General features: G+C 42.4%; 1 protein-coding gene across 2 annotated transcripts; it reads left to right on the top strand.

Moving 5' to 3' along the window:
- The first annotated feature begins 11,990 nt into the window (after positions 1 to 11,990).
- On the top strand, positions 11,991 to 41,112 carry hace1 (HECT domain and ankyrin repeat containing E3 ubiquitin protein ligase 1). Of its 2 annotated transcripts, none has more exons than XM_018757313.2 (24): positions 11,991 to 12,345; positions 14,477 to 14,531; positions 16,516 to 16,605; positions 17,467 to 17,571; positions 17,668 to 17,743; positions 18,849 to 18,980; positions 19,591 to 19,673; positions 21,718 to 21,814; positions 22,060 to 22,161; positions 22,665 to 22,771; positions 23,619 to 23,859; positions 24,950 to 25,203; positions 29,031 to 29,099; positions 29,181 to 29,268; positions 30,654 to 30,765; positions 32,911 to 33,008; positions 34,350 to 34,437; positions 35,816 to 35,965; positions 36,090 to 36,286; positions 37,348 to 37,479; positions 38,334 to 38,432; positions 39,097 to 39,167; positions 40,187 to 40,300; positions 40,786 to 41,112. In XM_018757313.2, exons 1-24 carry the CDS (start codon positions 12,255 to 12,257, stop codon positions 40,886 to 40,888), a joined length of 2,754 nt encoding a protein of 917 aa, XP_018612829.1. In that variant the 5' UTR covers positions 11,991 to 12,254; the 3' UTR covers positions 40,889 to 41,112. The 2 variants fall into 2 exon arrangements, with proteins under 2 accessions (XP_018612829.1, XP_018612830.1); XM_018757314.2 differs by having other exon boundaries at positions 23,619 to 23,769.
- Positions 41,113 to 72,089: the final 30,977 nt, after the last annotated feature.

Genomic DNA, 72,089 nt, shown 5'->3' on the forward strand with positions numbered 1-72,089 from the left:
CGTTAATTAATATTTCATTTTGATGTAACTCGAGTCGAACTCACCGTGCTGGGATCTCGTTAACCTGCCCCGGTTAAGTACCAGAAAAAAAGTCGAATGTCTCATTAAGAGCCCGGAATTCGTCGCGCACATCAAAGGCGCCGGCGTCGCTCCATTTCTACAGCGAAAATGTAAGGGCGCGTGAGAGATACAGCGGAGAAAAATCGCCGCGCGGCGGTTCCACTTGGAGAGATGGGCTTGTCTGCGTGTGAAATGACACCCAAAACGCACACAGCTCCGTTTACTGTGGGAAAACTGTGTGTGTACAGCAAAACTGGGCTTTGCTTCGTTCGTTTCAATGGATACAAGGCCATGTGATAATATAATAATTATAATAGGCTTCCTCTTTTGGAAATCCATTTATTCCATACTACACATCTCACCTGCAGTTATCAACCTTTACGTAGCTGAAACCTCTGTGCAAGGTGACATACACGTTAACCGAATTAACTTAATTATTTACATATTTATGCACCACAGTATTCTTACTGTATCAATTCAGGGTAAGTACCTTGGTCAGGACCACTACAGCAGGTTTGTACCTTCACATTGTAAAGGAACAGCCTTAAACTTGCTGCTCTGTGTTGTGTTAAACACTTTTGCCAAGTGGACAACATTTTTTGAACACCACTTTTAATATTAAGGTACATTTAATACTTAGTTTTGTTGCTCAATACTCAATCAGCAACAATAAAAGCTGTATGAACATTTCTGAAAGTTCACTTATTATTATTGTTGTTATTATTATTATTGTTAGTTTGGTTGGTGCCTTTGTTCAAGGCAAATTACAGGGGTAACAAATAACAAGCCAAAACTGTGCCTCAAGGTTGCAAGCGATGCTATTAGTCGAGCACAGAAATAAACTATTATTTAATGATTCAATACATATTTCAAATGGTACTTGTCAGAGTGACAGTACAGTTGGCATGATGATAAAAGACAAAGGAAAAAAGCTGTCGCTAACGAATTACACCGAAATACATTGATTATAATTATTGTTTGAGATCCAATGCAGGAAAAATAGTAAAGCATATGCAAAAAGTTGTTCACTATGTCAGTAATTAGAGACTTTAAATATAGTGTTTTTCATGTGAAAGATCAGCTGTACAACAGTTCGTTGTGTGCACAATTTGAGAGTCTGGTGCTGCGGGGTGTTCCGGGCTGTGACACCTGAGTCCTGGGGATACCAGTTATCACCAGTCAGTCTCTCCACAGGACGAGCCCAACATTAGTGCAGTGTATTCCATGACAGAAACTGTAATTGAACATCTTTTCATTTGTGTGATGAACAGACCCTTTAATTTAATATCTGTTCATCCTTGTGATGCAATCTGTTAATTAAACTTTTTTTTTTTTTTTTTTTTGCTGTAACTCAGATCTGCGTGTGTATCAGAAGGTGCTCTCTATATTGCATTAATTTTCCCATGAAGCCTCCCCACCAAGCTTTAGCCATATGACATAGGGTGCACAGTGTGTGTAAGATTCGACTGTGTGTAGTAATGACTCAGTCTTGGGATAGCCCTCCAGAGATGATCACTAAATAAAATATTCCTACTTGTTTCTCAAATAATAAATCTGAGTCTCATGCTGTGTTACACATACCTTGCTGTTATGTATTAAGCAGTGAAGCAAAAATGTAGAAAACTGTATGCTTAACACAAGAATGTAGTCTCATTCCAGATTTACATAAACCCAACTGTTTAGTTCTGTGTGAATATGATAAAACATTGCTTTAATGACACTGTTAACCTCTTTAATATATCCAGGAGTCAGAATTTATTGCCAATATATTTAAATGGAAGAAACCATTCCACTGTTCAGGTTATTACTACTTTTCCTGCATCCTTTGAGGCACTTTTACATTTTCATACTGTTAATTTGACTTACAAATGCAATCATGCAGGAATTCTAATCAGTAATTCATTGTCCTTAAATTACATGACTTTATTTGTTGTGTGTCTGTCAGATAAACTGAAGCCGGATAAATTTACTCAGTGGAATTTTCAGAATTTTAAGACGAGGTGTAATTGGTGATGTTTTTACACTGTTATCTCAAGGAACAAGCAGTTCCCTTGTTAGCTAAATGGGCAGCAGTTTCTCCTTTTATTGTTACCTCGCCTTTACCTTGTTAGTGTTGAGCAGTTTGACTTTGCCCTGAAGCCGGTGAGACCTCTCATAGGCTCTCTAATAAATTCACATACAAACCGTATTTGTCATGCTTGACTGCGCAAAATACAGAGTCAGAAATTCAGTATGTCTGTCTATGGTTGATTTATTCTGCCGTTGAAGTGACAGCTCAGGAAGAAACATGTCTACTGTCTTCTGTTTCGTAGGAGGTCTTGCTCTAGAGAGAAATGTGTATACACACACACACACATACACACACACACACACACACACACACACACAAGGCCACAAATACATCCAACAGATGCAAGCACATTACAGTCTTGTAATAAAGTTCTTTATCATATAAAATACTTATTTTCTAAATTACACTTAAAAAACACAGTTTGAAGGTTTAAAATTAAAATGTATACATAGTAGCAATTCTGATGCTGTAATATTTCTAAACGTTAATCTTGCTGTAAAAGGAAATGTTCAGTACGACCAACAAAACCCCACGACGGAGTATTTTTCCATAGTCGCATTTTCCTTTTGCAACATTTTATTTTGCAGTGCAGTTTTAGAGCTACCTTATTCTCCAAACACATGCATGCACATTTTAGTGAAACCAGTTTTCATTTTCTCTCACTCTCAGTAACCACAGGCATAGAAATGCATTTTTTGTCGCTTTAACATTATGTAGACGGCAGCCTTTTTGGTTCAGAATGAATTTTGCTACCGGTATGAATGCTTTCAATTAGTTAAAAACATGTATTTCTATTACATATAGGCAGTTTATTCATTGCTGCTATATAATAAATTAGAAGGTATGTCTGGACTTCATAAGATGAATTCAGTCACAGCTGTTTGAGCAAATCACCCTTCTATGACTCCACAGCTAAACCATCACAAAAACTGGCGCTGGCCAGTTGGGGCCCCATCTGACCTGCCCAGCTGAGCCTTCCCCCTGAGCTCTGAACTTTAACCCCTAGTGCCCTCTGACCCTTCATTTGATAATACTACATGTTCACATAGTTTGTTTTTTGATTTTAGTGTTCACTTAGAAATTAAATTTTATCTATACTGGCCTGTTTTATTTGTGTGTTGTGTGAGCAAGGGAAGCTTGAATATTTTGTTACTTTTTTATACATTATCTCAAACTTTGATTTAGCAGGTTGTTAGTTCAAACCCCACACCTACCACTGCTCCAGTACAAATGATCAAGCTACTTACCTGGAATTACTGCAGTACAAACACCCTGCTGTATAAACCATCGAATACCAAATACCACAACTAGATTTGGGGAAAAACGAACATCTTAAAATAATAATTATTAATGCTGCAATTTATGTTCAGTTTGACCTGTATAATTTAGTGAGCTCTGTTTGAAAATTTCCATACAGACTGAAAAAATCCTGATATCATGTCGGTTGTGCTCACTACGAAAATGTAAAGAAAAGGAGACAGAATAAGCAGAGGAAAGGAAACCAGTTTATATATCTTAAAACATGTTTATGAAGCTGTAGCTGGAGGAAAAGTACACTTTTAAAATGTGCTTTGCTTTCCACTTGGACTGTACAAGTATGTGACAGCAAAACCCACCCTTGGGAAGCCGAGGCGTTTAGGTTCAGGGTTTGAACCCGGGGTACCTTGAACAGAGAAGTGTCGCCTCTGCTGCATCTCCGTGCTCGTGCTGCTTGTCAATCGCTTCGTGTTATTGCTGATCAATAAAGTCCCTCGGGTTCAGCACTACGGCCAGCGACAGGATAGAGCTACTTTTTCATCGAGCTCTTTTCCTCGGATTTACTGACTAAAGCGGTATAATAATAATATAATTCCAACACTGTCACAATAAATCTGCACGACCGCTTGTCCATGTTTATTATTCAATTATTGTCTGACTATATTATGCGGGCGAACGTTATTCTTCAAAATACCCACGCCGCACATATTCTTTCCATATTCAAAACAAGCGCTGCTAACTCCTACATCCACGGTTTTAATAATGGAAAATGTCAATTTTATAGATAATTCAGCGTGACGCAACCGTCTCCAAGACGATTATGTAACATATTTAATGTTAAAATATAAAACGGCAAGGAGTTCCCGCATAATCACTTTTATTGGGAAGAACGCTAATACATGCTGTGTCATAATGCAATGCTTTACCACATCAATTACCCTGTTTAGGAGAAAAAGACCATCATAGCAAGTGTCCCTTCCGCATTTCTGTTATTACACGAGTGTTACCGCACTAGTTACCAAAAATACAATGTATTCAGTCAGTGCTCAGTGTGTTGTACATCACTGATGATCTACTGATATTGCAGCCTGAATAATGTCATTCATCTAATGAAACTGTATTTAAGTGTCACTTGGTGTGTGAAGCTGTTCATACCCCTATACACGGTCTACCTGTTGCGCTTTTGTAATTAATTGTATAATTCATTTCTCATTGTGCAGCAAGGCATTATACACGTGTAAAGCCCATATGAGAGCACAGTTAGAAATGATTAGGTAAGATCTGCTGAAAATTCTTTGCTAAGAGTGAGTGTGTGTGTGTTATTGTGGCAATGGGTTTTTCACAAAGAGAGCTGCAGAGGTTATTCCAGGGGTTTTTTTTTTTAAGCATCTATCACACTTGTGCTGCAATTTTTCATCACACCAGCAGTGTTTAAACAGACGAACTCCCCCCCCCCCCTCTCCAACATGTTAAAGTGAGGATTTTCCTCGCGGCTTCTCGAACCCCAGGCCGCGCGCAAGAGATGTGCGCGTCAGTGTTTTGAACTCGCAAGTACGCCCCCTCACGGCCGCAGCGGGACACTTCGCACAACTCCCAGCGGGGAGCACGAGGTGGTCGCGCTCCACAAGGGGTTAAATGCGCCGCATCCGCGGGTGGCTCTTCCACTTCCAGCGCGCCGCGTGGCGATAGCGCAACGCAACCCCCCTCAAAGACAGCCGTGAACACGCGCGCTCGCTCGTCTTTCCTCAGACAATAAAGATGAAATATGAATCAAGCGTACTGCTGGATGAGCGCCTGCCTGTATTCTCACCAGCGCGCATGAACCCGGAAGAACACTAGTCTCCCCATCCTCGGCACACCGCACAGCCCTCTCGTGTCCGCGCGCGCGCTGCATGGTACGTCTGCTCAGCGCGCGCCGCAGCTGTCAGCGGCGAAGCGCTTACGTCGCGCGCTAACGTGCTGCCAGCGAGCCGCGTGCGCCGCACGTAGCGGAAGCGGCGCGTGGTGTTGTCTCACCTGTTCGTCGCCATCGCCGGAAGCGCTCAGTTCTGCCTCGTAACTCGTTCGTCCCGGTTCTGTATCGTCGTTTTGCCCAGACGCGACTGGTCTCACTTCCCGAGCCGAGGGAGCCGGTCGATTCCGCGGCGCCGCGGGGAGCGTCGGGGACTCTCGGTCATTCTGTGGCACGCGGCGAGGCGCGCGCACTGCCCGCCCTCAGTGCCTGAGCGCAGCCTCACCTGGCCCGCGCGCCATTGGCCACGCTCGCGAACCGCGCCAAATTGGAACGCGCTCTCCGCAGGGCTCAGATGAGCGCGTGCTTCACACTGTACCGCACCTGCGGGGAACGTGTTCCATTGTGCGTGAAATAACACGCATTTGAAGCGTGTCTGTCTGTGTGTCTAGAGCACGAATACGTCTTCGATGAATTATTTTCACACTTTTGAGTTTTAAACGCCTTGTACAAATGCGCTTCTTTCTATAGTAACATTTGCGATTTGAACGGTGGCCGCTTTGTTCACTGACCTCTTGTTCCTGAATGAATACTGAGGGATTATCCAAACATAACACACGCACACAGTTAAATATCACCATTCTTCTTTAGTTTTTAAACTCAAATGTATAAATCAGAAATAATTCCTACTACTGGAAACACAGCGGTTAGAAATGTAACCTTTTGTCGCCCTCTCGTGGCTGTACAAGGGAGATGCTGCTTTGAAGCCTGAACGAGATAATAAAATTGATTAATTTTAGATTTATTTCGTTTACTTTTCATAGATATTAACAGGGCAGATAACCTTAATTCGACGCGGCAGCTTTTCTTATCCTTTTGCTTTTAATTATTTGTATTAGAAGCAGCAAACGACTAAAATGAATTATTTTTAAGATTTCACTAGGAATAAAAGGATTATATTTAATTTATTATATCAAAATGTGAAACGGCGAGACCTTCAACAAGGCTTACTAAAAAAAAGCTACGATCTTTTCTTTCATAACAACTAAAGTGTATTTATTGCTTAAGGTTGTGCAATAATAATAAAAAAGAAAATTAATTAAAACGTTCTACTTTTGGCCTGGGTTATTAGAATAAACAGTATATTTGAAATAAACGTGCATTTTATTTCTCTTCTTCAGAAATTGATTGAATTTAGAAAATCCATTAATTTATTATTCGGTTTTGATGGAATACATAATAAATTAGTTTAAAATATAAACTAATTAAATAAAACATACAGTACTCAATATGCTTAATTGTAGTATTCTACTGAATTTGAATAGTTTCATTCTTATACGTTTTAACTATAGCGTTTGGAAGAATCCTTTCAACATTCAGTTTTTCTAAACACTTGGATGTTTGTGCCAACAACACTATTTTACTTTAAAATAATGTAAAATATTTCAACATCTGCTTTAATGTTGCCCTAACGATGATGCTGTTTCAGTAAATGCAGAACTCAGGCTTTTGTAGGCTATGCAGTGCTTGTTAGTACCGTATTTGAAAACAGTTTTTTTTTCTGTCCAAATAAATGACAAAAGTGAAGAGATATAAAGAAATGTTCCTTCCAATCTGACAGAATTACGTTGGTAAAGTTAATAGGAATCGCTTTAATCAACTAGTTTTACTTGCAATTTAACGCTGAAGATTATTTTTCTGTATTTAGTTGATTTCTGTATATTATTAATTTAATGTTTTGTGGCTCATATGAAGGGTGATAAACTTCTTACTTCACTGTAAGACAAACCTTAAAGACTTAAGGCACAGATTTAACTAATAACATCACTTTGTTTTTATTCATAGTGGAACTAATTCTACTTTTCATGTTTCCGGCTATCACAGTAATCTATACTTATGAATAAAAGGGGGAAACAAAATATTTTCGTTGTACTTGGTTAATATAACTTGATAATTTCAAAATTAATAAACTGAAATATTTTTCTGGCTGATGTTTTCCACTACATATCTACGGATACTAAATTAATTACATTACACCATTACATTACAGCAGATGAAAAACCATAATAATAAGAAGTTATAAATAAAATCCTTATCCATTACATAACTCAATTGCATTTGTGGAATGTTTTCTGAAATTGTACAGATGTCTATATTTACATGAAGTTCTAATAGAAATAAAATTTCAGCCCCTTTTTGATCATTTTACATCAACATCTGTTTCTGCTCCTTGAAAACTCTGATATAATTTTAACTAAGCTGTAAGTCCTTGAACAATGATAAGATTTTAAAAAATATTAATATTATGTTTCACATTAAAAACAACCTATGACAAATTGGTCTTTTTTTTTCGTTTGACTTGTGAATTATGAACTTTTCAGACTCGTTTCCACTTTTTTAAAAGGTTGATTTAATATTTTAAATATGTTAACATGAATTGTATGAATCTGAATGTTTTCTGCAGAAATTCTAAGATAAAGAATATACCTTTTCCCTCAGTAAGGAATTTGCATATTTTTCAGTTTTCCCTCTCATTTCCAGGCAGGAAGTCATTTCTCAGCTATAAGGAAATCTTATGTGCTCAATTTTAGTGGTAGGGGCTCAAAAACAACTAGTTCATTATTCTTCCAACACATTTGTGGAAATGGGCATTTTATAATTTTCAGAGGAAAGTGGAGTTTCATAAAAACTGTCCAAACTGCCAATACCTTCACTGTAAAAGAGCCACTTGTGTATTGGTATATAGTGACTTTTATTTCGGTCAAATCCTGATTTCTCCTGGCTAATGGCTTTATGAAATATAAAAGCAGCTGGTGCGTTGAACGTGGGAAGTGTCTCTTGCCCCCAGAGCCCCTCTGGAAAGGGCGCCCTCTGCTGGACTGCAGGAGTGACGGTTTGAGCGCAAGTGCTTGAACGAGCTGCGCCTTTTCCCCTTGATTTGCGCAGCAGACGCTTTTCTCCAAGGCGACTTACGACGGACACGGCATGCGTCGTATGTAGCGGACGCCTTTTCATACAAGGTCACTTGCGGTGGTAGATACACCGCGCAGGTTCAGAAGCTATAGCCAGTCACACACCTCTAAACCCAACCCGCTGTGAGAGAACAGCGCTGTCCGCTGCGCCACCGTGTAAAATATAGTAACCCACTGGACGTCTCCTGCATCACATACAGGGCAGGGGTCCTTCGCTCCACTCGACTCCATGAGACAGGTGGTGAGAAGAAACGACACCTCCTGGAGCACTGGATGGCTGTGCTTTTTTTTTTTTTTTTTTTTTTTTTTTTTACATTTGAGGATGTGATCAATAATAAGTTTTCTTCTTGTGTAGTAGAGATCCGTGGAAAGAATGTCTTCTTTCACTATATGTGTACATTTTACATTTTAAACGTTTTCTTTTTTGTTCAACAACATTAATAGAGCGATGGACTTAAGGCACCTAATTCCACTGATCCTCGGAAAGCTGGAAAATTGTATACAAGTATACAATACAATATTTTGTATACAACCTCCTTCTGGGTTTGTTTTTGCCCCTTTTTGTACTCTGGAGGTTTTATTGAAACAGGGTTATTTTCTTCAGTAGTTTTTCTTTCATTCATTGCTGAATTTGTGAGCCATCAATAAATCATATTGTTTTGTAACTGTGCTGGTGATGGCAGAATAATATTGATGACAGAGATGACTGAATACTGCAGTCTGGACCAGTGAAGGTGGGTCTTCATAGAACAACAGTACAGAAGAAGAGCTCTAGGATTTTGACGCGTTAAGCCATTAAGTGTTTCCTGTAGTTTATATTTTTCTTCGATTTCTGGCAGCAGCACTTTATACAAGTAAAGTGGAAGTACAGCATTATTTGGGACAGACCTCTAAAACAGCGATTTTAAGCCACGGAACTTGTTCATTTATACTCCTTAAAATTAAGAAAATCAATTTAAAATCATGGTTTAACAACTGGATTAAGTACGATCCTGAAGAATCAGTATATTTCTCTGTTATTTTTAATTCGGTTTGTTTGGTGGCCAAAAAATAAGACATAAAAAAACCCACACAGATCGGGCTTAAATGTAATATCTTGTTTTTTGTTAACACAAATAATAGAGAGTTTTTGGTTGCGTAATGACAAAGCAGTCTACAAGGTCATTCACATATTCATAAAATTGAAAAACTTAATGGACTTAACATGGATACTGTACTTAATAGCAGTATAATTATCAAGTGTATAAAATATAGTTTATTATTATTTAACAGGACAGTAACGCAGTTACAGTCAATTAGCATTGAAAACATTGAAAAAGATACAACACCGGTGCCAATACCAAGTTCAAATATAGGTAATGAAAAAGGGGCTTTTAATGTATTATTATTGTTATTTATTACATACGTTTTATTCTATACGTTTCTGAGTAATACACGCAATTCTACAATAATAGAAAAATCATAAAAATTATTATATCTAAGGACTGTACGTAGAAAATGTGGAGATTTGGTACATTTGTCAGTAAAAGTGATGTAGACTCATCAAACTGCACTTTGACTCAACTGTTCTTTTACAGACTCGTCTTTAAGTAGCATTTAACAATATTGGATTTTAATTGTTTTTGGCATTTATTTAAGATTTGTGCTCAGGACTTTAACCTTAAAGTAAAAATTAACTTTAAAAAACGAGGGTATTTTTCGATTGGTTGCGGTTATTTGTGAATTTTGACTGAATATAAATAAAATAATATTCACCATCTGCAGTACTTCTAATAATTCGTTTTGCTTTTTCATATACACCGTTTCTTCGTTTTCTTAAATGTAAGTATTAAATATTGAGAGATGCGCCTTGCATGTCGTACTATTATATTATTTTGATTTTAAAATGTGTCCCATCAGAGAGTAAAATTGTAATAAAGATGTAAAAACGCACAATGCCAAGGCACCCTCTCCTGCGTGCGGAAAAGCGCAGCGGCAGAATTAGCGCTCAACGGAGACCTCTAGCGGTCACAGTTTGTACCCGCGGCTCTGCGCAGCTCGTGGAGCCCGTCAATAAACAAACATAATTCATAATCCGCCATTTTTTTAAAAAAATTCAGACATCTATTTCAAATCTAATCCAGGGGCAGCCAGTGTTTTCGCATCAAATGCCACACCACAGAAACAACGCAGACTTTAAAAACGGTTGTGAATGAAGGACACGAATGGATGTTTTTGAAGGTTGGCTGACCCACCTCTCCCATGAATTTCATATTTGTGGGCATCGGCCACGCGCGTGGACTGTCCGTACCACTGCGCTAAAGGGACTCGCTTTAGGCACACTGTCCATTTTAAGTTCACGGCTGTTCTTATTTCACGTATGGCTCTGCCACATTGCTCATACTCCACATCTGCCATCAAGCGGCCTGCCAGTGTAAGACCAGATCATGTTGTTATCTTAACAACATGGGAAGCACAGTAATTTTCCTCCTGTGTTATTAATATAACAGAAAAGGACACAGTGTGGCACATTGGACATGATGCAGCATGGTGCTGAGTGATGCTGATTTGTATCCTAAATAATTTATGGTTCGAAAGCCATTCTCACCTACTGCTGCTTGAGTAGGGTTAGTAAAACCTGGGCAGCATGGTGGCACAGAGAGTAGTGCTGCTATCTCACAGCGCATGGGTGGTGTGAGAGAACATGGGTTTGATTCCTGCTCAGTCTGTGTGAAGTGTGCATATTCTCCCCATGAGTTTCCTCTGGGTGCTTTGGTTTCCTCCCACAGTCCAAATACATGCTGTTCAGGTTCACCCATAGAGTGTGCGTGACAGAGAGAGTGTGTTCCACTGGTGTATGGATGAGTGGCCCATTGTAAGTAGTGTATCTAGCAGTGTAAGTCACCTTGGTGAATAAGGTGTGTGGGCTAGTAACCCTACATAGTATCTATTGTAAGTCACTTTGGAGAAAAGCATCTGCTAAGTGAATAAATGTAAACTGAACTGCTCCAATAACACTGTTTGTTGCTCTGGGTTAACGCATCAGATATACAATGTAATACCAACATTATGCACAACAATACAGTATATTCATTCAAAATGTACAGTAGTAGTATCTTGAAAAAAAGAACAAAAATATGACACACACAACATTTTCAAGCATTTTGAATGACCTGTAAATGGTATCGACATGTCTTCAGAATTGCAAAATTTTTGTTGAATTCAAAATTATTTTTTCATGTACATTGAATCTTTGCAATAAACAGATTAAAATGCACCAAGTATTTTTTATTTTTAAGTAGCTTTTTGCATATCGTCATACTGATCAGGGAAGAATTTGGTGTTCATTGAGTTCCGATTTTAATTTTTATCCAATTTATTTATCTGAACACGAAAGCATTGTTTGTCACTGAAATAAAAAGTAGAAAAAAACCCTAAACCCTAATATTAATTCTAATTGTTTATTTGGGCTCAGGGAACATGATGACATACAATCATGGCCAATTGAATTGATTAGTTATTTGATGAATATACATTTACTTTAGTAATCAGTAGGATCATATTATGTAGTGCAGGAAACTGTATGATTAAACTGAAACACACAGTACACGCGTACGGTTGCTACCATTAACCATGTTAAACAGCGATTCCAACTATAAGAAACAAGAACTACAAATCCCAGAACGCTTTGCGACTCGATTAGCTGGAAAAACAGGAAGCAAAGGGATCAAACGCAAGGAAATCAAAGACGAGGAAATGCTGCTGAATGAATCGGGTGGACGGCGGCTGGCTGGTTAGCTCGTTCGCGTTGTCATATCAGTGAGGGACGCAGAGCCCCTTTTTTTTTTTTTTTTTTGGGCCAACACCGTCCGCTCCCAGCTAGATGGACGACGCCAAGAATCGACACGACGTAACACCGAAGGAATAAGCGCAAAGTAGCTTATTTTGCCCCGTCGCAACGCCTATGATGGAACGTGCGATGGAGCAGCTGAACGTACAGCTCAGCCGACTGACGCGCTCGCTCCGCCGCGCGCGGACCGTCGAACTCCCCGAAGGTAACGTGAGGCGGCTGGGGGGGGTAGTGGGTTCTTAGTTTCTAGATGGGGACACTGTGTGTGTGTGTCTGGCTGGGAAATTTCTTTGTACAAAACAATAGCCTCAGGCAGCAGCGGCTGAGGTGTGCAACAAAAAAACTGGAAATTTGCTCCTTCTCTTGGGGTGTCATTCCGTTGATGATTTTCTATGGACGCATCTTCAAGATTATCTTCGCATACCATACAACTCCACCGTGGCTGAGAGAAAAATCTTTACCACAAACAACAAAGTTTAAATTACAATTCACCATAAAATTTAAAAAAAAAAAAAACTCGTTCTCCCTGCTCGCTTAGTTTCTTAAGCCATCGGTTCTCCGGCGTCCCCCATGATTCATCCTTTTTTATACTTCTCGTTTTCGTTTACGTCACCACGGGCGCGCGGTTGGTGTCCAAGTGGCTCCGTGTCCTGATTTTGACGGACGCGGGAGCCGTGCAATGGGTTGGCCTTCGTCTCCCGCAGTGTCCCCGTTGCGCGAGCACTGTGTGTGTCGGTGACAGAGGTGTTTGAACCCGTTCCGTTGAACGCCGTTGCCCACCGCGTGCTCTCCGCTCTCACACCGCACGAGTTGCGCGCGCCTGACGCGACGACAAGTCAAGTCAGCGCGAGCGCTTCCCTTTTCAACACATTCTCTTCCCAGATAGTTAATTTCGTTTTTATTTATTTTTTAATCTGAATAACACAGTATCTTACTGTACTGCAAATATTTTGCCTGTGTAGTTTTATGAAAGCTGGATATTATTAATCCTGAAGAAATGGCGCGAGCTACACGACCGTGCACAACTGGTAACCTGTAAAAAAAAAAAAAAAAAGAGAAAAATATGACGTGATTCAGACAATATCGCACAAGAATAAACAGATATGTAGCATAATGGAATAACGAAATAAATGAATAAAATAAGTACAAATAGAGTGTACTGCTCGTAGCCCTCGGACACGTCAAGTCAGGAAGAGGTCAGTATGACGAGACGCGGCATTGGGAACGGTGTGGAAAGTCTCCTACCAATTTTAGTCCTAAAAACCGTTTCTGTCCAGCAATAACTCCAGTGTCTGACTTCTTAAAATACAATTCAGAGTGGATTTGAAGCGCTGTTTTTGTCACAGCTTGGCGGCCCTCAAACCATGGCATTTCCTGTGTGTGTGTGTGTGTGTGTGTGTGTGTGTGTGTGTGTGTGGTTTGAGCCTCAACAGGGAGGACACGGATGCCCTGCGGTCCCAGTTCTTCTGAGTGAAGGACAGGGCAATGGAAACAGTCCTCAGGGAGATGGAGTCCTAGCCCATCGCCGAGTCCCCTGGAGGCCTTCCGCGAATGCGGAATATATACTCCTAGTTTCATAATAGGCGTGACATAGGCCTGTTTATAGCGCTCCTAAAGCCAAGAGGGAATGTTTCTCTTCTTTACTGAAATAGGCAGCTTCAGGTGGTTCAGTAGTTAGAACAATATTGCCTTTGAACCCAGAGGTCAGAGGTTTGAACCCCCCCCCCCCCCCCCCCCCCCGCTGTGTATTTATTTACATGTCTCAATTTAGCGGACGCTTTTCTCCAAAGCGACGTACATCTCATGGAAGATACAATGTGTGCATTACATTAGCAGGAAGAGAGACGTGCATGCAGACGTGTGATTCTTAAGTGCTGTTACTTTCCATCGTTTGAACCAATGTTCATCACACGAGTAGCTGCGTAAAACTTTATCAGAATATCGTCGATTCCTGATCACCTTCCTAGCTATTTTTTTTTTTTTTTGGAGATGCATGTAAACAATTACATTACTGGAGTAACTGCCTAAGGGCTTATCTGGGCATGATCATAAAGTTGTAGTGCATGAACGTTAACACCTTACACGAGTTTCAGAGATCATGGGTGAAGTGTAGTACGTGTGATCTAGGTATTTACTTGAATGGTACCAGTAAAAATGGCCCTGCTGTATAAATGGGTAAATAATTGTAAGTAGTTTTAAAGTTACTTTGGAGAAAGTGTCATGAATGTTAACATTAGTAAATTACTTGTTTGAAGAACTGAGAATGCTGCTGAAATTGCTGTCTGACTAATGCAGCAACTTGAATTTTGTGGAGTGATTACCGCTTCTTTCCACAGACAATGAAACAGCCGTGTACACACTCATGCCCATGGTTATGGCTGACCAGCACAGGTAGGTCCTGGGTAACTTGTTATAGTCTCACAAACTTGCTTTTTTGCAGCGGTTTTTGAAACTAAGAATTGGTGCTTGTTACATTCACAGCTTTATTTTATATTAGGAAACTGGAGCTTTAAACTGTAAACTCATACATATCATGAATCAGTATAGTGGAAATGCCCTGCTGTATAGCTAAATAAATGTATGGACTAGTGGTTAGAGCGACTGCCCCTGCACCCAAAGGTCACAGGTTCAATTTCCACCTCTGGCTGTAGTACCCTTGAGCAAGGTACTTGCTCTAAATTGCTCTAGTAGTTACCCAGCTTTATAAATGAGTGAGTAATTGTGAATACCTTAACATTGTAGTTAACTTTAGAGAAAAGTGTCAGCTAAATGAATAAATGTAAATCATTGTAAAGTTGATTAACATTTTAAACTGCGTTGGACAAAGGTATTAGCTAAATGAGGGTTAATAATTATATACTATGTGTTTGTACAGTACATAAGATATACGTTTTCATTTTCTTTTCCTATTGGTTGCCTCATTCTTAAGAGAATGCAGGTTGCCTGTTACCATTGATCAGTGATGGGGAGATGTCACTGGTTCTCATGGACAGAAGCTTTCAATGTGATTCATTTGTGCAATAAGTTTGAAATAATGATTTTTTTTTTTAAAAATTATCAAGATAATTTAAAAAGCAAATAATTTTTATTATACCTTTGAAATAAAAATCTGGAAAACAGTAGATCAAATTGATGTTTGAGGTCAGGATTTAACCTTTGTTTGAAAGTAACGTAAGGCACTGAACTCTCTGTTCTCTCCTACCCAACACTTTCTGTTGGCAGCTAACTGACTCTCTTAATATTTCTTCTAATAATTTGTAGACCATGTTGAGCCCATCAAAACATCCTAACTCCTACCAAATACATAGTATACAGGCAGTCTCTGGATTACGAATGAATTTCGTTCCTAAGTCTGTCTTTGTCTGATTGTATGTAAGTCGGAACAGTTAGGTAAGATTTGTAGGTTTGACTAATTGACGTTAGACAAATGTTCATCGTAGTATATATTATATAGTGTGCATTTCTATGCATAAAAACATTAAAGAAACATTTCCTGATACACTGAAACATAATAATATAGCAACAATAATACTGTACAATGTAATGATGGAATAACAATAAATGCAATTACAGCATAATAGGGAGAGACATAAGAAGAGAATTGTCAGTGTCACTACAGTATTTATAATAGAGAGAGAGAGGAGGAGGGTGAGAATGTGTTTGTAGGTATAAAAAAAAATTAGTTTGCTTTTCCAACGTTTGTTAACGTTTCACCTTTTTCTGATCACTTTATTATTTCCACTTTAGTTTCAGTTGTGATTGTTTTCCTTTTCCTTGATGCATCGTCACCTGCATCACATTTATGCTTCAGTGCATTGGTTACAAGGGTAAAAACAAAAAGATTAAAGTTAAATACAGTAACACACACGAGACACTGTTGACAACAATGTGGTCTGTGTCATAATGAGCGGGCAGGAGACTGAGGTGTGTGTGTGTGGACCCAGTTGCGGGACCTTAGTTGCTACACAAAGGAGCAGGCACAGTGTTGTCAGGAGCAGGAACAAGGGATTGAGGAGAACGAGAGACTGGGAAGGACAGGTAGGTTGTCTCGGGTTCGCTTGAGAGCGCTGGAGAGACGGGTTTCTCAAATGAGATTCCACAACCAGGGTGTACAGGTGCGGTGGCTTTATACCTTGTTGCTCTGATTGTGTGGCTGGTGCGGATGTTCGTGTGTAACTTGAATTTTTAATATAGTAGGCTTTTGGGGGGGTTGTAAGTAAGGGTTGTATAACATAAGTTGCACATTCGTAACCCAGGGACTGCCTGTACTTTGCTCTCAGAGATGGCTCATATACTGTTTGTTACATATTAAATCATTATATGTTGAAACTTGGCAGCTGTAGTGGTTTCTTTAAACGCAATTCTTACACCGCAGGTCTGTTGCAGAATTACTCATGAACTCAAAGTTTGATGTCAACTACGCCTTTGGACGCGTGAAGAGGAGCCTGCTTCACATTGCTGCCAAGTAAGAAGGAACTTTATTTAATTTTGTGGTAAGAAAACAGCAGAACACATTTAACCCGGGGGGGGGGGGTGGCGGGTTTGGCCGGTGCCCGCTGTGTGGCGGGTCTTGGGTTCGAGTTTTGCTTGGGGCGCCTTGCAATGACTAGCGTCCCGTCCTGGGTGCGTCCCCCTCCCCCTTCGGCCTTGCGCCCTGTGTTGCCGGGTAAGGCTCTGGCTCGCCATGACCCTGCTCTGGACAAGCGGTTGTTGACAATGGATAGATAGATGGATGTTTAACCCAACCAACAAATAGCACAACTTAAGGGTAATAGGTGAAATTATAATGTTTGTCCTTCAAAAGTGTTTTAAGAAAATCAAACATTTGCTGATTTTTAAAGTGCTTCCTGTAAACTTTATTTTGTTAACTTCTCTATTGGTTTGCTTTGTTTTTTAGTTTCCATACTGGCCCTGTAGAATCATTTGAAAGTTTAACATAAAAAAGTAATCTTTAGTTATCTACTTGTTTTGGTCCACAACTCAAAAGAATAGTCCTGTTTTGAAAACATGAATGAAATGTAAATGACATGTTTTGAAATATTCAGTATATTACCAGGCCTTCTGATAGAGACACTTTTTGCATGGCCTTTAATTATGTGTTTGTTTTATTTCCTTTATTTGCTATAAACATTGAGCTGTTTCTTAGCACTCTTAGTGTTGTTTTGCCTGCGGTCTGTGTTGTAAACCCTGTGTTGTCATTAGTTTTCAGTATTATATGCTGCAGTATAAGCCCATTCTGAACTGCTGTTTGTCATGTACTATAAACATTTCTCTATTCTTGGTAAGTGCTGTTAATCCAGTTTTTTTTCCACGTCGTCTTTGCTAGTTGTGGGTCGGTGGAGTGTCTGGTACTGCTGCTGAAGAAAGGGGCAAACCCCAACTACCAGGACATCTCAGGATGCACTCCTCTGCACTTGGCTGCACGGAATGGGTATGAGATAAGTTGGGTATTCAAGTGGTCTTGGATGGTAGTATGGTGTGGAGCCACAAATCAGTGACCTCATCTTCCTTCTCTGTTTACCCATAGTCAGAAGAAATGCATGGGGAGATTGCTGGAGTACTGTGCAGATGTCAACATCTGCAACAATGAGGGCCTTACAGCTGTAAGCATGCATGGCAACTCTAAGCAAATCAGCTTATTTTAGTACACATCTATCGACATATCAGTCAGTCAGTCATTTTGCTGTGGAAAAACAGCAGCAACTGTGGATTGTGTAGAGAGGTTCCGATGGCTAAGTGACAGAGCTTGCATAGAAAGATGTTACTTAAATACTTGTTAATTATTATATGTTGCTCTGGAGAAAAGTGTGCTAACTCAGTAATGTTGGTATAAAGAGGTAATTTTCTTGTAGGTCAGTTGGCATCACAAGTAACATGATTCCTTCCTGCCTGTAATCTGAGTGGGAACCATGGAGTGATGTGATGTGACATGCAGTGATAGACTGAACAGCAATCAAACATCTAACTAGATTTAAAATATTTTACAGTTTTGCTGGCAAATTAATGTCAGACATCCATTTCCTAAAAATAATCATGTTAATGTTTCTTCATGGTAAAATTACAGAGTTTAACTTGTAAGACTAATTGGACTAAATTACAGACTCTGAACATTGTAGATCTCAGGATTTTTTTCCGCCTGTTTTAATTATGTGCTATTATGGTTCTGTGCTACTTATTTTTTCCTGGATTTACTGTTAGGATGTACAGTGCTACTTGAAAGTATGTGAACCCTTTTGGCGCTTGATTTCCTCTAAACCAGCATACGGGATTGGTAATTGCACACCTATTGTCAGATGAGAAAGACTGCTTCTCATTAAATAAGTATTTTGTGGTAAAACTTAAGGACATGAGGTTCACATAGTTTCAAGCAACACTATATGTTAATATCATTAGTGTGATGATTTTTGTGAGCATGGTGGGAAGCAGGAAATACGGTAGCTTTGTTATGAATGTTGCATGGTGTCCGTATGCTTTGCGGAGTGAAAGCCATAGTAGGTGGTGAGCAAAATACCTTCTGTGAAAGAGAAGTGACATTGTAACAGGGCAAAAATGCTATTGTACTGAATAGGGATCCCCTTATATGAAAAAAGGATGTATATTTTCATTAGCTTTTTTTTTTTTTTTTGTACAAAACCCTGTTATATAAAGGCTGATAGGATTGAAGGGGTGTACTTCTTCTATAGCCTGTTCATGCGGTCTCTCTCGCAGATCCACTGGTTGGCGGTGAATGGTCGGACAGAGCTGTTGCATGACCTGGTCCAACATGTGTCCAATGTGGATGTGGAGGATGCCATGGGTCAGACTGCTCTGCACGTAGCCTGCCAGAATGGCCACAAGACTGTGAGGAGGATATTGTCGAGGGGAACTGGTGTTATCTTCATGGACATTAGTTTTCATTCAATGTCAAGCATTTTTCAAAGACATTCCAGACTTCTTACCACCTACACGGTTCCTTAAATATCCTGAACTGCCCTTCTTTCTGAAGCATTACACTGCAGCATCAGGTTTGGGGAGAGAAACAGCCACATTGGGTTGTTGCTATGGTGTTGAATCCATTGAGACACAAGGCTCAGAATCCTAGCCTTATCTCAAACCAAAGAGAGGCCTGGGAAGGAGGATGATCTTTCTTTGTTAATCAGTCAAGCACAGAATATTTGTTGGTTATCAAAGCAATGAAATTGAAATAGGTTCTTATGAAGTTATAAGGAAATGGCATGATATTTTGTGACAAGAGGAAAAGGTAAAACTGTTGAGGAGCACATGACAAAGCTGTGAGATTTAGGATTTAAGATGGTGGTTGGTGGTCATGCTTCTCTCACAGAAACCAGCTGTGTCCTCACCTGTTTAAGGACTGGGAACAGAGAAACTTCTCCACGGTACTCTTTATCCCCTTGTTATGTGATGTCACTTTCTCAGATTGTTCCTCATTGTATAATATCATTTGTTTCAGACCGTGCTTTGTCTGCTGGACAGCGGTGCGGACATTAACAGGCCTAATGTCTCTGGGGCCACACCCCTCTACTTTGCGTGCAGGTAAGAAACTTTTGAAAAAAAGAGTGTTTGACTAGTGAAGAAGTTTTCCACTTATTGCTTTGGACGGTGTGTGTATCTGTGTGTGAGCGAAAGGAGGAAGAGTTTGGGAAAAGGATTTGTTTGAAGTCTGCAAGAAGGTTGTTTTCTCTGTGTTTGTGTGGGTTTCCTCTATGAGTGTTAGTGATTGCCCTGCAATGGTCTGGCATCCCATCCAGAGTGTACCCTTCTTTGTGCTTTGTGGTTCCAGTATGAGCTCCCGACCATGCAACCCTGCACTGGACAAACAGTTATTGCTGTTGACTGAATGGATAGACAGACAGACAGACAGACAGATGGATGGGTTAATCATTTTTTTTTTTCCCTTAGGAAATTTACAACGTGATCAGTTGATGGTTGGAGTCTTACTGATGTATATATTAAATAAACAGATTGTATTGACCTGCCTACACAGTTCTTGTTGTGGATGATTTTTTTTTTTTTATACATTGAGAAGTTCTACTTGTGAAAGAAATGGAACAGTCTGATAACCTTGTTGTGAGAATTTGCAGACATCAAGTTTACAAGATATGTTCCTTTTACTTTAATAGAAGTGAAAATTGCCAAAACCTTTATTCTGCATTTGTTTTCTGTGCTTCTTTTTAAATTAAAATATTCAGTTGTAATCATTTTGAGATCATGGGTTAGTCAGATTTCTAATTCAACTGCAGTTATTCTGGGTCAAAGTTTACAAAAGGCCAAGCGACTCGTAGCTTTGTGGATCACTGTTTAATGGTTGTCCAAGTGCAAGGTTTATTGTCATAAGTACAAGTACCATGAAATTCTTGAGTGCTTCTCCATAGACTATGATCAAAAAACAGTAGATAGTACTGCATAAAAACAAAATAACAGTAACAATAGACAGCCAGAGTACTTAAAACTGAGAATACTTAGTGACAATGCAATGTCTGCCCAGATTGTGTGAATGCTAGTTGTGCTCTAATCGATCAAATGTGAGATATGTTTCCATGAAATAACTTGTCATCTGTGCTTACTGTCATTGTGAAAAGACAGTAATTCATGTTATGTCATGTTTTTTCTCCCTAAATTGTTTTTATATGGTGCTTCTGCGAAGGTGATGGATTTTACTGTTATTCTCATAATCTCATCATTTGTTGAATGGAAGATGGATTAATCAGACAGGCCTTTTATTGTAATGAATAACTCTCGCCTTTGTTGAGTGCTGTACGTTGCCCAAATGTTAACAGAATGAGGAGGCTGTGACTCTCTTCTGTTGACATATTCGTTGAATTTTACATTCACAGACACCTGTCACTTTGTGTTAGATAATATTCATGTAACATTTGTACTACTTTTTATCCTAACTCTATTATGGAACTGGATTGGTAAAAACAAGCAGTAAAAGTTCATAAGTGTTTTCAAGGATATTTAAGAGACAGTGAAGTGCAAAGAAGTGTCATGTTCTTTATCTGGAATTTGGGAATGAGATCAGTTGCTTGCTTATTTTTTTAAACATGAAGTGGTGGGGCACAGTTATGTTTTCTATAAGCACCACTCACTTGCTTTCTTCTAGCTTCCGAATGGAAATGTTCATCAAAGCCACTGTAAAGCCAACATTATACTTGTTCCTCATGGTTTTGTCATTGTTTATTTGCTATGCACAAAAAGGCAGAATTTCTGAATATGTGAGTAGAGATTTCTAGCAGTTTCCAGGGAAGCAGTAGTAAGCATCTGCGATGCGAAGGGGATGGCAGTGAACTGTGCTGAAAGAGAATCTGTTTCACTGTACTACCACTTCTCTGTGGGTCCAGGGCTGCATTGTGCTCCCTCGTTGTGCTGTTGCTACATTCCATTTCAGAATTGAAATCCCTCTGTTGGTTATTATTGTTTACTTAACTGATACCTTTTTGATGGGGAATGGGAGTCAAACCAGGAACATCAGAATACAAAGCTGCAGCCTTAAACACACCTTAGTTATCTTTGTCTACTGGCTCCATTGTAGGGTATGACTGTTTGTTTCTCTCTCTTTTTTTTTCTGCTTTTTCAGTCATGGGCAGAGAGACACTGCGCAGATTCTCCTCTCCAGAGGGGCCAGGTACCTCCCGGACAGGAATGGTGTCACCCCACTAGACCTGTGTGTGCAGGTAAGGACATACCTGTGTTAATTCGTGTCTATGCATGTGCCTCCAGGAATAACAGTGCTACCTTGGGATAAATGAAAAGTAATAGAAGTAATAAATCAATGGGTAAGGAATGCATGTTGGTTTTGGTTGGTATGTGTATAGTGGTTTCAGTGATCAATGTAGTTCAGGTAGCATGAATCTCTGTACCTGCAGCTAATTCTTTACGGGAAGAATGTGATTGGTTCTGTGTGTGCTTTAACATCCAGGGTGGCTATGGTGAGACATGTGAGGTCCTCATCCAGCATCATGGGAGACTCTTCCAGACTCTTATACAGATGACACAGAATGAGGACATCAAGGAGAGCATGGTAGGTCCTCCAGCAAATGTTTCACTACAATTCACTTTGTGTTTATTCCCCTTTATACTGTCGTAACGAATTGGAGCACAGCTGGTCAGCAAGTGGCATACTGGTTAGTGCTGCCACCTTCCACTCTAAGCACCCCACTTTTAATCCCACCATCCGCTGTACCACCCTTGATCAAGGTGCTTACCTTGAATTGACATAGTAATATTATTACCCTGTCGTATAAATGGATAAATCATTGCAAGTAGCTTAACATTGTAACTCACTTCGGACAAAATTGTCAGTTAAATGAATAAATGTATAAATATATATATTCTGGCACATTTGGTTTGTATGTAATGTTTGTAAATGTGTTGCACAATCTGTAACATGTTACTCTGACTCTGGAAGTATTTGTCTGTGCAGTATCCCTACTGAAGATCTATAAAAAGGTGTGGATGTGTGTGCATTATCATCTCCCTTATGCACCCCTAATGGTGTATGCGTGCATGTGTACATTTCCTCAGCTTCGGCAGGTCCTAGAGCATGTCTCCCAGCAAAGCGAGTCCCACTACCAGAAGATCCTTACAAGTCTGGCTGAAGTAGCCACCACCAATGGCCACAAGCTGCTCAGGTAGCAGTAATCTAACTGCAGTCTGACTACCAGTAATTCCTGTGATCACACCTTCAGGCAAAACATTTTGATCGGGTGTCTTCATTTGTGTCCGTAACATAGCTGTGGTGCTACAAATTTCACAGCAAAAGGAAAATGAAGTTACACCAAGAACATGGTCAACAGTTTCTGTGCAATTTGTATCTTCCATTAAAGTGATTAAGAATTTATCTATAACAAAAAGCTGTTACTCCTGCTCAGACTGCAGGTAGTGTAGTGTTTAGTGCTATCACCTTGTCATCTTGTTCTTGTTGCTGCCTGAGGCTGCACACACTTTGCCTTTGGCCATATGATATTAATGGGTTATTTTGTTGATTGTAGTCATCCCCCCCCCTTTTCTGACTGGGTTTACTTTTATCAAAGACCCTTCTTTTTGTCTGGTTTGTTTATTGTCTTCTCTTTTATCTGTCAGCTCATGCATTACGAAGTGGGTAAAGTCACTGTCCAGGGTCCTTAATGTTACTGGAGCCTAGTTGCACAATATCGGTAATGGATTCAGGGTAACTTTGGGCAAAGCCTGTAAAATAAGGACCTCAGTTCCGCTGCGTTTGCTCTGCAGCTTCTTTCTCGCTATTAGAAGAGGCACAAAGAGTCTCTGGGATTCAAACTGCAAATGCACATCCCTGCTTTAGGGCTTTTAAACTCAGGAACCTGTCTTTGTTAGCATGATACTTCTGTAGCCCAGTGCCAATTAAAGCTCCTCCTCCTTTCCAGCTTGTCCAGTGAAGGTCTTTCCTCTTCACTGTGTTGTATAAGGACTCCTGTTTTCCCACCAGTCTCACCAGTAAACACTCTTCCTCCTTTCCAGCTTGTCCAGTAATTACGAGGCCCAGATGAAGAGCCTGTTGCGGATTGTTCGGATGTTCTGCCACGTCTTTCGACTGGGGCCCTCATCTCCGAACAATGGGAATGACATGGGCTACAATGGGAACAAGACACCCCGCAGCCAGGTTTTCAAGGTCAGGCAGGGCCAGGGTGCTAGGCGGAGAGACCCTGCTTCGGTGAGAGAGACCAGAGTCAGTGAGCAAACAAAGCATTCCCTGCAGGAAGTAAGTTCCATGCCAAGCATGCAAAAGCACTTTTCAACCACCTTCTGGCTTCCTCTTTTGAGCAGTTTTCTCTGGCAGTGCCAGACCTAGGCCTGGGGTTCCTAATTCTGGTCCTGGTTGGGGGTTCAGAACTTGTTCTGTCTCAGCTGTCACCCAGACACTGACAGACCCAGAAGCTGACCTGAACTAGTCAGGAGTTGCAGTCGAGGGTTTGAAAGCTTTGGTCATTATAAAGTGGTGACAAGCTGTAAGAGGTGATGACATGCTGAAAAGAAATGCTGTAGACCAGAGATGGGGACCCCAAACTTGGGACATAGACATTTTTATCCGATGGCAATTTCCTTACTGCAGTGAATTAGCTTTCCCTGAAGAGGGCACTAGTGTATCATCGCTCAGCCTCTTGCTTCCTTCCAAGTGTACTCCTTTGTCGACGGTCACTGCAGTCGCAAATCCTGAACTTTGCAAGGCCCTCGGCTCTGCTCCTTTAAAGACGCTCTGAAGTTCAAACAGGGGCGCGTCTCCCGATCTGGTCTCTTTCATCTGAGAGGCTTAAAGGCTCAGCAAAGGTGGCGGGTGTATCCTGATATTAAAGTCAGGGCTTCTGCCCTGTGATTAAATAATGCAGAAATAATTTAGAACGAGATGGCCAGGAAATCTGTGTGAAATCAGTGTGTGTAAAGTCTCGTGTGGGTAACTGGAATAAGATGCAGGCTTCAACTTACGTAGTTGATTTTGAGATTTCAGTTGCATGGGGGGGGGTGCAGTGGCACAGTGGGTTTGGCTGGGTCCCACTCTTTGGTGCGTCTGGGGTTCGAGTCCTACTTGGGGTGCTTTGCGACGGACTGGTGTCCCGTCCAGGGTGTGTTCCCTCCCCCTCCAGCCTTGTGCCCTGTGTTGCCAGGTTAGGCTCTGGTTCGCCGCAACCCCACTCGGGACAAGCGGTTTCAGTGCGCGTGTGTGTGTATGTGAATTGCACAGGAAGTCAATGTGTGAAAAGTAAATAACTTAGGATATTAAGGTGTGGGGTCACTGTGTTTTGGTATAGCTGGGACATTAAGATGTGACCATGTGACATTCCTCTTGACCTCAGCCCCTCGAGCTGCTCTGGCACTCCCTAGACGAGTGGCTGGTCCTGATCTCTGCCGAGCTGGAGAGAAACCGGTCAGACCCAGCAGCCGGCGCTGACATTGCCTCGCTCCTGCTCAAGCAACCGCTGCCTGAGGTTGTCATGGAGACAGGAGGGACGTACGCCCAAGGAGAGGACGTCATCTCCATGACAGCCAACCGCCTCAGCGCTGTCATCCAGGCCTTCTACATGTGCTGTTCTTGCCAGATGCCACAGGGGTGAGAATGGTCTCCAGCTGTGGTGATCTAACAGAACACATTTTATAAATGATTCATTCATTATTATGTATCTAACTCACTCTAATCACCACAGTTTTCACTTTTCACCCAGTTATTAGAATATTTAGCAGGATATTTACAGACCATTTTGCTCAAGTACCTAACAGCAATGGATCTGCTGGGATTTGATCTGGTTCTGATTCAGATGTTTAAGATGAAAAATATGTGTATGTGCGAATCACCCAGTCACTGAATTGTTCTGCATGTGAGGCAGATATTCATTTTTCTCCAGTTATTTATCTGGGCTTTTTTCCTGAGTACAGAGTTATGTATTAAAAGGTTCTTGACATTGTGAAGGACAGGAAACTCTGTTAAAGTGTAAGAGCAAGGTGTTTGCTGGGGGTAGCATGATGCTTCAAGTCCTTCAGAGTACGTGTACCAGTATGTGCACAGTTGGGTATATTTTATCTGTGAGTAAGGGTGACCTCATCCCTGACCACATTGACCCTACTCACACTGTCCCATTTCTCCCTGAGGGAGAGACTCATTCATCAGCATGGCCTTGTCCTTGTGCTGCCGAGAGACTCATTACTCTGTTGCAGCCCTCCAGCAGCTGTCCTGGATGAGGGGAAGCTCAGGGCCAGTGTGATCAGTGTCCTTCCCCCCCCCCCCTCCACTTTTCACCACCAAAACCCACATCATGCTTGCACATAAATGCCCTGGTGAATTGCAAGCATGACTGCTCCGTGATTATTGCTGGGCGCATCATTCAGGAATTTAATATAGCATCCTTTACCTTCCTCCATCTTACAAAGGTAATTTGTTCCTCAAAGGTTTCTGTGAGATGAATTCTCATAACTCAGATAAAATCAACACTAGGTTCAGTGGTGCAAAGTTTTATGTATTCCTGAGCCCCAAAATTGACACTGACTTATGCTAAATTTTCACCAAGTTCCACATCATTAATTATTCTAATACTGCACAGCTGTCTGCCTGCGCTTATTCAGCTGTTCTGTAGCTGTGATGTACCTACCGTACACTCCTTATATTTTCCTGCTAAGACTGGAGTTTGCATGTTCTTTGCATATTCACGTGGGTTTCTTACCACAGTTCAGATGCATTTTATGCAAATTGCTGAATCTGAACGACCTTTACTTTGTGTTTCTGTGTGTGTGTGTGGCTGTCTGCGTGCTGTATTTCTGCTGCATATACAGGTGAATTTTTGTAGAGTTTACTGTAGTTTAGCTCACATTGTAAGTGACCTTGGACAAAGGTATCGGCTAAATTACTAGTTAAGTTACTTTGGAGAGGAGCATCTGTTGAATGAATGAATGAATGTAAATGTTTGCACCACTCAACTGTTGGAAGGTCTGCGAATCCCAGATTTGGTTCTTGAGAATGCAAAGGAATTCTTCATAAGCCAAAGTGTGTCTAAGTGCCAAGATAGAATCCAAACCTTGGTGACCACATACATGGTTTTCTAGACAAGGGAGGAACGGAAGTGGTTTCCCGGTGCCTTTTATCATGTAAGTCTGGGGGGAGCGAACATGGGAGAACATGCAAACTTCATACATGCTGAACTGGACTCGAACCCATTCAGACCAAGCAGATAGGAGTTGTGAGGCACCATCTTAACCCACTGCTACTAGGTCCTCATTGGCTGAAGTAAAGGTATTAAATGAAACCCTTTATAAAGTCTGATTCTTAGAGTTCAAAATGTACCTCATGGTTTTGTAACATAACTGCAATTCTCTGTGAAGATCTTTAATTTAGTAACAGAGGAATTGTTTAAGATAAAGCTTGGCTGAGTATTTGTGCATGTATGAAAAATTTGAGGTGGTGGGTGCTCATGCAGACATGGAACACATTAAATTGAAGTCAAAGTCAACTTTGTCACTTCCACAGTATTTTGAGAACATACACTGGAGTGAAATGTTTCTAATGGATCACTATGTGGCATAGATAACATATTACTTTTACAGCATATACTATTACTAATACAGCAATTTATAACCAACTACCAAATTAAAAACACTGTGGGATAAAGTGCAGTGGTGTAGTCGGTTCAATAAATAGAAATGTAAAGTTTTTAAAGCGGTAGTGCAAAAAAAATGTTTTTTTTTTTTTGTGCAATAATTGTGGAAATGAGGGGTAGTGTGACCTAATGTAGGTCAAGATTGAAAGCGTTAAAGAAATACAGCTGCTATACTTGAGAGAGACACCAATTTAAGTGAGTTTTCAGCAGAGACTCAATGACACGAGAGGACAGTCTCTGCAAACCGTATTAAAGTGGCTAATGTCATTCTGGATGGCGGTGTGGGGGTTAGAGTTTGGAGGTTAGAGAACATTTTACCTTTAAAACTAAGTATTAAGTAAAGAGGAGAAAATACAATGCCATAAACAAAATTCCGTTCCAAAAATATATTTATGTGTGTAAGCATTATGAACATAGAAACTGATAAGTCTACTCTGGAACTTGAAAAATAGCAGTATTAAAAATACTCATGTATACTGACTTCACATAGTTTAGTATATTAATGGTGATACTACTGAATTGGGGGGAAGCAAACTTTTTATTTTTTTTTTAAATGAAAAAGGAAATGGTCCTTTTCCGGCTAAGTATTACAATTAGCTGTTGTACCATTGCTGCACAATATGAATGCCCCTGTCCCTTCGACGCATCTCATGCTTCTTGTCATACGCATGCCATTCGTCAGCTCCTACACCCAGGAATCTTACTCGTGTCTCAGGTGTAATGGGGCTTAAAGTCTGGAAAAGACCTACAGCTTGGAGTGGAACTGGAGCAAGAAACAAGTTCCAACACTTGGTGTTGTGTGGTCGCTCAGCAACTCACACTGCCCACTAAACACAGTACCCTTCTTTGGTGCGTCTAGTTTTAGCCCCTTCGAACAATGACCTTGAGTGACCTTACTTTCCGCAGTGTTTTGGGAGCGCACACGTTTGTTTGTGTGAGTGGGGGACTGTGTTTTATACAGTTCAGTCATGAAGCAGACTGTGATTTAATACGGCCTCACGATCCGGCTTGTTTCTGTCAGCTCCGTGCCCCCAAAGCTTCCTAATTAGATTTAATTAGATCCTTAAACCATTCCCTAATTAGCATTGAATTGTGTCTTGGTTATTGTTGGGGTGAAGTTAGGTGTCATTTTCCATCAGCTCGCTATTAATTAACAGCCAAAAAAAAGTAATTATTTTTGATCAAAGCAGTGACAAACGATGTACATTTTACCTTTTCAATTATTGTTCCTGGAAAGAAATCGGATATCATATCTGTGCAGCTTTTAATTAGGTTAGTGAAAATGCCACCACTGTTAAGCTGTACTATTTCATGTTTGTGTGATGGTGTTTATCTGGCATGTCCAGTACAACTTTTTTATATAATTTGTATTTACAGACCAGTGAAGCATTACTGCATATTTCCTTTAGTTAGTTAACAGGGCTGCACTGAATTCAGCTCAGCTTTCAAATTCTCCCCACTTTTTGTTTTTGCACCATGCAGTTTATAAATATAACCAAAGTAAAATTATAAGCAGATAGTAAGGTGACACAAAATCGCTATTAATGAAGTATTTCTTTGTGATTCAGTTTTGTTGTAAGTGAAATTTAAATTACTTCACAGATTCTTATTTTTGTGTGAAATTTTTTTTTTTTTTTTTTGTCATTGGTATGATTCATTGGCAGGCGATTTACAAGCAAATTACTGTAGCGATGTGTTTTAGGGCAGTGTAGCCTGGAATGAAATGTCATCCGAGATTTTCAGATGCTGAATTTCTTGGAAAACCACAATCTTGTTGCTTTCTGTCTCTCAGGATGACGTCTCCTCGCTTCATTGAATTTGTCTGTAAGCACGACGAGGTGCTCAAGTGCTTCGTCACCAGGTGAGTGAGCAGAGATGCCAAATGCTTGGTACGGAGAACCTTTGGAAACTGATAATGCAAACTTTGCACTCTTATTTGCAGGAATCCCACGATCATCTTTAACCACTTTCACTTTCTTTTGGAGTGCCCGGAGCTCATGTCCCGATTCATGCACATCATCAAAGCACAGGTAGTTCCTTTTCTATCACATGATCAGCATGAGCAGTGTGGTCATTTAATGACAAAAAAATACAGACCTGTTGTATAGTTGGGTGAGAGAGGTAGTTAGACCTGCTTCATTCTGACCTTCTCCTTCATGCTGGTTGTATGCATGTTAGTGTTCAGTAGCCCGTTCCCTTAATGGGTCCATTTACTATTTAATTATCTGTTCCGTAAAGCTTATAAGTACTTGGAAGAAAGTACTGCAATAAAATCTAGTATATGATGAATACAAGGCAAAATGTGCTTTAACAGTTTATTATTTTATTGCTAACATTTAATATTTCATCAAACAGCAGTTAACTCAGTAATGGCATTGAAGAAAGAATCTGCATACACTCGTCCCTCTGGGAAATGTGACAGGCATGCTGCAAGGGCTTGGAGCAGGCTGTTAAATTCAGCAAAGTGCAGCCAACTGCTGTGGACTCCTTTCAGTACCAATTTCCACAGTCCACAAACTAATTCCAACTATTAGTGTAGTATACTCAGCTCGCTTGGCTATTTACTCTGTGTATAGCCATTTACTCGTGTACTTGCACATTTATGCCGTGTGCGCAGCCATCTATTTGCTGGATGTTTATATCCCTGGGCCATGTGACTCAGCTGTCATCTTTTGTGATGCAGGACATGATGGGTGGGTGTGTATGAGTCAGACTTGAATCGGTTAGCGGGATAAGCGATCTGTGATACTGTAAACCAATTCTACCCCTGGGATTCTCCACTGAGTGTCATTGGAAATGCTCCCCACCCTACCCCCATCAACCTCAATCATTAAACTGCGTCTATTAAGTTTCTGCGATAACACTTGTCTTATGCCCTGCTACATCGCTTCATAAATTTTAAGTGCTGTTTCGTTTTGGTTATTCACACAGTCCCAGTATTCATTTTCTCCAGTACGAGTCCGGTACTTCTCGATTATGATTCTCGTGGGAACGCTGCTCAGTTTTAATTACCGTTTTTTCTTAAACCTGGTGAATCTGATTTCATCGTCCGCCTTCCCTCTGAATGTGTTCTCATTCCCAGGGGGTGGAGGGGGTCTTTTTGACTGTAATACATCTCTCTGTCATGGAGTCTCAGTTCCTCTCCCCAATCAGCCCTTCCAGCTGGTGAAACAAAGGCAGAGAAACCTCATGCAGATTGTATTCTTTGTGTGAACGCTGGGCATGTTATTTCAACCCCTTTTAAGCCTTTTAATTACCGGCTGGAGTATTTACTGCCTTCATCGCTTAAAGAGTTTAGTAGGATGAGGAAGTGCGGAATCGTACGCTCCCTATCGTCGCAATGGGGGGGGGAATGCGGGTGTGTGGGTAATTAAGAAGCGTTAACGAGTTGCTCTGCGCCCTGTTTTCCCTACAGCCTTTTAAGGACAGATGTGAGTGGTTCTACGAGCACCTGCTTGCAGGCCAGCCCGACTCTGACATGGTCCACCGGCCCGTCAACGAGAATGACATCCTGCTCGTCCACAGAGGTATCGGTGCCATCCGCCTCTGCATCCTAGCACCTCACACCTGCTTTGTGTGTTTCTCTCACTCTCTCCTGTTGTTTTACACCCTCGGCCTGTCTGTTTCTTCACTTTGTCTTGTGACTGCTTTCCATGTCCAACACTCGTGTTATTCTGCCCATCTCGCATACCTGTTTGTCGTTGACTTGCAGTCCTCACCTGTCTAACCAACATGGATGTCAGTCAGAATGTCTAATTTACTATAAATTACTCTGAATACTTTACTGCTTACATCAATCATTCAGAGAAACAGTTTTGAGCTCAAATGAATTTTTACTATCTTTATTTAGGCTTCAGGTAAATATTTTGGATAAACAGATGAGTAAACGTATGAGACCTTCTGTCACTCCCAAAGGAAATAGTGCAGTGTTTTAATTTTTTCTTATTTATTTTTAACATTTTCCAGTACGAATGCAGCTGACTTGACTAACTGAAGCTTTATGTAATTTAAAGCTGACTTGATGACAGAAAACTTTGTGCACACTCTTTCTCAAAACGTGGTCCATATCATTGACCCACGCACTTTCCCTTATTTTGTTAGGCTAAAGGTATTCAGCTCGCTCCTCTACATCATTTAAAAAAAAAAAAGCCAAATGGTAAACAGACTTGCCTGGCATGGTCTGGATGTGTCGCTGTCCTATTAAAACCCTACTTGGCTGGGTGTGTGCCCTCCCATCCCCTCTCGCTCGGCACACCTCACAGTAAATAAGCACATTCTGGAGCTGTCTCCAGGCCACATGAGGGAGACTTCGCAGCCCACCTCCCCCAGCCAGGCACTTCTTTTGATTTGTCCTCTGCCTCGAGGTGGCTACCATGTGATGGTGATGCTCTGTAATAGATGGCAATCCCCAGAGGAAACGTGGAATCCTTTTATTCCTGCACTCGGCTCTCTGATGTCTGCTGTAGCCAGCTATAATTGGCCATGGGCTCAACGCAGACATTGTGCGTCTGTGTGTGAGAAGGTGTGTCGTTTTTGCACCTTACCTGTATGTGCTGGTGTGAATCTCTGGGCTTATGTTTTGGCTACGTCTTTGCGTGGGTTTCTAAATTACTGGTCCGTCTGCATTGTTCTTGTGCAGGTGACTGTGTGTGTGTGTGTGTGTGTGTGTGTGTGTGTGTGAGAGAGAAAGGGACAAGCATGTACTTGTCCTGATAATGTGACCTTCCTCTCTCTGGTCATGGAAGGGTTGTTTTGAGGGGTTGTTTGCTTGTTCCAGGGTTTCCACAGCTCTGCTCTCTACTGGAGGGACAAACAAACCAACGTGTTCTACTTTGCTGATGGATGCTGATGAAGAGCGTTGCTATGAGAGCTGCCTCTTCTTGTCTATTTGTAGAAATCTGCTGTGAAGGAGGACATTTCTGTCCATGTCTGCATGCCCATACGCATTTGCTGGGTTTGTTCAGATTTACATGTGCATCATACACTTTGGTAAGAGTAAGCAGAGTCAGGAGCCCTGTATGTGTCAGTAAATAGCGTATAGAAACACCGAGGATTTAGCAGACTGCGCACATCTTTTCCTTGCCCCCACAAACAAACATGAGTGTGAGACATTGAGATGGGTCTGAATGTACCAGGGTCAATGTCAGCATTGCCATTGTTCATCTAACCTGTGAAATGTCACTCCTGTTATGAGCTTCTTTTTACAGAGTGAATGGAAATGACTGTAGGCTACAGAGATAGAAAGGCAGTTAGGCCTTGTTTCAGAGACAAAAAAACAATAACTTTAACAATAATAAGATAAAAACAATTGTTTCACTGCTGTTGAGTATGTGAACAGTATGTACATATATACTGACTGCTATGTTGGAGATGTGTGGTTTTTCTGTGGACAATAATTGTTAGTGTCTCAAACATTACATGGCCCTGGGCCTCGTTTTGTCTTTTCGCTCATCCTCACAGAACTGATCAAAAGGATCCTTTTGAGAAGAGCCTCCTTGAGATGCAAACCAAAACAAACCAAAGTGTCAGCGTGCAGGAGGCGCATCTGTGTAGCGTACTCTCCTTACCATAGAGGGTGCTGTAAACAGATGGGATGGTGAAGAACGATCCTTGCGTTAAAACGAAAAGGACCCAGGCTTAAATTTTTTTTTCTTTTCTTCTTTTCCTTACAGATTCGATATTCCAGAGTAGCTGCGAAGTTGTCTCTAAGTCTAGCAATGAGAAGCTGAAACAGGGCATCGCAGTCCGCTTTCATGGCGAGGAAGGGATGGTGGGTAAAAATATTCATTCCCCCCCACCACCCACATATGTATGTGAAAACCTACCTTCTTTGTCTTTTTGCTCTTGTTGTCTGTATGAACAGTACAGTCAGATAGCATTATCCGCCTCTTGTGCCCTGTTTGCCAGTGGTCGCTGTCTCCCATGCTCCTTGGTCGAGGTCCATAGAGACAAATCCCGACAGAAATTGATGGCAGCCAAGTTTCAGTGCCTCTGTCACATACAAGACAAAGTGCAGCTCTCTGGGGTAAACCCAGGCCTACTGTCCCTGCTTTTTAACATTACTGAGACAGAGCAGGGTCATGCATCACTCATGGCCTCACACCACATATGATCTTTACTGGTCTTATTCCACATACATTTGGACTATTCTTGTGTCTATTCCACATTCACATTTCTGTTTGCATTACTCTGATTGCCAGCAGTTCAGGTATCAATTATTATTTCATAGTGTTATTCCCGGTCTGATTCAAACAGTTCTGTTGTCTGTTATGAATTCATAGACGTTTGAGTGTCATTTCTGTTTCCATTTCACACTCAGACCACATTTATTCCAGTTCTTATTCTGCATTCAGTTGTTTGGTATTAAAATTCTGTTTTCATCTTCATTTGTTCCTGTTCCTACTCTAGACACATTTGTCTCTAGTCCAGTCCAATTTCAGCTGTTGCTGTTCTGGGTTCACACTAGCGGTTCTATAAAAGCTATTCCAGAACCATATAACCTTAGCGTGTGCCGTTTCCTGTGGTTTTGAGCAGAAGCTTTGTTCCTTAGATGAGAAGAACCCCTGCTGGGCATAGAGAGACAGCTTGTTTGAGGGATTTTGACAGGTTCTGAACCCTAGGGCACCTGTATCACAATACCACAACCTGCCCTCTTTCCGAACCACATAACGGCATGGAAGAGGCGGTTTTAATTGGGCAGAGCTGCTTTCGTTCAGGAAAAGTTAAGAGTTGGCTGTAACCGCAGTGTAAAGACATTATTGACAACATGATTGTATTCTTGGAAAGGGGTCACTGCAGGTGAGAACACTGCAGGTTCTATCACACCAGTGTGCTTTATCATTACGCGCCATCTCCGAAGTGCTCGAGCCAAGAGGAAATGGCCTGTCTTTATTTTAAAGCACGTGCTGCCTGTGGCGAAGTCCTGCCGATATGCTTCTCCACCAGCTCAACCTGACGTGCTGAAACTGAATGAGACTAAGGGGGGGGAGGTTGTCTGCTGGTGCTGCTTGCTCTGTACCTTCGATTTTCCACACTGGCTCAGAGTGGATGGCCTCTCGTAGCTGCAGTTTCATCTCTAACCCTCTGGCCTATGACTTCCTCTGACCTGCAGGGTCAAGGTGTGGTACGTGAGTGGTTTGACATCTTGTCCAATGAGATCATCAACCCGGACTATGCGCTCTTCACTCAGTCTGCAGACGGTGGGTGTCCTCTTGTGGCTTATAGTGTGCATGTTTGTGTGTGAGTGTGCATGCGTTTGTGCATGAAGACTTGGGGCTGTTTTATTGGAGACTGAGTGAACTTCAGTCCAATGTGGCTGTTTTTAGTGCTGTCTCTGCTCAGTGAAAACTTATGTTGCATCACCAAGGTGGCAAGAAAGTCTTCTATGATGTAATACTTGAATTTTTCCTTTTGTGAACTTTGTTTCCTGTTGTGTGTACTTTGAGGGTCTTTGCAGTGTAGTGTATGTTTGTGTTTACAGTGCATCCTGCCATGACTAGACTAATACGGTGGTGTGGTGGGTCTTGTCATCCAACTGACCAGTCATTCCAATGTGGCATTAAGTAATTATTCTTTTTAAGAATAATAATCATTAACTTTTGTGTATTACATTTTATTTTGGCAAAACACAGAATAATGTAACATGATAAGCATTCTGTATTGGATCAAGAGGCAGTATTTGATACTTCCTTACCAAATATACTTTATAGTATGTATTTTGTGTTATGAAAATTCAGTATAAGTAAATCATTTCAAATATTGAAATAACACATTATACTCCACTTTACCTTTTTAATTCTGGAAAATTTAAGAAAAGTGTTCTTATGTGAATGAAGTGTTAGTTCTGCATCCAATGGTACAGCTTCATACCTAGCCTTGGACTGAGCTGTCTTGTCTGTATGTGAGAGACTTGGTTATTCTGGATGAGGGAAATGTGGGACAGATATGATCTCTTAGGTTACACAGTAAGAAGACCTCTCCTTCAGTATGGTGTCAATGAAGCACGTGTGAGGAATGGAACCTACACGCCATCAATGGCTACACGCCCCTAGACATGTGGAGGGTGTAATGATATTGAAGTCACCCCACAGGATGCTCGTTTGGGTCAAGACATCTCAGAGTGCACTTATATACACGCATCTGTTTACCCAGGGAGCTGGAAATGACAACACACCACAATTTCATGGCCAAACATGTAACACTGAAATTTGAAAAAGTAACAACCAATGTTCAATTAAATCATTGTATGCTACTGGGATAAACTTGTAAAACACACTTAGAACATTTGTCAGATAGGCTGTTACATACTGTATTTAAGACAAATGTCATTGTAGTGTTCTGATAGCCCCGCCATTGAAAGAACAGATGGCATGAGTGTGATATGTGACAAAACAGAACTTCAGCAATGAGGGTGTCCCTGCCTTCAGTAGGTTTTCTTGCTGTTTGTTTTTCCAGTATGTATGTTTGAGTGACTGCCGTGTATTTGAAATTATATATCTGCAGTTAAGTGAGCTTTTATAAAGCAGTTGTCCGTTTCTGCTTTTGACTTCTAGTGCGCTGTGTGTTTGTGTGCTTCAGGAACCACGTTCCAACCCAACAGCAACTCCTCGGTCAACCCAGACCATCTAAACTACTTCCGCTTTGCGGGCCAGATCCTAGGTCTGGCTCTGTATCACCGGCAGCTTGTGAACATCTACTTCACCCGCTCCTTTTACAAGCATATTCTGGGTAAAAGGGACACTTCCTCTGCCATTACTCACTGGTTTAAATACCTGTGCTCTGGAGTCTCACCTGGTCTCTGTACTGCCATGCTCTAAACTGTGTAAATACCTGCACCGTGTGTTTTGGACAGGTATCCCAGTGAACTACCAGGATGTGGCCTCCATCGACCCGGAGTATGCCAAGAACTTGCAGTGGATCCTGGACAATGACATCAGTGACCTTGGTCTGGAACTGACCTTCTCTGTGGAGACAGACGTTTTTGGCGCAATGGAGGAAGTGCCCCTGAAACCTGGTGGAATGAGCATTCTCGTCACGCAGGACAACAAGGTGACAAATCAGAGAAGTACACACAGAGGTTCACCTCATTGAAGTCACAGGTCCTGTCCTGTGACTGCTGCACCATCTATGGATGTACAATTTTAGAACTCTCAATAGTAGATTGTTGTTTTCATGCATATTGTGCAGTCAACTGAATTTTATAGGTCTGCTCTTTTTTTTTTGGAATCCCTGCTGTAATATGTATTGTTTTATTCAACAAAAACAATACTTGTCGTTGCTTGTGTTTAGCCCAGATGCCCGTGCTGTTGAAGTAACCTGTGTGATTACATAATGTAAAATATCTCATTGGGTATTTTTTTTTCCATTTACTGTTGTCATTGTCATCATCCTTGTGTTATCAATTAAGTTAAAGTTGGATTTAGGAGGAAAAAACAGTTCAAAATCCTATGGAAAATAAATTCTTTAAAAGTAGACAGTCCTTCCTCCATAGGCATCTTGGATAAAAGATAAGAGAAAATGGAGCCATTGTTTTCATAGATCCTCTATTTGAAAGGTCTTCAGCCTGACCGACTGGTAAGCAGCCGGTAGAGGGCGGTAGAGTTTCACTGGCCTGATTGTGAAATGGGCTGTTTGTGCGGCTGTCTGATTTGAGCCAGGGCTCTGGACACTTACATGGTCACTGCACGCTGACTCTGCCTACTGTGAGAATGTGTGTCTGTGTGTTAAAGCAGCTGTGTGTGCATTTGTGAGGTTTAGATCTATTTATAGCTGTACTGGATGAATCACTCATACTTGGAAACTATTGACTTTCACATGAACCTAACCGCTGACAGCTGTGTACTTCCAGCGTGGTCCAGGTGTGTTTGGAAATATAGAGAGTTGAAGGGGGCCTACCGGTGGGTTGCCTGGGAAGCAGACTGAGGGCAGTGCTGGGCAGCACAGGGGTGTACCAGGTTCTGTGACAAAGGGAATGAACTGGGTAATGGAATTCCACACCTACTAGGTTACGTTGGTTCATGCATTTTCTGCTGTCATAGATGTCTCTGTGTCTGCATGTATGTTAGCGTGTCTGCGCACTAGCAAGCGAGTGACCTTGCTGCTGCCCCCAGGCAGAATACGTCCAGCTGGTGACAGAGTTGAGGATGACGCGTGCCATTCAGCCTCAGATCAACGCTTTCCTGCAAGGCTTCCACACTTTCATCCCCCCCTCACTCATCCAGCTCTTTGACGAGTACGAACTGGTGAGTACCCCACCTTGGTCCTTCCTTCCTGGGAAATGGCGCTCTCTTCCACAGAGGTATTCATTGGAGGTGTCAGCAGTTTGTGCCTGGGGTTATCTGGTGCCTCACGCCACTTTGGAGTGACCTCTCATGTGGAAACTGCACCAAGGACATGTGTGTGTTTATGTACGTACGTGCACATACATCTGGGTCAGGTACCAGCATGTGTGAGCTGCAGGGACAAATGAAGTGGCCCGTGAAGCAAGCTGACCTGTCTTCCTGCATGGGAAGCCTCACAGCAGGAAAGTATTTAAATGGCACATAGACAAGAACTGATGTTCCACAGTTCAGTCTCCATGTCTAATTAACAAGTGGATGGGATCTCATGTGCTGTTCCTGTTCCCTGGCAGCATCCTAATGTGCTTCTGGTCATTATCTTCACAGATCATCCCTGTGTTTACTGGTACTTTGTGTACTTTGGTACCAATTTGAAGAACTGCAGCTTGTTGCCTTCCATGATCTCGGTCACAACATGAAAGCACATTTTTCTTTTTGAGATGTAACCCTTGTCTCAAGTTGACCTTATATGACATTGTGACCTGGACCCTTTATATCATAATTTAAATTAGTTACAGCTCTGTGTTTTCCTTTAATAATTTTTTTTTTTTTTAAAGTTTGTCTTTGACTTCTTAAGTTGGAAAGAGATGGGGGTCTGCTGATCATTGTTTTGGTTTCTTTCTGAGACTCATCAGCATGGTCTTTACATGCATTTACATCATTATATCCAATTATGTAATATGTGACCTGTAATCTCAGCTGCACAACCTTGAACGTGTAACTTCAATAGTGTAACTTGTAACCTGTGGCCCTGGTAGGAGCTTCTCCTCTCAGGGATGCCTGAAATTGATGTGGCTGACTGGAGCAGGAACACGGAATACACAAGTGGGTATGACCAGGATGAACCAATCATCCAGGTGAGGCCACATGCATCCCTTATGAGATTAATTCCTTCCAGATAATGGTAACTCATTATTTGTAGCATCATACCTTTCAGCTCCTTGTGTGGAACTCTGGTTCCTGAGTTGACAAACAGTTCAAACTGGAAGAATGTCCATAACTCCAGTCAGTTTTGCCCATATGTCACAGTCAGTAAAAGTTTTAGTAGTTTTATTTTTTTATGTTTTTTGCAAGAACTTCATACAACTACAACAAATTTACTGTGTAAGACTTTACTCAAAGGGCCTATGTTCAGATTCCACTCTGCTACAGTGCCCTTCAGCAAGGTACTTTAATATTATTGCGCCAGTAAAATTACCCTGATGGACAGCTGGTAGCATAGTGATTAGAGCTACTGCTTTTCAACCCAAAGGCTACAAGTTCAAATCCCACCTTCAGCTGTAGTACCCTTGAGCAAGTTAGTTACTGTAAATTACTGTAGTAAAAATTACCCAGCTCTATAGCTGTGTAAATAGTTGTATGTAGCTTAACGTCGTAAGATGCTTTGGGGGGAAAAAGTCGGCTGAATTATTAAATGTATATGTATAAAAGGGTAAAACATTTAAGCAGCTTAACAGTGTAAATCACTTTGGAGGTAAGTGTCAACTAAATACATGTAAATGAGATCTGACTGTTTTGCAGTGGTTCTGGGAGGTGGTGCACAGTCTAACCCAGGAAGAGAGGGTCCTGCTGCTGCAGTTTGTCACTGGAAGGTACAGTTTTCTTCAATCCTTTTTGACATAGTGAGTAACACAGAAGATCATAGTTTCAGCCTTTCTGTATGAAATGGTTTCTAAACCATCTGTTTTTGGAACCTTCAGTAATTTGACTAGCTTGTAAGTTTGCTTTCATTAGGTCCTTGTATTGAGAAGCTCATGAGTGTCAGTCTTCTTGCAGTTTTTGTATTCGTAACAGTTCTTAATAAACACATCATGGCAGACTGGATGTGACTGGAAAATCTGTAACTATGTTTTGATCACTGTGGTTAACTTTGCACTAATTCGCTTTTTGTGTGCTGCAGCTGTTGTAACTCACACACACATCAACTCACTTAGTCACACTTGCACTCACGTTGAACTGAACAAAAAAAAATAATAAAGGGTTTTAGATTCACTTCTTTCTATTCTGCAGTTGTATGCTGTTGAGTAGCTAGTGTTAGTTGAGCTCCAGGCCCGCAAGTGTAAGTCCTTGTCAGAATAGGGTGGATACTTTATTAATCCCTGCAGGGAAATTCACACACACACCAGCTCAACAAGAGACATAACGTAAGAGACCTCACATGTAACAACAAAGTGTAGTAATACTGACAAAAATATGAAATAAAATAATGCAAAAACTTAGAAAATAAACATTTACTGGCTACTGTTTTACTAAAACAAAGGTAAATTAGATTAAACCAGTACAATTTCTTACCTCCCTGCATCACCATGTTGAGGAGCAAACAGGCACTATGGAGATGTATGGCTGTTGAAAAGGACCCCGAAAGCGCCTCTTTGTGTGCTGCCCCTTGAAAGATGTGGTGACTAAAGGAGCTCATGGCGGTCACCTTGTGGTGGGGATGACGATCATTGTCCGTAAAGGATATTAATGTCTTCCTTATGCTGGCTCAGTGCCAGACTTGGTCAGATGTGATGAACAGCTTTTAACATTTTCATAAGTCCTGTATCCTGCTCATTTTACATTGTTTGAACCTCCTCTGGTTTCATTGTCTCTCTTCACCCTTTCCTTCCAGCTCGAGAGTCCCTCACGGTGGATTTGCCTACCTGATGGGGGGTAGTGGCCTCCAGAAGTTTACTATTGCTGCCGTGCCCTACACCGCAAACCTTCTGCCCACCTCCAGCACCTGGTAAGGACATACTGCCCGCCCCCCCATAGATGTGCTTTCACACACGCACAGAGGCATCGACCCAGAAGAAGGGTGTGTTCAGTAATTCCTTTAACATAAGGCTAAAATTGGGTAGCTTTTGTCCCATTTTTAATACCCCTTTCAATGATGTTTTAATTTTGTTTGTAATACTTTCTGTGATGTTCATTGTATTTTTCTTCACAGAAAAATAGGTGTAACCGTTGCACCCGTATGAAAAGCTTCATAAATGTGCCATAAATGTCCAAGAGAGCCCTTTGGAAGCTCTGTAGTATAGGGCCATGAATGGATTCAGCAGATTAGGTTTTATTTTTTTATTTTTTATTTTTTTTGAACTTCAATCACTAAGCTTCAACAACCCTTCAGATACACACACTGTCAAACCTTTCAAATCCATGTTTCACGTAGAGTGAATAGCCACTGGTGACCTGCTGTTTCACTGATTGTTAATGTTTTGACGTCCCTAGCATCAACATGCTGAAGCTCCCAGAATACCCCACCAAGGAAATCCTCAGAGACAGACTGCTCGTCGCATTGCATTGTGGGAGTTACGGGTACACCATGGCATGAGCCAGAGTACTAGATTCTCTGTGGGCATTCCTGCCCACCTGAAGGTTTAGCAACAGGGATTCTTCAAAACCTCATTCCAGTGTCATTAATTTAAGAAAATCTGATGGGAATTACCATTTCCCCTGCTGTAAGTATGATTTACTGTACATGAGGCACAAAATTACCCAGTTTTCTGAGGAGTCTGAGTGTAATATTCAGAAAGAACAGCTCTGATGTTTTTCCTTTGTTTTTTCTAAGGTAGCCCCACCACAATACATCATTATTTCAGTAAAATGTAAAGTGTTGTGTACCAAAAGGAAAAAAAAGTGAATGTGTGGGTGAGCACATACATGGTGGTATAATTGTCTCCTCACTCACTGAGTTTACATCAGTTGAATGGGTCCTCAGCATCGAGCGCTGCATCTTTGTGTCTGAGGTGGTTGTTTGGACGCTACCATGCCAAGTTCAGAATCGACTCCGGAACGTTAAATGTGACTCATGCTGGACTCTGCTGTGCAAAGACGGCTCGCTCCTTACAGATTTCAACAGCTTTTCCTTGCCCTCGTTCTCTGTGGTATTGGCAGTCTCAATATCATTGTCTTGTGTTCGAATCTATGCTGCGTGGGGAATTTACGTGGTCCTTGGTTTAGTACAATTCTGATAATTTGAAATTCTGGAAAACTTGCCATTAAAAGCAATATTTAATAAGGGTAAATGATTGGAAAACAGTGCCAAACAGTGACATTGTTGAACCCCCCAGTTACATAATTTTTCCATAACTTATTTGTGTAAATGCGGGGGGATGAAAAATTACAAAAAGGGATGTTGTACATTATTTCATATCATGTTATGTTTGTAACAGTTAATTTTAAAGTTAGTATTTGAATGTTTATCAGTAGTGTTTCAATTGCGTTTGTATACAGATGTTAGTTTATTGTATACCCTAACTTTGTAGATTTTTCTGCAAATATAAAAATACATTAGATCATGTATTTTAACATAAACTTTGTGGAGTCTTTTTCTTCTCACGAAAACCACCATTGACTCTGTCTTTCGGCAGTGGAGCTAGAGACCCCACCAGTACTGTGTGTCCATAAGAATGTGTCTGTTCTGTGTGACTCTCTTTCCCTTTAAAGTGGAGGTGGCTGTGGTCTGCCTGTGTTCTCCTCATATATGGCACACAGGTTCATAGAGTTCCATTAACAAAACTCCATCTGGTGTGTGTATGTGTTTGGCCATGTTTTCTTCAGTCCCACTGGACAAGGAGAGGGGATGCGGACTGATGGACCTCACTGCGGACAAACGTGCTCCCAGTAGGGGGCCATCTGGGGCCCTGACACGAACAGCAGGCCTACATACGGTAAACGGTGGCAGACGGCTGCGGACCGGCTCCTGTATACAGAGAGCACAACCTGCCCAGCGCGGCGCCGGCACACGGCACGGAGAGACCTGGTGGCAGAGCATATGTCACTGCCTGGCGCAGAGAGAGTTAGAGAGGGATGGGAGCAAAAGCAAGGCTGTCCACGCAAATGGGTCTTTGTAATTCTATTTACCATCCCATCTTTCCTTCCAGTCAGCAGTGGCTGTAGTAATGCTGTCACGTTGTCACAGGGAACTTCTGCCTATTTCCTAGTATATTTGACCAATTACTGTAATAACGGTGTGTTTTTTTTGTTTGCTTATGCTGGGGTACTACTGTCTCAGTGCTAGATTATCTGTTCCCCAATGAGGAGACAAAAGCTAAATGTACGAATTGAATGCATTCAATTACAACAAACTTCATCCTCAAGATAACTAGATTTCAGTCCTGGCATTGCAAGTACTTTCTAGCCTGGTATGAAATCATTTTTTTTTTACTCCTGGCTAAATAGATTGGTGTATCACAAAAAAATTACACCATATGAGAAATTACAGGGAAAACAGGATACACAGAATGCCAGTTGATCATGTATTTGGGTACTAATTAGCAAACGGGGCTGATGTAGTCCTCTGTAGGAAGCCATGCTGTATGGAGGATACCCTGCCACGTAGAGCACACAGTAAAACCGCAGAGGACGGTCACTGCAGGATAGCCTGTAAGCAAAATTATTATGGTGGGGTCAGGTCAGCAATTGGCTGATCCGTCAGAGGTACTGAAATCTTGCCAAAACTGTACTTTGTAAAGATGGACTGATGTCAAAACAGAGATGCATGTGTTTGAGGTTGGATGGCTGGACGGAAGTTAACACAGCATCCGACAAGTCCCAGAATGCCTCTGACACGTAGGAAAAGACCTGTACTTCAGAGTCGTTGGATTTCTCCTTCTGAGACTCTCCTTGCTACCTTGGCAGTGAAATACAGAAGGGATGGCTAAGGTATATGTGATCAGCGTATCAAAGAGCAGCAGAGGCCCTACTTCCATGAGATTGTGAACTATCCTTTTAATGACCACGTCCATATCTGCACCAGGCTCCTATATTACTGCTCTGGTAGCTCTCCTTTCATCTATAAATAATATCGGCCGATTGAGACTGTGCTGCAAAGACCTTTGACCCCCCCCTCCTTGCTCTTCATCTGGCCGCTTGAAGCTTTTCCAATTCTTTTCTCTCCTGGTCCTTGTTGCTCAAATGGAGATGCGTCCTTTTCCGCATCAGTGGAGTTATTGCCTCTCATTGAGCATCTCCTAGGTGTGTGTGTGTCTGTTAAAATGCCCCTGTGTCATGCTGTGTGGTCCATGTGAAAAGGAGTCTCTCCCTGATGCCGCATGATTGCATTCCACTGCTCACAGCTGGTTATAGCCCATCTCCTGCTTTTAAATAAAGTGTCCTCAGCTCAGTGTCTCCCCAAAACCTCTCCCCCTCATCTTTCTCCTTACAGCAGCACTTCAACTGGGTCCAGTAAGGAGAATGTTTGTTTCCTGGGTCAAGTGTGGATCTTAGTCATCAGGGAAGCTTGGACTGTGTTTATTTGGTGAAGTTCTGTGAGACTCCGGTAAATGAAGATAAATGCCTTCTGCCATGGGCATTTGGGGCTGACTGAGCGTGGCCAGCCTAGAGTCTCGCCAAACCCAACCAGCCGGTGCGCAGAGCAATGTGGCTTTGCAGATCAACTGATTTGCCACCTGCAATAAGCACTCCCCTATGAGCAACAGCTCGCATTTGGAATTGTATGACTGGCCAGTTTTTTTGCCTTTTTTTTTTTTTTGTTTTGTTTTGTTTTGTTTCACAAACAGTTCTGGGTCAGCAATAAAGAAACGGTACGCCAAGAAAATGCAAACATCCATGTGTGTAACAAGGGCTGGTAGAGCTACTGTGAACCTAATGCTCACCTCTACTTATTCACAGCCATTTAGATGCCCTCTCTGCAGTCTCAGTTGCAAATTTCATAGCCTCTGGCTGCCTGTGCTACCCAACACACTATAGACCCTATAGTGACCTGCGGCCTCCTTCAAATGGGATTGCCCTTTGTCCATCAGCCTTTCGAAGAGCACTACACCACCAGCTCCTCATACTGTACATCATTTTCCTGTCATTGACCTCCCTGAGTTCTTCTCATGGGACTGCAAGCTCCAACATGAAGCTTTACCCAGCCTCACAACAGGGACAGAGGCATCCTTCTTATGGTGACCAGAAATCCAAGTGTTCCTCTTAAGTTAAACTTCAGCTGAAGAGGGATGCCCTGCTATAGTCATCTGTGGAAAAAACCTCCAGTAACTGACCAGTGAGGATCCCAAACTCTGTCTCCCGCGTGCTACATTCAAACAACAAGGACACCTTCACACTTCCATTGCTTGATACTGTTTTTGCGAGACAATGACCTAATGGAAATATTACATTGTGTATCATCCTCTGAAAGCATTTTTATTCTTGGTCTTGACTCTACCCTAGAGCAAACAGACAGATGACCGCAAGAGTACAGTTCAGTACAGACAGGTCAAATTAATATTTCAAATTAAAATTTTAAACAAAAAACACCTGATTAAATTAATGCAAACAGCTCCCACACTACAATAAGAATGAAAAGGATTCGCCTTTCAACAAAGGTTATATTTACATTTTAAAATAATGGTAATAGCACGATGTAGCAGTGTGTTTCGCTGAGAGCCGTCACATGGAGATGGTGGTCATCTCCACTCGCTACGCTGCGTTCTTGGCGTAATTGCTGCTGCTGCTAGCACAATTTTCAGTGAAGATAATAAATTGTTATTAAAATTCACCTTGTCTATGCGTGTAGTTTATTGAGTTAAAGCTGAAAGTCAAGGGGGTGAGGAGGGGTTGCTAGGCGTGCTTAGGGAGCCTTTCGGGCTCCGCGCACATGGGGAGTCAGCAATATTGTGACTTCCATTGGCAAAGCTCTAGACTCACCTGACCTCCCACCGACAGAGCGCTGAGCTGGCCTGGCTCCCCAGTTACCCTTTCTTGCTGGCAGAGCTCCTTGCTCACTCAGCCTCCCGTTAGAGGAGTTCCTTGGTCACACAGCATCTCATTGGCTGAACTCCCTTATGGTGGAGTTCCTCGTTCAAGCTCCCTACTTGCTTAGCTTCATTGGTGGAGCTCCCTGTTTGTGTAATGTAATATATTGGCTGAACTCCCTGCTTATGCAGTGTCCCTTTCACCGAGCTTCCTACTCACTTGGTTTCTGACTGGTGGAGCTCCTTAACCATGCAACATTCCATTGCCTGAACTCCATGCTCCCCTAAACTCCCATTGATAGAGCCCCCTTGCTCACGTAGTCTCCAACTGGGAGAGCTCCCAGCTCATTCACTGTCCCATTGACCAAACTGTCTGATCACCTAACTTCCTAGTGGTGGAGCTCCCCATTCACATATCCCATTGGCAGAGTTCCATCCATGCCAGTCCCCTACTACTAAATCAACAAATTAACTATATTTTGAGAATTGCATGTCTATCTGTATATCTTTGTTGGTAAAATGCACTTTTGTTTACTCTGAGTTGTACATCACTTTTTTCCTTTTAGAAAAGTATCTGCTAAATGAATAAATGTATATTTGCTTCACCTTGTGTAAATTAACTGGGCTTATTAATTGCATCCTAATTACCAGCCTCTGTCTTTCAAACAGCATTTACTCAGACATATTTACCTTTTGGGACTGATACTCAGCCACTCTAAGGTGCTTTCTTTTTTGGTGGTGTTATTTCACCTGATTGAATCTTGCATGAGCAAAAGGGTGAGTGTTTTATCACAGTGCTTCTGCACGAGCTGAGCTGTTGTCTGATGAAAGCTGTTCCCAGTGCGTCGATTATCTATGGCACTAAATTCCTTGTCGGCTGTGCCAAGCTAATAAAGGAATTTTAATAAGGGCACCCAAGAGAGCCCCTTGTAATCCTGTAGACTGAAATTTATCTTGCAACCTCCTCCAAAAACACACCATCTGGTCCCAAAACCGAAGACCCCAAGAGCATTGCTCCGGCTGTCTTTCCTCATACCTCACGCTTACCTCTAACTCTTATTCTCTGAAAATTAAAGACATAACAACAAAGGGGAAGTACATTTCCATGTTTATTTATAGTGTACGCCACTTAATTATATATAAAACTGTAAGTGGTGTAGCTGAGTTTAGTATCTGAAGCCCACTTTGATACCTTCAAAGTATGTGTCTTGTTTTGAATCTTGGAAAGTGAGTAGTACTTCATTTACATGTGGAACTATTTTTATCTTTTAAAGGGAACATTTTAAAAATACTATCTGTGTCACAGTAGCTAAATGAGCAGAATATCACATTGTCAACAACCGGTTGTCCCGAGTGGGGTCACGGCAAACCGGAGCCTAACCTGGCAATACAGCGCAAGGCTGGAGGGGGGACACACCCAGGACGGGATGCCAGTCCATCACAAGGCACCCCAAGCAGGACTCGAACCCCAGACCCACTGCACAGCAGGCACCGGCCGAACCCTCCGTGCCACCATGCCCCCCTGAAGAGAACATCTTCATCACTAATCGTTCCCAAAAACAAGCTGCCAATCCTACAGGCAGCTGATTGCAGCGTAGTTCACTCGCTGGGCACCAGTTACACGGAGGCCAGAGTTCATGGAGGAATGCTGGGGATGGAGGAGCGGCAGTAAGCCAGAGAGCAAGGTAATTAAGCTTGTGTTTGTATTCATGAGCCCTTGGGGTCTCAATGCAAAATGTCTGGCATCTGAAGCGGGGTTACCGGGTGCTGGATGGGGGAGGTGTGGGTCAGTGGTTTCGGCCTCTCTGTTGATCTTTCGGTCCTGGATCCGTCTGAAGGAGCTCAACACAACGTCGTGCAGAGGCTTGCTTGGCACTGCAAACTCCAGAAACGAAGAGGGCAACCACGCAAGATGCTACATTCGTAACCTTTGTGCGATGCACCCAACCTGGGGCTTCTCAAGTGCGATTAGACATGAATACGCATTAGATATTTGCAAAGCACAAGCCAGGAGGCCATGTTTGAAGCTCTTCCAACTCTGTATGGTATGGTGGGCTTCAGTATGCATCCAACACTCCAATCATACTTCTTGACCTTCCCCTAACACACCCACTTTCAGAAGTAAACAAGATCAATTTCCAAGACTTTGCAGCAGCCCTCTTTCTTTAGTCCTCACTCAGCAAGGGCACAGGCTTCAGGGCACCTTCGCTAAGGCTGTTGCGATGACCCATCTGCAGTTGCTCGCTGAGGCAGCGATGGCCCCAGGACAATTGAGTCTGCGGGTGGAACAACACCGGGGGTGAGGGGTTCTAGGAGAGAGTATCCCACCACTCAGATTGAAACCCTGATGGATTCTACCCTCAGTTTTCAGTTCTCCTTCAGCCTCAAATAACCACTTAAAGAGAGAATGACAAAGTCCAAGATCAGAGAGCATGTGGCTTCGATGTGACTCAAAAGAGTTATATATTTATATATACACTTTTTACTTGTGCTTTCAAAAGGTTCTTAAGAAGAATTTTTTTCCCCCCAGATTTTCCTAGTAATCTAGGGATCGAGTCCTGCTTCGGGTGCCTTGTGGCAGACTGGCATCCCGTCGTGGGTGTGTCCCCTCCCGACTTGTGCCCTGTGTTGCCGGGTTAGGCTCCGGTTTGCCACGACCCTGCTTGGGACAAGCGGTTTCAGACTGTATTTCAGTAATACTTATTGTGTTTATTTATTGCACATTCAATCCCCTGCATCTGGGACTAGGTAAGAGAATAACTTGTAGGATGACTGCTTAACAGAGGGAAATTGTAAAGGATAGTATGATTGTCTATATCTTTTTGTTACACAAAATCTTACCTTTTCTTCTGGTAACCCAAGGTCAAAGCTTCCTGACTCCAAGGGTCTCTCTTTTACCTTGTTGCTATTACTGAGGAACTGCAAGAAAGCCTCATTTATTTAATTAACAAATTTATGTTAGATGCTCTTAGTCTGTCTGCAGGACTAGGGACTATATAAGAACCCTTTGTACTGACTAAAGGTGCAGGGAAAGTAGCCTTAAGTGACCCCCCACCAGGCATCTGCACCTTATTTTAGAAAGCTGTCAACTCGTATTGCATGTTTACTTCTTCATCACCCTGACTTTTCCAGTCCTTCACCCCTCAACAGGAAGCCCTAAAAAGCTGAGATGGGGATCGGACAATGCGGGCCTGACGGTGAACTCGTTGAGGTGATTATGTGGTAAATAGCTCTTTTGTTATCTTGCGGAAGCAGTCAGCAAGCAAACCGCCGCCCAGTTATCTGGCAACTGCAGTCCTCCGGAAGGGAGTAATTGGATAATTAATTAAGAGAGGGACGGGTCAAACGGATTTTTTCGCCTGGCTGTCTGGAAAAAAAAAAAAAGCCTCAAAGTTGCGAGGACGTTTGATTGATGCGTGCCATAACCGTGCTCCTCGACTTCTCTCGTTCTCGCCACGCCAGAGATAGGGATGTCTCGGAGCAGAAATAACTCTTTCGTCGTGTGCTTGTCAGATGTTGTTTCATATCGGGAGCGGCTCCCAAGGAGGATAAATTAATCAGTCACTTTTCCGGAAAACAACTAGAAGATCTCATTAATGCCGTAATTACAGCTTTATAGGTGTTTCACTTTCTGTCAAGGATATTGTTCCCTCCTTTGTCTTTACACAGCAAGAGTGTAGGTTCACTAAGAGAAAGGCTGACCCATCTAAGGCCTGTGTGATTTCAATAATTAGGTACAATTAGCATATAATTATTATCAAATTGCACCCATGTGAAGTCTTTGGGCTGATTGCACTCATTCATAGCCAGTACTGATTGACATTTAACCCCTGCTGTCTTTAACAGAAGGAGCAGAATTTCCATATTGTGATACATTGTGTGGTTTCTTCACTGCTTTAGTGGTGCAATAAATTGTGAGCCTGTGTCCTTGCCGTTTGAGGGACTGGCATCCCATGCAGGGTAAAATCCCCTTTAAACCCTGCTACACTGAACCCTTCAGAGCCTGATTATGGGATAAGCGGTCAGCGGAAATGGGTGGCCTAACAGGTTGTCATGATGTCCATGCTGGAGGTGTCCGGCATCACAGGACGTGTTGGGTGTGTGCGTCTCGGGTGAAGCTCGGCTTTGGAGGTCTTCCTCCTCGGTGTCTTGCAAATCAAAGTGTCCTTATAAGTGTCCTTCAAAAGAAAAATAAAAAGCACATGTTTTGCTCTGTCTGTGTGCACTCAAAACAAGGTTAGATATATAACGTTCTGTTTTCAGGCAGCCGTATTTAAGATGTATGCTGAAGGAGATTTTTGAGCAAATGGATTAAATTAGATTTTAGTGCTAAATATGGCTCCTGCAATGAACAAACAGGCACATGTCCTCGTGATGATGATGGAGAAAAGGTCCTGACACTGGTTCAGCATTGAAGATGCACTTAATATGAAATTTTACATTAATCCATTTAGTAGCAAATTTTACACGCTGAAGTCTTTTTAATGTCTACGTCATCGATGCAATGTCTACTTTCATATCAGGAGGGTGCAGTGAATGGAAATGGCATCATACATTCACAAAAGACATAATACAATGTCATGCCTTTGCTATATTTGTGCTTCACTTATAATAACAGTCATCTTCCCTTTCCGATTAGAGGATGCTTGCTACCTCAGCTGTTGTTTGTTCAAACAATGGTCCATTCAGTCTCTTCAAAGTGTAAATGTCACTTTTTCTGTGTGTTTGGGTAAGAAGTGGCATCGTGGTTAGAGCTACCACATTGTACTCAAAGGAGGCAGGTTTTAATACCATCTCTTTCTGTAATACAGTAGGGAAAGGCACTTGCCCTAAAATTGCTCCAGTTGAAATTACGCAGCTGTGTAAATAGGCAAATCACTGTAAGATGCTTTGGTGAAAAGCATCGCTGCACAAACACGGGGAGCGTGAGCTTCTTTTTTCCGAACAGCACCTGAAGTGCGAAGGTAACGGCGGCTTTTCTGAAAGCTGTGAAAAAAAGCTGTGTTGCAGAAGGGCCCTCAAGGTGAAATGAAATGATGCCGTACAGAAAGCGGCAGTTCGGAAAGGGCACCGAGTCACGTGATGAAATGACCCAGCGTGAAGCAGACATTGCAAGAGCATCCGCTAAATCCAGGCCAACTTTCTCCTCGATCGTGTCGCAGCAGTACGTGCAGGAGCAGAGATGATGGGTGAACATGTCAGAGATCCTGTTCAGAACAGATGCGTGAGACTTGCCAGTTGGACGGGTAATTACAGTAGGTGCTGTAGTGGAAAGCACACATGGCAGCAATGCGGAGCAGTGGGAATTGGGAAAAGTTCTTGTCCTTGAAGACCAGTGAAAAACAATGAAACAAAACCTTCAGTGCGGTACCTAATGCTGTGTAAGATACCAGACTGAATTATTCTGAGACTTGGAGCTCGTAGCAGCTGTAAATACCATTTAAATGAATCTTTTTTTCAGAGAATTCCAGGCTCTTTGGAGCCTCGGCGAGAAGGTCGGTTCCAGGGCCGGGCGTCATGCGTAATCTTAGAACAGCCCCAGATACCCCGAAACACACGGGACACAAAGAAAGCCTGCAGTGATTCCCCCAACCCAGTCAGGCAGCAAATCAGCAACGTCCTCACACATGCTGAGCGGAGAGAATATGGTTTTGAATTGGACATTTAGAACCTGTCAAAGGTCAAACGTTGTAATAATCACTAATGAGCCATGATGAAGACTGATGTCTCATTGCAAGGCCTGGGTAATTATTCCTAATTATTCGTAACATTACCACTACACATTTTCCTTATTTCACAGTGATTGCAAATGGTTTTATTTTTTTTTTGCCTGTGTATGTTATGCCCTGAGCTGAGTCGTCATAGGAAGAGAGTGTTGCATGTATCCGAGCAGATAAAGCAGCTAAAGCTCTGGCACACAGAATATAAGAATCTGCCTTTGCTGTTATTTTTACAGTAGGCGGAGAGAAGATCACACCCACAATCAGAATGGTGAGGAGCACATTTCCGTCTCAAGGAGTAAACGTTGCTAACACGTTTGCTTCGAAAAACATCGCTTATACACACCTGCAGGAGGGTTTCCAGTCTGCTTGGAGAAAAATGAGCCTAGGGGTATATCTGTGCCCCACAGCACCAGGGCAATCCAACTGTCCATCAATTGAAAATGCATTTCATAAAAAAGAAAAAAAAAGAAAATCCCAACACTTCCCTGAAGAGAACATTCAACAGCATAAATGCAGACAAATCACAAATCCCTTACACACATTTCCAGACTGAAAGACACAGTTACAGTAATGAAATAAAAATAAAGGTTTACGATATGAACATCTGGCAGCTCTTTATTACACTTGAGAGCCATGTGCTCACCTTCCAGCGCATGACCCTCTGTGAACATATTCGCGGAGCTTCCAGTTCATCCATCATCGTCCGTCGCTCTTTCTTAGTCCTTTACAAGCACAGTGCAATCAAAACCAGTTTGTTCATAAACCTCATCAATATCAGACACTCCACACCCCTCCGAGTCTGGCAGCGCACAGCTTACGGAGCTGTCAATAAAAGATCGGGGAGGCGATTGATGTGAATAGTTTAACCTTTCGTTTGGACTACCTTGAGAAATCATTGTGGCTTCATAACCTGGGTCATCAATAATGGGGCAAGGCGTGGGGCGTTTTGGAAAGGTTAATAAGGGTAACCTCCCTGATTTCCCTCCAGTCCACACCCATTTCAGCTCCAGATACCCCACCTCTCCGCTTTCATTTGTGGTTTGTATTTTCATTAAAACGCACAACCCCAGGAGCCCCAAACTGCACTGGTTGACCATTGATTGCCTGAACAAGATTTCTTTCACCTGAAAGCACTGTATGCGATAAAATCCATCCATCCTTTTAATTAGTCCACATCTCAGTGAGCCGTCAGTGTGTTTTTCATCGGGAGGCAATTAAAGTGACTGCGGCATGCTGTCCCCCTCGCGTAGGGAACTCCACGAACCCGTTTCTCCACAGGCCTACTATGCAAAGGGTCCAACAAATCACCACAGTAATGGTCAGGATCTCCGTGGTCCTAATGCCACCGTGGACTTCATGCTTTTTTTTGCTCCACCCATCAGCAGCTGGAAGTTGCAAACTCTACACTGTAAGTTGTTTTGCACAAGGGCATCAGCTGAATAAGTAACTTGCAGTGCTTTAGACTGACAGATCCCCCCCATGGAGCGGAGACTCACTTGCCAAATTTGACTAACTTTGAATATGCCTGAATGATCCTTTCAAAACCTTCAGTCTGCCAGCATTGTTAATTCGGTGCGAGATATTTACCGAGAGCGCATGTATTTGTAGGCGTCGCACTTGCCGAGAGATGCCGATAAATCTGCAAAAGGGCTTACCTGTTGGGAGTAAAGCGAACACCCCGGCACTTTGTAAGGATGCCATTTTAACTTTTGCTTGTGAATCATTTTCCAATTATTATTATTTTTTAATATGATTTTCCTTTGTGTTTGGCCAAGTAAAAAGGTAGCACATTTGCACATGGAGCTAATCATTATTCAATTTTGTTACTTTTTGAAGTTGTGGCTGACAGATGGCAGACACAGAACACACTCTTTATTTTGCTGAGCTTTTGAACTGAAGTGCAGCAAAGCTGAAAGATTAATACAATGAAAACAAAGATTTTTAGAAATTAAATGACAAGATGCAATTTTCCGCCCCGTCAGTCTGGCACCGCAGGCCACTGTGCGCAAGCCGTTGGGTCGCTGTGCCTCTCCCAAGTCCTTGGCACGTGTTCGCGTTCAAACACACTCCATCTCCCATTGCTGGTTCCAGGTCTGAACATATACACTGGCTCAGCAAACCCAGAGTTGCCCATTCTTGTGTCTGATATTTCAGCCTTTTATGATACATCTGAAAGGACATTTCATCATTGTTCACGGTATGCAGACCCATCAGCTGCATGACTGCTCAGATGATTTACATTTTTTTTTGCCTTTTCGTATAGATACAGTAGATCATTTTTACTTTATCAAATCTGAATAAGTACCTTGACCAAGGGTACTGCAGCAGGCGGTGGGATGCAAAACTGGAGACCTTAGAGTCCAAGGACAGCACCTCCAATCCCCACTCAGCCTGCTGGCGCTTTGGTATGGAATTTCTTTGACAAGGAGAGAAGGTAGGTTGGATGAGTGTGTGGGAGCAGCCCAAGGAGCAAACCAATGGCTGGGTTTTACTGAGAATGATCAACGTGTCATCCTGAGGTTGGCCTGACAAATCTGAGATCCTGTGATAGCAGAGAGCGGCTGTATTGTGCCTTAAGTCTCCAGCTTGTGTAATGATACTAGACAGAAGAGAAGTGTGAAAACAACCTGCCTCTATTCCCTATGTCTCTAAAGCCCCCTAAAAAGCCCGGTGTGATTGTATGCGGTGGAACACATAGGGGGATTGGCAGTCTTGCTCGGATTCTCCACAGAATCCAAAATGTTTAACTAGTGATGTTGAAAGCATGATTGTTTCAACAGCATCATGGCACTGTACGGGTTTCAGCCATTTGATCAAAACATTTGCTCAGGAGGCAAATACTTTTTCACCATGTTTATCAACTCACTCATGCGATCTTTTAAATGCTGAAAAAAATAGAAAAAGGTAGCTAGCTGCTAACATGTGTGCCAGTTACTCTAATCTTTGCTTTCATCTCCTGGCTTAAAGAGCCAGAAATGCCACGCCCCATGGATCAGAGCAGAAAATTGGTCCCGTGGAGCCTACCGTGGGCCGCTACTGCTGTTCCCAGGACTGGAGCACATGCTTGACATGAACGCGGCCGGGTTCATACTTCGCCTCAGGACATGTCTTTGGGATTAGCTTGCAGGTTGCCTGCAGGATTCAGTTTGTTATGGAATGGCTAATTCCGTTCCCTCAGATCTGGATGTCTTCCTGTAAAACCAGAGGAATCCAGGCGTTTGCGGTAGAGGCAGTGCTGGAGAGAAAATATTTAAAATAATTATCTTTTCCTGCGTTTGTCGCTGCGTTTGTCGCTTCATTTCAAATGTACATTTGGGTACATTGTCTTATGGAATAATCCAGCTGCACTTCAGCTTCAGCTCAGAGGCTAATGGCCTGACATTCTCCTGTGGAATTTTCTGATGCAGGGAGTAACTCATAAAAGCTTAAGAGGAATATACAAATATATGTCTGTAGCTGCAGGGGGAAAAGAGAAGAAGAACTGTATATTGTCAGCATAGCAGTGAAGAAGCTGCAGAAAGCAATGACAGAGCTGAAGGGATAGATGGAGAAGAGTTGGGGCCCAAGCAGTGAGCCCTGTGGAACCGCAGTCGAGAGAAGGTGAGTAGACAGGGAGCCACACCAGACCACCTGGTAAGATCTATCTGATAAGAAGGACTCCAAGCTTTTCAGTGCCCTTGAGCAAGACACTTAACCTGAATTGCTCCAGTAAATTATCTAGTTGTATAGACTAATGAGGTCACTTGGGATTAAAATATTGAGTCCTTTTTTCTTTATCACTGGTTCATAATGTCAGTGACAATACATCACTTTAGTTTTTGTGACTCTGGATTTTTCCCTTCAACCTGCCACCAAGTGACCGATACACAGGTGACGCGGCTGAGACCTAGAACAGCAGGACGAACAGCACACTTGTCTGCCAGTGTCTTTCCATGTGACACTTTTATCACTTTCCATTCATTCCTCATGTTTCATGTGTCAAGTTTCTGTGCTTACAAGGAGTAATACAGTAATTAAAACCCAGAAATCTCTGCAGTAGACACCAACATTTTTCCTGATATTCACACCTGAGAGATATTGGATTAGTAGCTCAGTGATTACTTAGAAGCACTCTGAAGATCAGTGGCAGGTAAACTGCATGCTACCGCTGGATCTAATATAAATCTCAATCTGTGAACTTGACAAATGAGAGAAATTACTCCTGGGAAATCTAGCGGTAACTTCAGGAAGTCGAGGGCGATCCATGTGATTACAACTCTTTAGCCATGTTGGTGTTGGCCGTACATCTACTGAAGGTTTATATTTCATGAAAACATTGCAGTGACATTGATTTTGTTTGATTCCATGAGAGACTTAACTGTCCCAAGTACACTTGATTGAGAAGGAGAGACAGCTTCTCAACAGTTGGGGAGGAGAAGATCTGTCGCTAATAGGAACCAGCAATAAGCAGACAGGCATCTGATAAATCACTACAAGAGACTTACATTGAAAAATCTTGGCTGAATTCCCCCATTTTGCCCGTTCTTGAACGATGCCAGTTAAAGCACCCAGCTATGGCTGCTGGTGACTCCAGCAGAATCTTTTAATTAGTTTTAATTGTCTTTAAATTTATATTCCTCACTCTGATTAACTTGAACACCTTATAAAGCGATGAGGTGCTGAAAAAAAGTGAAGGAGCTCAAGTTTGTTTACTCTTTTCCAAATCACACACAACCCGTGTGTTTTCACGGCTTAAGCTCATGTGGTCTTCTGGGTTCATTCTGGATTTGAAATGGAGATGAACCTTGACTGTCTCACCCAGCCCCTGGCAGCCTATACTATGGCACTGGGCAGCGTCTGGCCTCGGGTAGATGTGCAGGGCCATTCGCAGCATAGACACAAGGTAAATAAGGACAGAGACTCCCCGGGATGGCCCGAGGCTGGAGGAGCCTAATAAATGATGAAAGGCGCTTGACGCTATGCATCTTAATGCTGCCCCTGCAAGGTAAACAATGGCTCTTAATTACAAGCTAAAATTTTAATTAAGATGATGCTGCAGTAATTATGGCTCTTGATGGTCCCCCGCTGGATTGTAATGAAGGAGATTGATTGGGCCCGGAATCTAAAGCACTGATTGCACGCCGATTGGAAGCCCTTCTGCCACAATCAGCCTGCTTTCGAGCATTTTTTTCCCAGCTTCCCAATCGCCTTTCTGCTCCTGCCTCCTGTACATTTTCGCATACAAGAGAAAAAAAAATATCTTCCCTCTGCTTTTGTTGTGTGTGTCTTTTACACATTTCTAAAGCTCAGGATATGCAAAGGTTTGTGGCCATAATATGCGAGATACTGTATTGACCCATGTTACTCAAGGGTGCCCCAAGAGGCGGGAGTGTGGTATTGAGCTGCAAATAATGCTGTGTTAATTTGCATGTTTTGTGCAATAGTTGAGTGGAATGTGTGATAGTACTGGGTGAGTGAGTGTCCTTTCTGTTTTTAAGGCTGGTTTGGGAGTATGACCTCCCAAGATTCTATTTATCATCTCTCGATGTCCTTGCTTTATGTTGCAATACGTACCGCATTAAGGAAACCATGCTGGCGTCTTCATTTACCTCATTAACACCCATAGCTGTGCTCACTATTATATAATGTTTTGTATGGCTGCATCATTAACTGCTTGCCAGGAATACAGAGCATCAGTTGGCAATAGACCTTAGATGGGTTCCACACACACATGCACTCACATACACACATTAGAAGCAATTCGGAGTTACCAATTCACCTGAAGCATGTCTTTGTGGTGTGGGAGGAAACCAGAATGCACAGAGGAAACCCACTGAAACACGTGCGCAAACTCCACAGCAGACTATCGTGGATTCGAACCTACAGCCAGAGAGCCTAGGTGCTGCGAGACAGCGGCAGTATATTTATGTTTATATACTACTGCTACATTTTAGTATGCGTGATGCCATTCAAATGGAAATTAAATTTATGTTGCCATTATTTTGAAGCACTGCCCCCACAGCGCTCCACAATCCCCACTAGGGAGTCTGGGACTCCACAGCTCTGTTTGCAAGCACCGTGAAGGAGGTAACGGAACCCGTTATTCTGATTCCATTACACAATGCGCTGCTTTACATCATCACATCGTCGCTGCGCTAATGTACGTTCTGAATCACTTCCTCCACCGTTGTTTGGTGCGGCCTTTCATCTCCGTGACAGATGCCCCCCGACTACCGTTTCCCCACGGAGGGCAGAGGGAGGCTGTGGCCCGAGCTGCCGATAATGGTGCCAGCCCCTGGGGAGGAGAGGAGAGCAAGGGAGGGAGAGGAAACCACCTGTTCTCACTTCTCTCCTTTCTTGCTCTCTTTTCTTTTTCATAAGTCATCATAAACGAGATGCCGGCTCAGGCTGCGGCTCTCCTTCTTCTCTCAAGCCAGCTCTTTGCCCGAAGAAGCTGTGTATAAATATGGATGATTCATACGTACCATTTCTATTATCTGCTCCAGTGAGTATAAAATTAAAAGAACGGGGGGGAGCGTGCGGCAAGCACGGAGGCGAGGGCCCGCGCAGTTAGCACATCGCATGTATAATGCGTCACCGCTGAGCCTTGTCTCCACGCTGCCTTCCTCTGTCCTGCTTCGGATTTTCTCTGCTGCGGTGCTGGGATGCATCTCTTTACTCCTTATTGATGGCACCGGCTCAAAGCAGGAGCTAGACCAGTCCGCCAGGCGTGTTTAAATATTTCAAAGTGCCGGGAAAATAGAGAACTGGGAAAACACAGAGCCTCACCGGTCTGGCTCTGCTTTGGGCCCGCTGTCTTTAACAGTAAAAGTGCTCAGAAACACTTGTCTCAGATGATAGACGACTGGAAGGAGAGTGGTTTTCAGCTCTGTTCAGGCCTGAGAGAGCAGTGCAGAACCACCGGATTGTTTAACAGTTTTTTCTATATTTATGTCGCTTCCAAGGCGCTATGAAATGAGAACGTTGGACCGCTTTGGATCCAGAGGGGATTCTTTGGTTTGACGGCTTTTTCCTGGTGATGGGATACAAATGGGTGCTGTGGGAGGTGCACAGCAGAGGGTGTAACTGTGTGATAGGGCTTAAAGCACCTGTACACACCCAGTTCCGGTTCTAGGAGAGCTGGCGGACCCTCGAATAGTGTTTCTCAGTTTTTATAGACAATCGTCTTTATATTCATCTGTCCATCCTTTTTCATTAACCCCCTTTCCCGATCAGGGCCGCAGGGGTCCGGAGCCTAGCCGAACACCATCGCTGGCATCGTGTTCTGATGGCCCAGAGGTGGCACATGGCGAACATGAGGCCGGTCCATTGCAGAGCTCCATAAAGGTAGATAAGTAGAAATTAAACACGACATTAATATCTAGTAACTAGAAATAAATAGACACTGCATAAAGGCGGCATATTTGTTCAAGAGGTAAGAAGGCAGAAACTCTTAGGCGTGATCCATTGGAACGGTTTTATGTTCTTGTTTCCCAAGTTTTAGCCTTGGTGTAAGATCCACATTGTGTGCTCGGAAAAAATTGTGTTCTTTTTTTTTTTTTTTTTTTTTTTTATTTCCAGCCCCTCAAATGTTATTCAGTCACTCAACCATAAAACAAAACAACACGGCACAGAGAACATTTCACAGGTCGAGGATATTAGCTCCACAAGATTTCCATTTTGTCTGAAATGGCTTTTCTTATCCTCCAGACGGCCAAAGTGCCTGTAACATGCGGTGAAACAAGAATGGAAACTTTGGGGATTTTTGTTTGTTTGTATTTTATTGATTTATTTCAGCTGAACTGGACTCAGGTTATTCTAAGCTATATGATATAGAATACTAATCTGATTGTTCTGCTCAAACGGATTTCAAAGACGATGGTCTCTCTAGCCATAGAGCTTCATGACAACCAAGAACAACGACAATAATAATACTAATAATAATAATAATAATAATTTTCTTATTATATCATGATATATTATTATAATTTTAAATATTATTTAAAAAAATACGTTTTCACATCTATTGTTTTCTCAGTAGGGGGATGTGGTGTCGCGGCTGGTTCGGCCTGTGCCTGCTCTCTGGCGGATCTAGTCCTGCTTTGGGTGCCTTGCAATGGACTAGCGTCCCGTCCTGGGGGTGCCCCCCCCCCCCCCCCCCCCCCCCCCCCCCCCCCCGCCTCCAGCCTTGCACCCTGTGTTGCCGGGTTTGGACAAGCGGTTTCAGACAGCGTGTGTGTGTTTTCTTAGTGGGTTGCTCCTGTAATTTTTGGCACATATTCAAATCAGCTGGTAAGTGGTTCTCGACACAACATCACATATGCTATTTCCTGCTATTGGATATTCTGCTCATTCAAATTAATAAGTGAAACGTTGCAGCGAGGGACTGGCCTGTAATATCCATGGCAGTTTTTAAATAAATATGGGTGTAGACCATCTGGAGCAGCATCCGCCTCACAGCCAGTGTCACTGTTTGGACATTTCTCAGGGTGCCAGCTAGCCAGCCACAATTCAGACAGGACAAATCCCTCGCTTGATTTATGCTGTATGCAACATTATTCAAACATGTCAACTCAAAATCTGTTTCACACATGTAGACAAAATCCAACCAGAGACTTGAATGTGGATGAGAGGAGTCCCAGCTACTCTAAATAAAACTGTTTCACGCATGAAACGTGCATTTAAAAAACAAGTCTATGACGTCTCTACGCGAGCATTATTGTGCAGTTTAAAGGGACGGTGGAAATTTGGTTAGCTAAACAGTGTAAATGTAAATATATTAGTCATGTAATTACCACAAAAGTAATTCCAGCAGATGCTATTCTGTATTGCTGTCCTCTATTCTGTATGTGCTGTTTGGGTTTTCACCTGTTACGAAGCCACGGCCGTCGTAGTCCTAACCTCAGACCCACGCGGAGCGTCTCTGGCAGGCAGCAATGTGAAAGTAAAAGTAAATAAATAAATAAATAAAATGAAAATACAGGCCCGCCAGGTCGGATACTTCATCGTATATAAAAATGTGCACATATCCCTATTTTATCAGCAACCGTAATGCCCTCCATGCATTCTGAAATTACGTCCATTACAGCATTTGGAGAGCAGCTGGCAGCCTGGAGCTCACCCTCCCACTGCCCCCACCCCAGCATCACCCTCCTTCCTCTAGCACCCCCCACTTCAGCGTTATAACACAGTATCTGAATTCCAAATGAATAAGAAGCCGTAACGGAATGAAATTGATGTCCTGAAAGCTAAGCTCCGCATTAAAGAGTACAATAACGGGCTGGTGTTTTACGAGACGAGCCTGTCTCAACAGCCAGCCTGTTCATCTTAACTATGGTGGCAAAAGTTAATCTTAGGTTTGCCTGAGGCTAATATAAATCTTGATGTTGTAAACGCTATGGTAATACAACTGCTTTTCTAAGTATTGATCATTTTTCTAAATGTCACTCACAGTGCAACGCTTCACGCCTGGCGTGTTATGGGCAAGGGTGCTTGGAAGGAGAGCGGATTGGCATTGGGACCTGGTCTTAAGTGATGCTTTATACCTTTGCTCACAACCCAGGGGGGAGACAAACACCTCAGCATGGGTAAAACCCCGTCACTGCCATGTATTAAATCCACGACTCCTAGGTGCAAGCACCACTGAGCAGAGTAACGGGGATTACAAGCTGCCCTAGATACTCCTCTGAGCAACGGCCTCGTCCCCAGCTTTCATCGGTACGACACTGATAAGCTGTTACTTGTAGTCTTAAACTCAATGTTTCAGTCAAACTGTGAAATTGAAAGTGAGTCATTTTTTCCCCACTTTTTCCAATTCAAAGATTTTAACTGTAAATATGTGACACAGCGTGATGTAATGCAGCTCATCAGTTGCTTGTTTGGTTTTTGGGGTCAAACATGATTTAAATGACTATGTCAGTTCCCTATTGGTAATACACACACACACATTTTCAGAACCGCTGGTCCCTTACAGGGTCACGGGGAACCGGAGCCTACCCGGCAACACAGGGCGTAAGGCCGGAGGGGGAAGGGGACACACCCAGGACGGGACGCCAGTCCGCCACAAGGCACCCCCAGCGGGACTTGAACCCCAGACCCACCGGAGAGCAGGACTACGGCCCAACCCACTGCGCCACCGCACCCCCCCTATTGGTAATATTGTCACATAAAGACAAAGCATGAGCTCCAAGTTCAGTTGTAGGGCCATGGCACTCAGACATGTTGAGGTGGACTGTGCAGGCTATCTGTTTCGGACAACGTGGAGGAATGGTACCGTCTGCCTACACATGGGTTGGGCGGATGCTGGTTTGAATCACACCATGGAAAGTCTAAGACTCACATTGCGTCAGTAGAGCAACATTGGAAAAATGTCCAGGTAAACTGCAGAAGCCTGATCTTCGCCATGAATGCTAAAGGACTCAAGAATCCACACGCACTTTCTGAACCACTTGTCCCATACGGGGTCACGGAGCCTGACCCAGCAACTCAGGGCATAAGGCTAGAGGGGGAGGAGACACACCCAGGACAGGGCACCAGTCTGTCACAAGGCACTCCAAGCTGGACTTGAACCCTAGACCCACCAGAGAGTAGGACCCAGGCCAACCCACTGCACCACCACACCTCCACACCCACCATAGTGAAATATAAATAATGTACCCGGTTTAAGCATGGTTCAACAGTGGATAAGTGAGTGGCGGAGGAGGCCTCCTTTTGTCTGTTAATGGATCAAACCCAGTTTACTCCAGAGCAGCAGTCTGCAGCAGTACTGCCGTTTCTTCTGGATCATATTTTTTCCATATTAAGTGGTATATTGTGCTGCTGCGAAGCACGGCGCTACGCAACTGAAGTTCAGATGTTTCCTCGACTAGACTTCAGTCGATGTTGCTGTGAACGCAGAGGGAAACATCATCATGCTGGTCACAGAGGTGCCAAGGAGCTTGAGAAAGGAATGCTGAAGGTCATTCCAAATGTCACCGGCTCCCTCAAACAGTCCTGTGCCCAAGATGCTCGTGTCCCGAACAGATTTGAAAATGTGATCAGTGCACCTGTGTAGATATCACGTAGGTATTACAAAAACGCGGTGATGAGGTGTCACTTGAAAGGAAATGCACTTATAAAAAGTGTCAACATAAAGAAATGACTCAAAATATCGAGATAATGGGGTTTCACATTTTTTTCTGATTTTATAGCAAGAAAATGATTTTGAAAGGAGAACATAGTTGACACAATTAGTGACGTCTCAAGGTTTCTTTATTATCGCGGTGATATCGGAATATCTCTCTCAGTCCGATAGTGAAAATGAGCATAGATTACCTCTCCTAGACAGAAAAAGAGGTGGTAATGTGCTTGGGTTGCTAGTGGTGTGGTAGTTAGCAGCGCTGCCCTTGGACTCAAAGGTTGTAGGTTCAAATCTCATCTTTAGTTGTAGTTCACTTGAGCAAAGTACTCACCCCAAATCATTCCAGTGAAGTTTCCTGGTGGTATAACTGGGTAAGTAATTGTAAATTGTTTAGCAGTGTAAGTTGCTTTGGAGAAAAGCATCAGCGAAATTAATAAATGTAAATATTGAGCTCTGTTCCTATCTGCATGCTATTGTGACCCTGTGTTTTTCATAAAGGTGATAAAAAATTTATTGAACCCTGCATAAAAAACAATCCCTGGGAAACTTAAATGCAACAATGATATTGGCCTGCATTTCTGTACCATAGACAGATCACATTCAAAAGCTTTTATTTATATGCTTTTTTAAAATCTGATCTGCAAAGGTGGTCTCCATTTGAGCTGTAGCTATTCCACAGGTTTTTTTTTTTTTTCTTACCAGTCCAAACCTCAAAGGCTGGAGTAGCTAGAGTGAAAAGTGAGAACGTCACCTCTTTCTTACCCCTTAACTCATGAACCTTTCATTCCTGCATCAGACTGATGCTGATTTCTGGGATGAGGGCCACTGGAGAACAGAGCTGCGATGTTCTCCAAAATAACGGCTATGGACAGATAGAGTCAGAGATTCACCAATTCATCGCCATTGAGCTGCTTTTTTTCTTTTCGCTAATAACATTCTCTGACTGTGCCACAAAATCCGTGCACTTTTAGGCCTATTGGTAATGGACTTTGATGAAACACAGATGAATAAAACATAACATGGTATTATCTATCATTTCTTAAGGCTATGCGCACTTGCAGAGGAACACGTGGTTTTGTAACTGGCAAGACGAATGCGTGATACATAATAATAATACTAATACATAATACTTAATAATAAGACATAATAATTTCCCGTGTGGGATCAATAAAGTATATCTATCTATCTATCTATCTATCTATACACATCAGTACATGTCACATTACAGAGTGTGAATGATAAAAATGTCATGGATGCACCACAGGTAAGGAAGGCTAAGCTTGATAATTATTTGTAGTGCATGGACAGCGTGTTTAGCATCCTAAAAACTCAGTAAAATAGAAAGGCAATAAATAAGTAGTATGGAGCAGATACAGTAGAAAATAGTAAAGGGTCAAAATTGTTAAAATAAACAATAATCTGCTTTTTCATAATGATGTCATTGCTTTAGTATCATGGGTAGTATGACGTTCAAAGAAATGAGTTTGTATTCCAAATTTGCTGACTCGAGTCTTGCATACCCATGTTTTAATGCACAGAATTATAAGAATTAGGTGCAAAAGTGTTGACTAAGCATCTTAATAATAATAATGACAGAATATGCATCAGAAGGAATCGCAGCATGAAGGCACGATGCCATATGTCACTTAAGAAAGCAACGCTACTGTCAGCACTAACTTCCTAGGAACACCCGTGGCTTTGAGGAAAGCAAGAAGAAATTCCCGCTTAGGAAAAAACTTCATAACTCTGTCCTCCTTTGAACACTTATATTATTTTGTTGCTCTGCATTTAGTTTTCGTGCAAAACCTACACCCACACAGCGTAAATGCCATCCATCATCTACACCCACTTGTCCCCTGCAGGGTCACGGCAAGCCAGAGCCTTACCTGGCAACACACGGTGGAAGGGGATACACCCTAGATGGGACACCAGTCCATCGGGAGGCACCCCAAGCAGGGCTCAAACCCCAAACCCACCGCACAGCGGGCACTGGCCAAACCTGCCGCACCATCACACCTCTCCGATGTAAATTACACAATTTATATTAGCATATAGGATCGTGTGGCTTGCTTAAGGCATTCCAGTCTATGACCTCCTTTTGACAAGTTCAGGATGTGTGTTTCAAGCATTTATCTCTATATTTATTGTCTGGTTATTATTTTTATGAGTAACCGCACACTGCTGCTTATGTTAGAGGGAAGTGCATCGGCGCTAAGGCTAAAACCCTTTAGAGAGATGTCATTTTTCTCAGAAATGTTTATTTTTAAATCAGTGAATCATTCTGGCTCCACTGATCACAGCAGGTTGATCCCATGACCCGCACTGGTCATTGAGCTGTAGGGTGGGTTACAGCGACATATGATTTCTGTCTTGCCTGTCCGTGCTGCAGCGTGACGTGGGAATACACGAGGCTCATGGGTGGTTTGACAGAGGGATCCACATCCACCTGAGGGGCTGCTGCCTGAAACAGGCCATCATACAGGCAGAACATTGTGTTACCTCACTCCTTTTGCATAATCGTGTTTACATCTCGAAAGGGTAGATGAGTACAGCTGAAGGTTGGGGTCAGGAAAGCGTTCCTGAGAACAAGTGATGTGTTCCACCGCCGCAGGAACAGGGAGTAACAAAACCAATCGTCCGAACTTTGTCTTAATTGGATTTACTCTCTCTTGAATTGGGAAAGTTTCTTTTTTTTCCCCCCCAAATTGGACAGACTCCAGTTCATGCATGACATTAGAGTGCGGGAGAAAGTGTTTACCATCAAAGAAATCCCTCTTTTTAAAGATGTGATTTCTGCAGTGTGAAGTCACGGATGAAGAGGAACAATTACCTGGGACCAATTTTCAGGTTCCTGAAACCCAACTTGGTGTCAGCGGCCTACCCCCCCACCCTCCAGATTCCCACATCCACATTTAAAAACTGTGATTGTAGTAATTAAGTTAATCACTGAGGCAATGCATTTTGGTGAAATTAGACTGGAGTAAAATTGAAATTATTGCTCTAGGTAATCAATCCACCGCTTCCCAAGAACAAAAGTTAATTTTAAATGTTTATTTTTATCCCCAAATAAATTCATGGAATTTAAATATGACGGAAATAATTATTCAGATTGTGTATTTTACCCTAGTTTGTCTGATTGCTTTTTTCTTTTAATAATCTGACAATAAACAAGCAACAAAAGTAGATGTTTCTGGATAGAAGTGTCTGAAGTCTGAGGTCATCACAGTCATTGTGCAGCGTGTCTCGGCTTGATGCTGTTTTTGTCATTTCCATTTGAGAACAATTTGAAACAATTAGCATATAAGTAGGAGAACTGTGTAAATCATGAAATTTCTCCAGTCTTTGTTCATCTTGTCTAAATTAAAGATCACAGCACAGAGTATCATAGACTACAAGGCTTCACTATTAAAAAATAGAAGTACACGCACATAATGCTCGCAACCGTTTGTCCCAAGGCGGGGGGGGGGGGGTGTGTCACGGCCAGCCGAAGCCTAACCCGACAACCCAGGGCGCAAGGCTGGAGAGGGAGGGGACACACCAAGGACGAGACACCAGTCCATCACAAGGCACCCTAAGCGGGACTCAAACCCCAGACCCATCGGAGAGCAGTCCCTGCCCAAACCCGCTGTGCCATCGCACCCCCTATCAGCTGTATGTAGGTTTTTTTTTAATTATTCTTTTTCCAATTCTTCAACAAGTAACGCAGCAGAGGTTGAACGAGCACATACGAGATCAGGGAACAGTGAGCGCAGAAGAGGTGAGTTTTGAGACCCTCCTTGAATGTAGAGAGAGATTCAGCAGTTTTGAGGTGAGATGGGGAGGTCATTCTACTGCATTACAGCCAGAAGCAAAAACATTTGTACTTTTTATTTTGAACCTCTATTACATGGGACCACCAAGCGGGCAGAGGTGGAGGAGCGTAACAGTCTGCCTGTGGTGTAGTGAGTGATCAGAGCTTGTAGATATTGGGGAGCAAATCTGTTGATGGTTTTGTAAGCGGTAACCCGAGTGTTGGATTTAATGTAAGTTGTCCAGTTTGATACCCTCACGGTGCTCAGAGCCTCTCCGTTGTTCCTTCTTTAAATTACAACCAGTGAGCGGCGATAAGCCGTGCCCGCTACAATTCTAAATCTGAATTGATCTGTGAAACGCCCAAGAAAGAGAATGGAAAAAATGTCAGGTTCTATAAAAGTATTAGCTAAGCAATGAAATCACCGAGGTATTACTGGAACCAAAATAAAAGAGGAAAGATTGTTAAACAGCTCTGTCCGGTCAGTTTAAGCTTTAATACATACAAAACAATCATAAAATGCTAGGAGTTCTAGAAACATTGTTTTAAAAGAGAAAAATATCACGATTATCAGAAAATACATAAAATGACTGACTGACTAAAATTAACCGAGGAGTGAGGAAGGGACTCGTAAAAATAATTAAGAAATTAATATTACGACCCCGAAACACTCATTTCACTTAACTGCCCGTTAACGTGTGTAGTTCTTTAAGTGCCACTAACGCATTTTCTTATTCTGTACGCACTTCACTTTGCCTAGTATGGCATACCATGAGAAAAAAGTAAAAGGGTCAATAACTGGCCGCTTTTATGTGAACCTCATTCTTTAGTTACATCATTGTTGTTCATACATTACTACATTTACATTTATTCATTTAGCTGGCACCTTTCTCCAAACCAACTTACAATGTTCAGGTTAAAGTTGTTTATCTAACTGGGTAATTTTACAAGAGCAATTTACTGTAAGAACCTTGCTCCAGGGTTCTACAGCCAGAGATGGGGCTCAAACCTGTGGGTCCAAAGCCAGTAACACTAACTACTACACCACCAGATGTCCTTATAGTAGAGCGCTGTATTGCCGTCCCTGTGCGAGATTACTGTGACGTCCAAGCCCGCACCTCAATCAACAGCACCTGACACCAATCAAGCAACTGACTAACCACTCACCTTTAAAAGACCCTCCTCAGCTCCCGTACACTTGTGAAATCTTGTCTGAGACAACTGTCCTCCTTTGTGATGTCCAGTTCTCACCCAACCCTTGTTCCCTGTTTCTGGCCTCCGGTTTTTGACACGTCCACGGGTCCTTGCTCTAACTCCGCCCGACCCTTAGTCTGTCCCCGACACCGAGAACTCGTCTGATCCATTGAGTCCAGACGGACGATCCTGCACTTGGGTCCAGCTGTTCCGGCTCCATCGGCTCCGCGTGAGAATTACTGTATTGCTATAAATTATTACTTTTAAGATACTGGCTGTGGGGGTGCAGTGGGTTTGGCCTGTGCCTGCTCTCTGGTGGGTCTGGGGTTCAAGCTCTGCTTGGGGTGCCTTGCGATGGACTGGTGTCCTACCCTGGGTGTGTCCCCTCCCCCTCCAGCCTTGCGCCCTTTGTTGCCGGGTTAGGCTCCGGTTCACCACGACCCCGCCTGGGACAAGCAGTTTCAGTCAATATGTGTGTGAGCTACTGGCTCAGAAAGAGCCTCTCAGTCTCCATGATTCCTGTATTGGTTCAAACGGTTTTGAGTGACTTTTTTTAATTGAGATGCCATGACAGCAGCAACGTTATTAAAAATAGCAATGGCTGCAGACTGAGATTCCTCTCTTTCCTCAGCGTACCTTACTGAGGTTTCAATGTCTCTTTCAACCTTGCATCTTGTGCTTATGGGACATCTGAAGCTGTGCTGGCATGGATGAGATTCCTGCTTGTAACCGTGCCCCCCCTCCCCCCTTGCTGTGCTCGGTGGGCTGCTGCGTGGGCGAGAAGGCCAGGTGAGGGCAGCAATAGCCCTGGCCAGAAAGGAGCCTTGCAGCGCTTTGTCCTTCCGTCTTTGATCTGAGAGCTTGTTAGCGGGGAAAGAAGACCGCGCTTCTCGCGTCTCTCTCTCCCGCACTTCAATCGGATTCTAATATCACTCAGTCTAACAGGTGATGCTCTGAAAACAGATTCGCATGCTGGAAGACTGAGAAATAATTGATGCGGGTGGGTTCCACTCAGGGGACGAACCATTTTCATGAAAATGACTATAACCGACAAAGGCGTCTCTGTATAACCGTGTTCTGGCCTATGGTTTAATTGCCCCGGCTGGTGGATGCCATTAAATGGGCATTATTAAAACACTATCAAAACATAACGGTTCCTCTCTCGTTCGGTGCTCCGGTGCCTCTCTCCGCTGCTCCCCCGAGGGTGAGTGCACGTAGTGGCATGGATCTAAATGCAAACAGAGCTCCATTAGAGAGACATACAAAAACACACCTGCCAGAGTGCATCTGACAGGTTTTTAATGCTGCTCTTCTTATGCCTCTGAGATAAGTCACAGCCAAGCAGCTTCCCACAATTCCCTCTAAAATGTGAGATAATTGGGAGCTACAGCCACTCAGTAACCATGGCAACAGAGGTGATATTTTTGACAGCCATGTTGCTCTGGTTCTTTTAGTTTTGTCACTCTGAGAGAAACTATTAAATTACGATTGGGAAAAGAGAACTTGCGAAGTCATACCACGGAAATAAATGCTGGGAGTCCGTTGGATCCAGCATGGGCCTGGATCAGTCTCCCAGCTAACTGCTCATCTGAATCAGAATGGACTTGTGGGAATATAATGTCACTCATAACCTTACAAAAAATTGTACTAACAACATGAACCCTACTAATTTTATCTTTACTTCTTTCACTTTCTATTCAGTCGCTCATTACTTTGTGTTTTTGTCACATGTATTTAATAATACATATTGTCTCTATTCTGATTTACTACTCTCCCGCATTAGTTTCTGCTTCTGCAACATATTGCCGCAGTTTCATTTTCTGCAACCTGAAGGACCGAGAAGTGGAAGGAACTTCCAGATTTTTACGTTGATGAAGATCATAGGTGGTCAGAGACTGTGACTTAATGGGTATTAAAAGTGTGCCTAGGGAGAGAGTGGCAGAAGCACACAAGAATGCATGTTGCAGCACTGTAAATAGATTGCATACTGCACTTACAGCCTCCTGGGGACTTTAAATGCTGGGAACACTGCATATTTGTATATGAATAATGTACAGTGCATGAAGTACTATAGCATATGGAAATCATCTGCTTTGCTCCTTTGGCTTGGAAAGAAATGTTTTTCCTGATGCCTGAAAAAATAAATATAACCCCGCAAGAAGCAAAAGTCAGTTATGACGCTCATGGTTTTTTTTTTCTTTTTAACTGAACGTTGTGCTCAGGGCTCTATTTGTGAGTTGTTTTATCTGAAAACAAGTAATAACAGTTTTTCTCGTAAGGTATTCCTTCCCAGCTTAAGGGTCATTAGCTACAGGGATTCTATTAGTTGCTTAGAAGAAGGTTTTAACACTTACCAACTTACCAAGCTTTTAATTTTGGTCGATTTAATATGCTGCGCTCTTCTACTAGAAGCGGAGTTAAGTATCACCAACAAGGTACAAAATGAGGGTCACTTCCAACACTGCACACTGAAACTGTTGCAGAAAAATTCAGTTGATTACAATATCTCCTGCTGGTTTGTTTACAACACTTCTAAATCTGGACACTGCTGGTGCTGGAAGAGACTCAGAGCATCGCATAAGACTTCTATGTGTCTGTGTGATAAATGCTACCACTGGCATTGTCTGGACCAAACAATCCCAGGCTGTTTGGATTTGTGGGTCTGGGGAAGTGAACCCCACCTGTCAAAGTAGGGCTGAGCAGTTAAAGCAGGAAAAACTGGACAAACTCCTCTAGCATCTTTCCTCTCGTAGGCAATACAGAATTAGGCACATTTTTCAAAAATAAATCCGAAAAAGTGTGCAGACTTCCTAAGAACACACACAGACTCTCTAGCTGCTCACTAAGGTTTTCAGATGTGACTAGTTAATTACTCAGACTGCTCACAATTCAATACTAATCAAACATGACTTTCTTGGCTGTTAAGTCATTCTTAATTATTGATCTAGATGTTTGCATTTACAGTACACTGAACGTATTACTATAGGCACACATTGTATTTTCTGTGAGATGCTCCTCGCTTTGGAGAAAAACATCTGCTAAAAATGAATAAATGTAAATATAAATGTAAGCAGTTATTTGCTTAGAATCTGCATTGTACTATATATTTTTGTAACAAAAATATTATAAGAGCTGGATGTATCTAATTTGATGGTGGGTGATTATGTACTGTCAAAAAATTTTTATTCCCCCCCCTAGAGTTATCACTTCTTAATTTAGATTTCTTACATAGTGTTTACAAAAACAAATTAAAAGTTGATCATGTTTTGCTACAATCCTGTGTTTGACCTCTATATGACAGTTCTTTTGTTTTTTCTTTCAGAGTTAAACACAGTGACACAGTTCCAATGTAAAGCCGAGCTAGTGGCTTATAATTTATTTGTACAAAGTGCCAATATTGCCTGGGCCACTTAAGGATTTCCAACTTAAATTATTTGAAAAATATGCATGGCTCCCAACATTTTTGGCCATGACTATATTTCATACAGTTCCTAGTTAAAATCCTCTCTCATAATTAGGACACTTTTAAAAGATTAAAAGTATAGGAAAACATGCAATACACTACATACATTTCAGATAAGCCTTTCCTGCTGCTTGATGCTGACGGTTGAGGCCTTAGCATGCAGTGCCACTGGGAATGCTGACAAGAGTCAGAAATCCCCCCGGAGCTGGTGACCCTAGGAGAACAAAGCGGCGAGCGGGGGCGGATGTAGGCTGTGAGCCATGTGTGCGGTGCAATGCCAGAGAGAGACTCGATGAATGAAAAGGGACCCATCAGACCCTTGCTTGTTAGCTACCAAGCCATGTCTTTCCCTGCATTGCCTCCTACACTATGAAAAACAGGGGGAAAAACTGGTAAAATGCCACAAATTCTGAATTTGAATATTTATGCATGGGTGTTGAATACAAGCTTTCAAAACGGGAACACAGGCAACTTTAGATGGTCATCTTACCTTCCCTTTCTCTGCCAAAGACGAAACATAATCCTTCAATTAACGTGAATTGAATCAGTGTTTTCTTGGAGGCTCTTGTAGACTCTGACATTTGTTTCAACACCCAACATACACACACACAGCTGTCATGGTCCTGCTTTTTTTATAGTGTCATTTGATGTATAAGGAATCCAATATAACACACACACACACACACACACACACACACACACTTTCAGAACCGCTTGTCCCATACGGGGTCACGGGGAACCAGAGCCAACCCGGTAACACAGGGCGTAAGGCCGGAGGGGGAGGGGAAACACCCAGGACGGGACGCCAGTCCATCGCAAGGCACCCCAAGCGGGACTCGAACCCCAGACCCACCAGAGAGCAGGACTGCGGTCCAACCCACTGCGCCACTGCACCCCCTCCAATATAATAATGGTCTTTTAAATTCTGAACTTGACTGAATCCCGAATTTGACGTGATCGTCCTGATTATACCTTGAGCCAACTTGGCAAAGACCTCACATTTAAATATTCTGAGTCATGAAGGTCTCTAAGTCAAATTAACTTTTTAACATTAATGAAACTCCATTTGCAAAAGGGAACTACACTTCCTGTTATAGCAACACGGAATATGACAATACAGATGTGTCTTCGTGAAAGACACTCTCGTGTTCATCTTCCATCAGTGCCGTCAAAGAAAGTAAAGCAGCGGCTTGGAATAAACTATCTTTTGGAAAACCAAAAAGCATGGTGGCTTCCTTCCCCAGGGCAACAATTTTTACATCTAAAAATGACTCATAAAACCCGCGAACGTATAAATCTTCTGCTCAATGCAAATTTTATGACAAGAAGATTGAAGAGAACCTGGGAATGACTTCAGTAGACATTTATCACAAATGCATCCAGTCAAGTAACTAAGGTCGAGAGCCATTTTCATTACTTTTGCCATTTTCTTGACTCTGATGTAAAAGCTAAAATGCTAGTATTAATAAGTGAGGTGATTGTGTAATGGTGCACATTTAAAATAGCCTACAGTGGCTTAACATAAAAAACAGTGTGAATATGTGATAAATTTTAAATGAAAATG

This window comes from Scleropages formosus, chromosome 8, assembly GCF_900964775.1.
Source record: "Scleropages formosus chromosome 8, fSclFor1.1, whole genome shotgun sequence".
NCBI classification, from domain to species: Eukaryota; Metazoa; Chordata; class Actinopteri; order Osteoglossiformes; family Osteoglossidae; genus Scleropages; species Scleropages formosus.

Bases quoted from the DNA above. Each gene is read 5' to 3' on its own strand.
- hace1 (XM_018757313.2), top strand. From the start codon at position 12,255: ATGATGGAACGTGCGATGGAGCAGCTGAACGTACAGCTCAGCCGACTG. The intron at 19,674-21,717 runs GTAAGAAACTTT...CTGCTTTTTCAG, and splicing joins CCCCTCTACTTTGCGTGCAG to TCATGGGCAGAGAGACACTG. The intron at 34,438-35,815 runs GTGGGTGTCCTC...TGTGTGCTTCAG, and splicing joins CTTCACTCAGTCTGCAGACG to GAACCACGTTCCAACCCAAC.